Below are 58,536 nucleotides of genomic sequence, written 5' to 3'. Positions count from 1 at the left end.
TCGATCTCTATCTAGATAACCCTTTTTTTTCATTGGTTACTCTATGCATATTGACATAATCATTTTATTTTAATACTTCGATGGTGAATATTAACTTAATTATATGTGAATCATCTCTCTTAGATCTCTATCTTAACAACACTTATTTTTTCATTGGTTATTCTATGCAAGTGGGTGTGTAAAATTTTCAAGAAATATTGCAATATTTGTTTTGAAATATTGAAATATATTTTTTGAAATATAAGGGAAAATAATAGCAGGACTCTAATATTCAAAAATATTGGACTTGTATTTAGTCCAGCTCTCAAATTGGACTTTAGACAAGTCCAAAAATTCTGAATACAATGTTATGGGAGAAATGTTGATCCATAGAGTGCACTTTATGCTCACACTTTCACTTTTCTTCTTAAACTTTTCCATGTTTTTTACGATGTCTCAATGGCAAAACTTGTAGGGGACTTGGGGAGGTCACTATTATAGTGACATACTTTTTTGAGTCTTATTATGTTTGTAACTTGATCCACATGATATCTCTCTTGTAAAGGTGCTCACTTCTTCCTAGCCAAAGTAATGATAAGTGACATTGGTAATACCTTCTTCTAAAATCATATATTGATCAATGTAGATGATGAGATAGAGACATTGATGTTTTCAGTTGCATTACATTCATAGAGTCATTAGTTAACCACACTACTCTCTTTATGTAGCGAGTTGTGTCAAATGAACACCATGTGCTCAATTATATCCAAAACATTTTAAGAATCTTGTAATCACTACTCACCCATTTCATATTAAGAGGGAGCATTGAGATTTGTACATAAGAGTGATAGGAGTGGTTTAATTTGCATTCATATGATTGGTGGATGAGGATCTATTTAGTGGGGATTGGATTATGTGATGAGGACTAGGTAACCCCTCACATTTTAGTGGGTGGTCAACCCCCTTTTATAGTGTGGATCATTCTTAGACTTTTGTGTTATGAAGGTAATACCTAATCTTATATCTAGTGGATTGGATCTACTGCTTGTGGTCCTCCATTCTCGATCTCTTCCTCTCCTATCTTGTGAGCTTCTCCTTTCTCCATCTTGAGCACCCCCTTCTTTTTTAGAGTTGTACAATAGAGTGATAGGAGTGGTTTGACCTGCATCCACATGATTGGTAAATCAAGATATTGGATGGGGCTTGCATTAGGGCTCACACCACTTGTATGGTGTGAAACGTTCTAGCCTTCTCTGTTATGAAGGTGATAGCTAATCTCATATTTATTGGATTGTGGCTCTACTTCTTGTGCGCTTCCATAATTTATACATGAACATAATAGAACCTCCATAACTTCACAACCACTTGTTATGATGTAAAAAGTCACATAGAATATAAACATATTAGGGCTACATGATGTTGGAATGCCAAGAATTAATTTAGCCCTTTTAGAAATAGGCTCCCTATGTGTGCTACATACACATGTACCAATCTTTGTTGCTACATGCGCAAAGCAAAGATAGTGCTGGTACACATGACCGCACGGTAAAGAAAGCACCCAAATGAGTGGGTGACAAAAGGGAATGCAACAAGCCCAATAGTGGATCTAATCATTGGCCTTCAAAAATTTACCACGCACATCCTCAACAATCGATGGAAGTGGATGAATGACCATGGGAGGCTTGAACGCAACTTTGGCCTTCAACTACAAATTGAAATCTCTATGGGCTTGAGCCTCCTCAATCATCCTATCTACTTGTAAAATTGCAAAGTGCAAATATATACAAAGCATCAATTTGAAACAGAATTTTATATACAAAATATTAGCTCAATATCACAAGTTATTTTTTTAAACAAGATTTTGTAATGATAAGGTGCTAGATGGAGAAAATAATGAGCTATATGGCATACACAAAGCAAACAATATGTGTTATGTACCATAGATTGTGCTACAAAACTTGTTTAACAATGCTCTCAAGGGGATCACTCATATATATGTAAGTGTAGCACACGGATTCAAAAAGAAGTGCTTTCTAATATCTTTTTTTACATATTTTTTCATACAAGAATATGATTTAAAGGTAGTATTCACAGGATGAATTGAAAAAGGATGTGTTTTATTCATATTTTTTTTTAGAGATAAGGGACTTTTACATCAGGCCTTGAACGCATGTGATACAAAGGATTTACATATAGTGAAACCACCAAGTATGGGGTTCACTCATAAATATGTAAGCATAGCATGTGGATTCAACATAAGGTATTTTTTAAATCCTCTTTTTACACATCTTTTACAAACAAAAGGGTACCATTTAAAAGGGGAATTCAAAATTGGATGAGAAAGGGTGCATTCTATTCATATGATAAGGGACTTTTAAATTAGGCCTTGAACGCGTGTGATACAAAGGATTTACATATAGTGAAACCCTCATTGGTGGAAAAACCTTCCCTTGAATATAGTCTAGTAACTCTACATTAAATAGCATGAATTGATTCATAGCAACATAAGAAAACAACACAGTACTCAAAAAAATTGGACTTAAAAAAGTCCAGAAATTTTGAATACACTAGCTTAAAGCTAAATTTTAAAACCAAAGTTTAGTGAAAAAACCAAATACTTGCTAATTACATAAATACTTCATATGATGAATATTGTGCTAATGAGAAATAGTGTGCCAATGAGATTTTTTAAGATAACTTTCAATACCAAAGTGTGGTGGGATAACCACATACTTGTTGAGATTACTAAAATACTTACTTTTTTTAATCACACAGTATACTCTTAACATTAACCAAATATTTGCTATAATTAATCTATCTTTAGAAAAAAATTATAATTCTTGAGCCAAAATAATGAATAATGCCATTACTAAGCTTAATAAAATAAAAATTACATTTGCTACAAGTAAAAATACTTCATGAACATTACAAGTTCTCCTTGACAAAAAGTCAAATCAGGACAAGATTTTAACGGGGTGATCTGTATACCTCCTCAATTCACTCAAACTGAGTAGGCCAAACTAAGTGCACAAGTTTAAAGTACTTGGGAAAATAATTATTTCAGCTTGTTTTTTGACATAAACAAAGTGGGGGTTGGGGGGTGTGGAGATTGCCCCCCCCAACCTATTACATGTGCTTTTTTTTTGGGGGGGGGGGAGGGCATAGAGATTGCCTCGCCTCCTCCAAACCTATTGCACATGCAATAGTTTTGGGGGAAGGAGGGGGGAAGGGGACGTGAACCCCCCCCCAAACCTATTGCACATATGACAAGTTTGGGGGGGGAGGGGGCAATCTCCCCTTGTCCCCTTGTGCAACAGGTTGGGGGGGGGGGGGTGATCCCCTCTCCCTTTGCACCTTTTGTGTGTGTGCATGTGTGCGCATGTGAAGACTCAACAAAACCCCGTTTCATAGTGAAATGAAAACAATTCTCGTAATGGTGGACACAAAAGAGTAAACTACTCTAATTTAACAAAATGTTCTCAACTGTAGAATGCATGACTGTACAAACAAGTTTTGCCTAGATAAGTCATGCCAAGCATCACTTTTATTGAAGAGGAGAGTTTGCATACCTACCACCATCCAACAAGAACACATTGGTAAGAACCAGCTTAAACTTTGGTTGGGAAGACAAGTGTCATAAACACGTCTCCCTTGTTATTGGGGTCATAATAAAAATAAACACTTAACCACAAAATAATCAAGCTTAGTGAAGCAATTATGAGTGCAAAATTAGTTGACGTAACCATGAGGAGAATAATGAGAAATAAAGCAAAAGGAAACCAATGTGAGGATTTAATTACACCAAGATTAATAGTAAATATAATAAGTATATAGATGTAAAACGGGGGACATGACGAGAAGCATAATGAAATTGGGGGAGTTTAAAAGAAGGGGGGTGATTCAAAAATAAAGAGAGAAAATTAAAAAGGGGGGGGGGGTGAGGAGAGATATTTAAAGAAGGATATATTAAAAATGGGAAGAAAATTTTAAAATGGGAAAAAGGGGGGAATGAAGGATTAAGAAGTGAAAAATAAACTTTGGAGAGTGAAGGGTAATAAGCTTTGTTTTAAAAAAAGTCTTATGCAAGTATTTAAGTAAAATACAATTAATAGGGAAAGATTAAAATAAAAGAGAGATAAAGGGGTTTACAGAGAGACATATTTAAAGAGGGAAATAAAAAGGTTTCAAGGAGAGAGCGAGAAAATTTAAAAGGAGAGATATAAAAAGGGTTAAAGGAGAGACAAATTGGAAAAGGGGGTTAGGGGGGTATGCACATAAATGAGAGATAAAAAAGGGAAATAAGAGGAGACATAAAAATTAGGAAGAGATAATAAGTATAGTAAGGGTAGGGGAGATAATAGGGTCTAAATAAAAATTAAAGGCACATTAAAAAATTTTGTGTTTTAATAAAAAATAGAAAAGGAAAAACCTAAGAGTCCATGATAGCGACACAGGTGGAAGGAGCCACTAAGGGGAAGCCAAGATTCACACGTGCCCACAACCGTGGGGAGAAGGAATGGGCAGCCATTAGAGATCACTCAAGCCGGGGGAGAATAATGAAGGCACATGGGCCAATAAGTCCATGCTAGCGAAGGCCTTAGAGTAGCACAACATATGTGAGGCTCAAGAGAGAGGTGAGCAGAGTATGGGATAGAGGAGGGATCTTGCTAATTGCACGCAGTGACAAGAATGCTGGCACAACCGAGGGAGGGAGCAGTACGAGACAGAATCATGTAGGGGGCATGAGGGAGTAAAGAAGAGAGGCGATGAGCAGACTGCAAGGGGACGGCTCAGCACAAGGAGTAAGCACACGGTGTGTGAACCAAAGGGAACAGGGGAGAGCAAATTAGGAAGCAGGGGGTTGGGAGTGACTTGGGGGGGATGGTGAGGTGTTTTATAGATGATGGAGGTTTCCAATCAGGTAAGAGAGAGGGTCGAGGAAGTAGGTAGTCGAGAAAATTGGAACATCGAGTAGTTGATGGCGTGGGGGGGTTGGGATTGGGTTTTAGTGGGTTTCTGTAGTAGCTAACAGCGTGGGGGGGTTGGGGTTGGGTTTTAGTGGGTTTCTTTAGGAATTAAAAATTGTAGTTAAAAAGAGACGTGTAAAAAGATGCTTTAGAGAGAGAGAGAGAAAGGAAAAAATAATAAAAAATTAAGGACAACAAAGGAAAAAATTAAGGTAATTAAGAAAAAATATGCAAAAATAAGAAGAAATAAAAAAGTTTAAGAAAAGAAAAAATATGGAAAAATAAGAAGAAATAGAAAAGTTTAAGAAAATAAAAAATAAGAAGAAATAAAAATAAGGAATAAAAAGAGAAAAATAAGGAAAATTTAAGGAAATCAAAGATAAAACTAAGATGATTAAGAGATGGGGGATTTAAACCTTAAAAAAATGTAAAGAGTGGAATTAAGCCCTTAAAAAAAGTGTGTTAAAGGAGTAATTTAAAGAGGAGAAAAAGGGAGGGGGGGGGGGTGGAGCATAAATTTTTAAGGAAAAAATTAGGGAAATAAGAAACAATAAGGGAAATTTTAGGCAAATAAAGGAAAAATAAGAAAAAATAAAACAATAAATAATTTTTAATGAAAATGCAAAAAAAGAGGGAATTAAGGTAAAACATGGGGGATAAATGATTAGAAATTTTGAAGAATTTAGAAAAGTAAGAAGAAATATATAAGGAAATAACTTTTTGGAACAAGGGGGTTTGGGAGAAAGTTATAGGGGGTATCAGGAAAAATATTAGAAAAAATAGGAAGATAAGCGGATGTAAGGAAAAACTAAAGTGAAATTAGGAAAAATAAGGATCATTAGATAAAATAGGGAAATTTAAGGAGGAAAGATAAGGGAAATAAGGGTTAGGGAGGGGGGGGTTTTGGGGTAAACAGAGAAAAATTGGAGAAAGCTAAATGCAAAAGGTAAGAGAGGATAGTAAGTCTGTGTGGGTCACAATAAAAATAAACACTTAACCACAAACTAATCAAGCTTAGTGAGCAATTATGAGTGTAAAATTATTTGAAGTAACCATGAGGAGAATAATGAGAAACAAATCAAAAGCGAACCAATGGGAGCATTTAATTACACCACTATTAATAGGAGAGGCAATAAGTATATAGATATAAAACGAGGGACATGACGAGAAGCATAATGAAATTGGGGGAATTTAAAAGAAGGGGGGTGATTAAAAAATAAAGAGAAAATTAAAACCGGGGGGTTTGAGGAGAGACATATTTAAAAAAGGATATATAAAAAATGGGGAGAGAATTTAAAAATGGGAAAAAAGGGGGGAATGAAAAATTAAGAAGAGGTGAAAAATAATCTTTGGAGAGTGTGCGGTAATAAGCCTTGTTTTTTAAAATGTCTTATGCAAGCATTAGCTAAAATACAATTAATAGGAAAAGATTAAAATTAAAGAGATTCCCTTCTTTTTTCTTATTTCCCTAATTTTTTCCTTAAGAATTTATGCTCCCCCTCCCCCCTCCCTTTTTCTCCTCTTTAAATTACTCCTTTAAAACACTTTTTTGAAGGTTTAATTCCACTCTTTACATTTTTTAAAGGTTTAAATCCCTCATCCCTTAATTACCCTACTTTATCTTTGATTTCCTTATTTTTTCCTTATTTCTATCTTTTTTCTTTTTCTCTTTTTATTGCTTATTTTTTATTTTCTTAAACTTTCCTATTTCTTCTTTCTTTTATCCATTTTTTTCAATTACTTTATTTTTTTATATTTCTATTTCTTCTTTTTTTTTTCCCTTTCTCTCTCTCTTTCTCTCTCTCTCTCTTTAAAAAACCCTTTTACATGTCTCTACCTAACTACAACTTTCATTCCTAGAGAAACCCACTAAAACCCAACCCCAACTCCCCCATGTTGTCAACTACTTGTCACTCCAGTTCTCTCGATTCCCTACTTCCTCGACTCTCTCTCTTACTTAACTGAAAAACTCCATTACCTATAAAACACCTCACCTATCCCCCCTGTCACTCCCAATACCCTGCTTTCTAATTTGTTCTCTCCTGCTCCCTCTGGTTCACACATGTGCTTAGTCCTTGCACTGAACCGCCGCCCCCTGCAATCTGCTCACCCATCGCCTCCCTTCTTTACTCTCGCACGACCCCTACATGCCACTGTCTTTTACTTCTCCCTCCCTCAACTATGCCAGCATTCTTGTAATTGCGAGCAATTAGCAAGATCCCTCCTCTATCCCGTACTGTGCTCGCCACTCTCTTGAGCCTCACCTATGTTGTGCTACTCTGGGGCCTTTGCCAGCATCATGCACTTATCGGCCCTCGTGCCTTCATTGTTCTCCCCTGACCCACGTGATCTCTGACGGCGGCTGCCCATTCCTTCTCCCCATGATTGTGGGCATGTGTGTATCTTGGCTTCCCCTTAGTGCCTCCCTCCACCATTGTTGCCATGATGGACTCTCAGGTTTTCCCTTTTCTATTTTTTTATTAAAACACAAACCTTTTTTATGTGCCTTTAATTTTTATTTAACCCCTATTATCTCCCCTACCCTTACTATACTTATTATCTCTTCCTACTTTTTAAGTCTCCTCTTATTTCCCTTTTTTATCTCTCCTTTATGTCCATACCCCCCTAACCCCCTTTTCCAATTTGTCTCTCCTTTAACACTTTTTTATATCTCTCCTTTTAGACTCTCTCTCTCTCTCTCTCTCTCTCTCTCTCTCTCTCTCTCTCTCTCCTTCCTTAAAACCTTTTTATTCCCCTCTTTAAATACATATCTCCTTAAACACCTTGGTGTCCGACATTATCCCTGACCAGGATTGGGCATTCTAAGTTCTTTTTCATTTCAAGCTTTCAAATTTTGATGGTGAGGCGTTTTGATTGTGTAGGGATCAGAGTTTTGGCTATGATGCCATTTTAAGGCTATGATGCTGATGGAGTTTTGTTTGGCTATGATGCCTAGCTTTATTTTAGACTATAATGTCCATGATTTTTTTGTTTCACTCCCATTTCGATTGAGGGAGGGCATGTATGCTTGAGCATGACCTCATGGGAGAGCTTTGATAAGCATGTGTCTTGTTATGATTAGTTTGTATGTTGGCAAGAAGCTTCTAATTGGGCCATGGAGGTCAGCCACTTCATGGGAGACATGTAGCAGGTTCTTGATAGCATGGGAGAAGGTGATTGGCTACTTAACATGGGTTCTCACACTGGGAGTCTAGTTGGTGGTGCATGGTGGTACATTGCGGTTACCATCTTCTACAAGGATCGTGATGGAAGAAGCTGTAGGTCTTTTTGTCATGGCCACGAGCCAAAGAGCCATGAGCCATAGTGTGTCTCAGATTCGCAGTTGCTTAGAGTCTGTAGTAGAGTCATATTTCACAATTGTAATTGCCAACAAACCCAATAGGGTTGAGGCTCTTTTTATTCAAATAATAGATGGTCACCTGTTTGTATGCTTTGCAATCTTTTTGAGTATACGGTTAATTGTCTTGATTAATTGAATTATCCCCCCCCCCTCTCTCTCTCTCTCTTGTGTGCGCTGTCGCGGCAGCGTGACTTCCTCCTACCTCTCGTCTCTCTCTCTCTCTCTCTATGCCTCCCCTCCCTCCTTCTTTCTCTCTCTTCAGCTCACTCTCTCTCTCTTTTCTTTCTCTCTCTAAGTTCTCTCTCTAGAATTAATATTTCAAAGATGAAAACTTGAAAAAAATACCTGGAAGAAAGTTGAGAAAGAAAAGTATGGTTGTACTTGCTTTTGCTGTAGCTTCTCCTCTTGCTCTTCCTTGTTGAAATGGGAGAAAGAATGAGAGGAGGAGAGTATATATAAGAAAAGCTAGGGTTTAAGCGCTTCTCTCTCATTGGTCCCTACATCTCATTGTCCCCTCTCCCATTGGCCCTTCCATCACATTATATCCTCTCCCATTGGCCCCTCCATCCAAGTACCTCCTCTCCCACCTTCCCCTCCCCCTCTCCCACCCACTCTAACTCCCTCTCCCACTCCCACCCTCCCACGCCCACGCCCACCTCCCCCACTCCCACTCCCACTCCCTCTCCCACTCCCATTCCCACGCCCACCTCCCCCTCTCCCACTCCCACTCCCACTTCCACACTTCCACTCTCCCTTTCTCCCACTCCCACCTCCCACTCCCATTCCCACTCTCCCACTTCCACTCCCACTTCCACACTCCCACCCTCCCTTTCTCCCACTCCCACTCCCACCTCCCACTCCCATTCCCACTCTCCCACTTCCCCCTCTCTCAATCCCACATCACTTTATTCCCTCTCCCTCTCCCACTCCCATTCCCACATTCCCACTCCCACTCCCACTCATCAATCCTAATGAAAACTATTACTTATATCAATGATATTACTTAAATAAATGATGATAGGGTTTAGGGTTTGGGGGTTAGGGTTTTGGGTTTAGGGATTAGGGGTTAAGTTTTACGAAGGGTTTAGGGTTTGGGATTTAGGGTTTTGGGTTTTGGGTTTAGGGATTAGGGGCTAGGTTTTATGGGTTAGGGTTTAGGGGTTAGGTTTTAGGATTTAGGGTTTAGAGGGCCAAGATTAGGGTTTAAGGTTTAGGGATTAGGGGTTCGGGTTTAGGATATATGGGTTAGGGTTTAGGGTTTAGAGGACCAAGATTAGGATTTAGGGTTTAGGGATTAGGGGTTAGGGTTTAGGGGTTTAGATTTAGGGTTTAGGGTTTAAGGATTAGGGGTTTAGGGTTTAGAGTTAGGGTTTAAGGTCTAAGGGTTAAGGATTTAGGGTTTAGGGTTTAGGGATTAGGGTTTAAGGACTAGGGTTTAGGGATTAGGGTTTAAGATTAAGGGGTAAGGTTTAGGGGTTAGGGTTTAGGGGTTAGGGCTTAAGGGTTTAGGAGTTAGGGTTTAGGATCTAGGCTTTAAGGTTTTGAGGACCAGGATTAGGGCTTAGGGTTTATGGATTAGGGGTTAGGGTTTAGGGATTAGGGATTAAGGGTTAAGGGATAGGTCCCACTTGGAAGCCTTATCATTTGGACACCATGATGGACCAAGCTACCCCCACCTTCCCAAGCTTCCCTTAGGTAATGTAGGGCACACCTACTAGATTACATGGCTAATGGATAAGATTTCACTCCCATTGAGGGCTTCTCCCTTTCTAAGGGTATCTACCACCAAATCTGTGGAACACTAGACATTTAGCATATGAGAATTCAAAAAGTTACTGATAATGGTATGGATGATAACTAAATCTCATTGGATGGTCCCTACTATGAGGTAGGTAAGGATTTGAGATGGAGCATGCAATTTTTAAAGATTGGAAAGACTCGGCATGTAAAACAAGGGACATGACGAGAAGCATAATATAATTTGGGGAATTTAAAAGAAGGGGGGTTATCAAAAAACAAAGGAGAAAATTAAAAAGGGGGGGGGGTATGAAGGAGAGACATGTTTTAAAAATGATATATTAAAAATGGGGAGAAAATTAAAAAATGAGAAAAAAGAGGTGAATGAAGGATTAAGAAGAGGTGAAAAATAATCTTTGGAGAGTGTAGGGTAATAAAATTTGTTTTAAAAAAAGTCTTATGCAAGTATTTAGGCAAAATACAATTAATAGGGAAAGATTAAAATTAAAGAGAGAAAAAGGGGTTTAAGGAGAGACATATTTAAAGAGGGGAATAAAAAGGTTTTAAGAAGAGAGAGCAAAAGTTTAAAAGGAGAGATATAAAAAGGATTAAATGATAACCAAATTGGAAAAGGGGTTTATGGGGGTATGGACATAAAGGAGAGATAGTAAAGGAAAATAAAAGGAGACATAAAATTTAGGAAGAGATAATAAGTATAGTAAGAGTAGGGGAGATAATAGAGGTTAAATAAAAATTAAAGGCACATAAAAAAGGTCCAATGTTTTAATAAAAAATAGAAAAAGAAAAACCTGAGAGTCCATAATGGCGACACAAGTGGAAGGAGGCACTAAGGGGGAGCCAAGATTCACATGTGCCCACAGTCATGGGGAGAGGGAACAGGCGGCCATTAGAGATCACGTGGGATGAGGGAGAACAATGAAGGCACGTGGGCCAATAAGTGCATGCTGGTGAAGGCCCCAGAGTAGCATAGGATAGGTGAGGCTCAGGATAGAGGCGAGTAGAGTACGGGATAGAGGAGGGATCCTCCTAATTTGCACGTGGTCACAAGAATGTTGGCACTGCCGAGGAAGGGAGCAATATGAGGTAGAGGTGTGTAGGGGCCATGATGGTGTAAAGAAGGGAGGCAATGGGTGAGTAGACTGCAGGGGGTGGCTCAACGCAAGGTGTAAGCACATGGTGTGTGAACCAAAGGGAGCAGGGGAGAGCAAATTAGGAAGTGTGGGGCTGGGAGTGACTGGGGGGGGATGGTGAGGTGTTTTATAGGTAATGGAGTTTTTCAATTAGGTAAGAGAGAGAGTCGGGGAAGTAGGGAGTTGGGAGAATTGGAGCGACGAGTACTTGACGGTGTGGGGGGGTTGGGGTTGGCTTTACAGAGTTTCATTATGAATAAAAAATTCTAGTTAGAGAGGGACATGTAAAAAGGTGTGTGTGAGAGAGAGAGAGAGAGAGAGAGAGAGAGAGAGAGAGAGAGAGAGATAGAGAGAGGGAGGGAGAGAAAGGGAAAAATAAGGAAAAGAAATAAGAAAAAGTTAAGGACAACAAAGAAAAAATTAAGGTAATTAAGGAAAAATATGGAAAAATAAGAAGAAATAGGAAAGTTAAAAAATAAGAAGAAATAGAAATAAGGAATAAAAAGACAAAAAGAAAAAAGATAAAAATAAGGAAAGTTCAAGGAAATCAATGATAAATTAAGGTAATTAAGAGATGGGGGATTTAAAACTTAAAAAAAATGTAAAGAGTGGAATTAAATCCTTTAAAAAAGCATTTTAAAGGAGTAATTTAAAGAGGAGAAAAAGGGAGGGGGGGTTGGAGCAAAAAGTTTAAAGGAAAAAATTAGAGAAAGAAAAATTAAGGGAAATTTTAGGAAAATAAAGACAAAATAAGCAAAAAATAAAACAATAAACAATTTTTTAGGAAAATGACAAGAATTAAGGTAAAACATGGGGAATAAAGTATTAAAAGTTTTGAAGAATTTAGAAAATTAAGAAGAAATATATAAGGAAATAATTTTTTAAAACAAGGGGGGTTGGGAGAAAGTTGTAGGGGGGTATAAGGAAAAATATTAGATTAAATAGGAAGAAAATGGGGTTTAAGGAAAAACTATAGAAAATAGGAAGAAAAGGGGTTTTAAGGAAAAACTATAGAAAATTTAGGGGGAAATTAGCAAAAATAAGGTTAATTAGGGAAAATAGGGAAATTTAGAGAGGAAAGATAAGGGAAAAAAGGGTTAGGGTAGGGGAGGTTGGGGGAAACATGAAAAAATTGGAGAAGGTAAATGCAAAAGGCAAGAGACAATAGTAAGTGTGTGTGTGTGTGTGTGTGTGTGTACCCACCAATGAGAGAGAGAGAGAGAGAGAGAGAGAGAGAGAGAGAGAGAGGAGTGAGCAAAAAGTGAGGAATTTCAAGAGTAAAAGAAAAGGACTTTGAGTGAAGTTTTAATGATATTAATGCTAGGGAAGGGGGAAAAAAAGAACGGCAGGAAGTAAAAGTGGAAAGTGGGTTAATTTGAGAATTGTTTGGGATATAAGAGTTTTTGAAGAGATGAAAATCGAATGGTTTAGTGGGAGAGAAAGCAGTGCTCAAGTTAGCAATGAAGTGAGTCAGGAGGCAAAAGAGCCATAATGACTTACATGTACTATATGTAACTGTCCAGAGCTACCAGGGAAACATGACTCTATGTGTGAAGACTTAACAAAACCACGTTTCATAGTGAAATTAAAACAATTCTCATAAGAACACAAAAGAGTAAATTAGTATAATTTAACAAAATTCTCTCAATTGTAAAACGCATGACTCTACAAACAAGTTTTGCTTAGATAAGTCATGCCAAGCATCACTTCTATTGAAGAGGAGAGTCTGCATACCTGTCACCATCGAATAAGAAAACATTGGTAAGAACCAACTTAACCTTTAGTTGGGAAGACATGTGTCATAAACACCCCTCCCTTGTTATCGGCATCACAATAAAAATAAACAATTAATGACAAACTAGTCAAGCTTAATGAGCACTTATGAGTGTAAAATTATTTGAAATAACCATGAGAAGAATAATGAGAAATAAAGCAAAAGGGAACCAATGTGAGCATTTAATTACACCAAGATTAATAGGAGAGACAAAAAGTATATAGATATAAAACCAGGGACATGACAAGAGCATAATAAAATTGGGGGAATTTAATAGAAGAGGGGTGATTAAAAAATAAATGAGAAAATTTAAAAAGAGGGGGGGGGGGTTTGAGGAGAGACATTTTAAAAATGATATATCAAAAATGGGGAAATTTTTAAAAAATGGGGCAAAAGGGAGGAATGAAGGATCAAGAAGAGGTGATAAATAATCTTTGGAGAGTGTAGGGTAATACGCTTTGTTTTTAAAAAAGTGTTATGCAAGTATTTAAGCAAAATACAATTAATAGGGAAAGATTAAAATTAAAGAGAGAAAAAGGGGTTTAAGGAGAGACGTATTTAAAGAGGGGAATAAAAGAGAGAGAGAGAGAGAGAGTTTAAGAGTTTAAGAGTTTAAGAGTTTAAAAGGGTTAAAGGAGAGACAAATTGGAAAAGGGGGTTATGGGGGTATGGACATAAAGGAGAGATAAAAAGGGGAAATAAAAGGAGATATAAAAAGTAGGAAGAGATAATAAGTATAGTAAGGGTAAGGGAGATAATAGAGGTTAAATAAAAATCAAAGGCACATTAAAAGGGTTTGTGTTTTAATAAAAAATAGAAAAGGAAAAACTTGAGAGTGCATGATGGCAACATGGGTGGAAAGAGGCACTAAGGGGGATCCAAGATTCACACATGCCCACAGTCGTGGGGAGAAGGAATGGGCAGTCGTTAGAGATCACGTGGGCTGGGGGGAGAATAATGAAGGCACGCGGGCCAATAAATGCATGTTGGCAAAGTCCCTAGAGTAGCACAGCATAGGTGAGGCTGAGGAGAGAGGTGAGCAGAGTATGAGAAAGAGGATCTTAATTGCACGCCGTGATAAGAATGTTGGCGCAGATGAGGGAGGGAGTAGTACAAGACAAAGGGAGGACAAAGGTGTGTAGGAGTAGTGAGGGAGTAAAGAAGGGAGGCGACGGGTGAGCTGACGACATGGGGCAGCTCAGCACAAGGAGTAAGCACACGGTGTGTGAACCAGAGAGCAAATTAGGAAGGATGCAGTTGGGAGTGACTGGGGGGTTATGGTGAGGCGTTTTATAGGTAATGGAGTTTTTGAGTCCGGTAAGAGAGACGATCGGGGAAGTAGGAAGTTGGGTTGGGTTTTAGTGGGTTTCATTAGGAATAAAAAATTGTAGTAGAGAGAGACTTATAAAAAGGGATTATAGAGAGAGAGAGGAAAAAATGAGAATAAATAGAAATAAGAAAAAATTAAGGACAACAAAGAAAAAATTAAGGTAATTAAGAAACAATATGGAAAAATAAGAAGAAAAAGGAAAGCTTAAGAAAAGAAAAAAAAAGAAGAAATAGAAATAAGGAATAAAAAAAGAAAAAGAAAAAAGATAGAAATAATAAAAATTTAAGGAAAACAAAGATAAAATTAAGGGAATTAAGAGATGGGGAATTTAAACCTTAAAAAAATGTAAAGAGTGGAATTAAACCCTTAAAAAAAGTGTGCGAAAGGAGTAATGTAAAGAGTAGAAAAAGGGAGGGGGGGGGTGGAGCATAAAATTTTTAAGGAAAAAATTAGTGGAATAAAAAACAATAAGGGAAAAACTAGGCAAATAAAGGAAAAATAAGAAAAAATAAAACAATAAACAGTTTTTAAGGAAACTTAGGAAAATAAGGGGAATTAAGATAAAACATGGGGGATAAATGATTAAAAATTTTGAAGAATTCAGAAAAGTAAGAGGAAATATATAAGGAAATAACGTTTTGGAACAAGGGGCGTTGGGAAAAAGTTATAGGGGGGTATAAGGAAAAAAATTAGAAAAAATAGGAAGAGAAGGGGGTTTAAGGAAAAACTAATAAAATTTAGGGGAAATTAGGGAAAATAAGGGTAATTAGGTAGGAAGGATAAGGTAAATACGAGTTAGGGCAAGAGGGCTATTGGGGGAAATAGGGAAAAATTGGAGAAAAAAGGTGAGAGAGGATTGTGTGTGTGTGTGTGTGTGTGTGAGAGAGAGAGAGAGAGAGAGAGAGAGAATCAATTTCACAGTTGGAAGTTGTTGCATATGCAACAGGTTGGAAGCAACTCACCTATTGTAGCATTTTGAAAATTTTACCAATTCATGCAATAGCTTCAGATGAATAGAGAACCAAGATGATTGAAGAATGAAGTACGGAATGAAGGAGGGACTGCAAGTTATGCTACTTATACTAAACCTAGAAAACTATCATAAACCTAATTATATCCTACCTCCCATAAAATCTCTAAGTTAAATTAATTTAAAAATATTAATATAATATTTATTTTTATTAATAACTAATTTTAAAAAATAAAAAAAAGTTCAGAATAAAAAAATGTTCTTCAAAAAATTAATGTATATTAGTCAATCATATAACAAGGAGTATGTACAATATCAAAAACTAATTTAGAAATTAGTGAATATATTTGTAAGCTTCATGTTAAAAATATGCATCGATGTGCTTTTATCCTACGTGCTTATCTCTTATGTGTATCGTATTGTGCAGGTGCCCTAAACTTTTTTAGTTTAAATCATGTCTAGAAATCAATTAGTTTAAGTCCTCCCTAAAGTATCATACCCATTAAATACCATTATGGTTTGAAATGCATATTGCCTTGTTTCTTTTCAAGAAAATCTTATAACTTGTGAAAAGCAAGGTGCAAAATCATAGTAAGCTTTTTATCAAAAGAATGGGAGAAAAGCATAGAAGTGCTTTTGTCATAAATCTATATAATTCATAACAAGCACATGATTGTCAACATTGTGTATGTCTTCAAGCAACAATGGAGAGGTCTTGTTTCTTGAGTGTCTTCAACCAAGATCCCAAGTTAAGATTCTCTCCAAGTCTTAATGTGCATTCACTATTTTTTGTTTATAGATTGAGGTTGCGAGACAAATGAGAGATTAGAGCTCTATGGGAATGATGTTGATCAATCTATCTATCTATCTATCACTTCGCGCGAGCTCCGCGCATCACGTCAGCTACAGTGGAGATACTGTTGTGAGGTTCAGCCAACCTCCAAGATTTGGTGTTAAGTAGCTACAAGCAGCCAAGATGGATTTGTGTTTAAGCAAGTGCTAGCACATAAGATTAGTAAGGGCCTTGAAGAGATGAAGGCTAGCATGGCATAGCCTTGGCATGTGAAGCTTTGGAGAGCCTCGCGATGACCTTATGCTCTACTCTCACTGCAAGCCTAAAAGCTCGACTTACTACAGTGTTCAAACTCCCATTTTCTCGAGGTTGGAGAGGCACGTAATGCTGTCTAAGTGGAGAGTGAGAATGTTACGTGCTCTACTTCAAACTTCCTCTAATGATAGTGGTCAGATTCTACTAAACGATCTGAGAATGTTGGAATCATCCTACTAAGGACACATGCAGAGCCTCTCAGGCTCACATTGGCAAATTTTTGGGATATTGTCTCTACGATCAAAGGAATTGCCAAAAGACGATGAGAATTTGAATTTTGCCTATTGCGCAGAGCTCTCGTAGTGATTTTAGTGGCATTCGACTACGATTTATACGACTATTGACATTCAGGTAATATGCCAGTTTCTTATCCATTCGTGAGACTTATCCTTGGCATTAATATTCTCGGCATCTCGGTACCCAGGAAAGGGCCCGTTGTGGTTATAATAATTTTACATTATATATTATTATATAAGTATTTTCAATTACTAGTCCATTCAAAATTTATTGGTTTCAATCTAAATTCTTACAACATTCCTCTCGTTTATGCATGTTATCGATGCCAAGGAGCAAGGAAATCCAAGATGGATGCAAGATTGAAGGATGACTACACCTGGTTGTAGTGATTTATGTGACAAAATTGTATAAATTGCAACGAGGATCAATTATTGTATCGCCTTATTCATGTATTTGTTAGACATCACAAAATCAATAATAAATCACCGCCCTTGATATTTGCAAGGAGGATCGGGTCCTAAGGGACCCTCTGACACGTCTCATGTCCAGTATTTTACTGATTTTCTTTTTCCCTTAAAATTTTGATAAAATACAAGGATTGAGCTTCAATTTTGAGTTGGTAGTTAGGTGATCCACGATGGAAAGGTTGCCTGCCCTGCAAATCTGGTTTTCCTTTCTTTTTCTTGACCATCACGTAGTAGGGGCAAACTGATTTCTTCGGCTATCAACACGAGAAGGTGCATGCAGATCTCCGGAAGATCCTGCATAGCCCATTGCTTCCGGAAGCTCTCGAGCGCGCCATTCCTGTTATTGAATCCATTGCCCTAGATGTCCTTCGGCACTGGGACGGAAGGGTGATTAATACGCTGGAGGAGGCCAAAAGGTTTCGTTCTCTCGAATCTCTGAATTTTGTGGTTTTCTATAAGCGCTTTCAACTTCCAGAAGAACAATTTTGTGTAGGAAAGAATCCCAACAACAAAGACTTCAAACGCTCGCAATGTGAATTATCGTGGCTGAGACTTGAATTTTTTTTGTCTGCGGTGCCGCGTGAAAGCTATCAGTACGTTTTTAAGGTAGCCATGGAGTTTATAATTGGTGTTGCGCCTCAACATGAGAAGGAGGAGCTTACCAGAGCATGCGAACACTTGATACGTGGAGTAAGCTCCTTGCCAATAAACGTACCCGGAACAAACTACTACAAGGCAATCAAGGTTCTCATGATCAACCTGCTGCACACACGTGATTGCCCTATTTGATTTACTATATATTCCCGATCAACAAGATCTGCATATTCTTTGTTTGTTGCAAACAAGAACGAGTCGTGTTTCTAATAAGCACCCCGCTTGACCTTACATTTGGTCGTCCAGGAAAGCAGAAAGAAGGCGTGTGCTCTTCTAGACAAGATAATCAGCTTCAGAAGCTTGGACAGTTCTCCCCACGGAGATATCCTTGGACTGATGATGACGCTGGAAGATGAGGATGGGACGAAGCTGAGGCCTGAAGAGATTCACGATAACATTCTCACGTTCCTTTACGCTGCATACGATTCCTCTGCGGCCGCTTTGTGTTGGACCATAAAGATGCTTACAGAACAGCCTGATCTTCTAGGGAGGGTTCTGGTACACACCATTTCATCCCTACAGGATCACACGGTTACCTGCTTCCAGAATCGGGAGTTGCTTGCATGCCTAGCTTATTAACTCGCCTCTTTCGACCAGACCGAGCATCACGTGATTCGAGGAAAGAAGAGCTCTGATGAAAATATCAAATGGTACGATGTGAAAGAAAAGATGCAGCTTACAGTACGGGTAAGGACCTTAAATTCCAAAGATTCTGGAATGTGCAACTGATTCTATATGATGACTAAAGCTACTGCATAGTATTTTATCGACATTTTCATCATAATGTAATTGATGCCTGCAGGTAATCAAAGAAACTTTGCGCATTGCCAACGTTGTAGAATTCTCGTACAGAGAAGCGCTCGAAGATGTACCATATCAAGGTCTGCGGGAATGAGCAGCATTACTCAGAAGACAGTGAATCGCATAGTAAAAATCTTATGTAACTTATAGAACCAAGCGTATAGGTGAAGGTGAAGCATTGTATCTAATAAATTGTTTTTGGGTTTCAAACCAGGAATCGTGTTCCCTTGAGGTTGGAGAGTTATCGTGGCACATGCAACATACCATATGAACCCAGAATATTTCCCACACCCCCAGGACTTCGATTCATCTCGTTTTAGTGTAAGGCTTCGTCTTAGCTTATTTATCAAGTAGCTTCCCGACACAAAGTAGACACCAGAGCTTTGTACTTCTCTGCTGTGAGGCTTGATTCTTGCCCAAGAACGCCCAGCAGTTACTTATGATCCTTGGCAATGGTTGTTTTGATGCGATCGTGGGCAGGTGCAGCCGAAGCTGTATACTTTCACGCCATTTGGAAGTGGCCCTCACGTGTGCATGGGGAGAGAGTTGCTTCATTTGGAATTGATGGTGTTCATTCACCACTTTGTGTTGAAATACAGGTGATCGGCTATATAGTGCGTCTATTCTTGTCTTCCAGTTTTAAGATTTAACCCTTGTAGCGTGTCAAGTAAATATTCATTTCCGATTCTTAGACAGGTTGTAGTCACACCCCATTTCCTTAGAATTGATCTGTGGGATATTATTAACTGTTGTAGTTGGGAACGCCATGGAAACGAAGATGGTTCAGAATTTCTACCAGTTCACGTGTCCAAGGCAGGATTCCTATACACGTCAAACGAAGGTAAAGATCACAGATACAGAAAGGCTTAAATAAGCGCCATAGCGCAGCACACGAGAGAGGGAACCAGTAGAAATGTTCTCATATTGGCCATCCTTTGCATCCATATTGATGATCTTGTGAACAATGTGATACTTTATGAGAATTTAAATGACACACAAAGAGGGTGCCTCTAAACCTTATGAAGAAAGAGTAGATGGCACCAACTCTAGGTCAAGGATGCATAAAGCATGAAGATGCACATAGTAAATAGAATCATTACGCAAGTAAACTTATGCATGCAAACCTATACATGCCTTTACAAACCTCAGCATAGAGTAGCTCTTTATAAAGTGGCAAATCATAACATACAACCTTGTGATAATCGCCTAATTAGAAAACTAGTAGCAACATAAGAACTCGCATAAGGTCCTCAACGACCATAGAAAAATAACCAATCAACAAAGAAGATATCTAAACGATAATGACAATATATACAATTCCTTAGCTAGCCAAGATGAGCACGCACAAGTCACATTTTATGGTGTGGTCTCAGTGGTGACTCACGTGTCGTGGGGTAGTTGAAGATATGCCGACGGAGCTTCCACTCCTGGCTACTCCTTGTGGGAACAATGCATAGCACGAGCCGTCTACAAGTGTCACTCATGCGGCCTCTGGATTGTTGCAATGTGGTTTCAAGTGAGAAAGGGGGAAGGGGAAGAGGGGAGGGAGAGGGAGAAGGAGGGAGGAGGGAGGAGGAGGGAGGAAAGAGGAGGAGGAAGGGAAGAAAGAGAAGGGAGTGAAGGGGGATAGAGTGACAACCAAAAAGGCATTACAATGGAAACAAGAGAACACCCAAAACACTCTCTTGGAAGAGAAGAGGGAGCTTGTATTCAAACTTGTGCAAACAACAATGAAGACCAAAGTCAAACGTTTGGCCTTTTATACAAGTCACCTTTTGAAGGGAGGGCCAACCCTTTTCCTTTTTAGCACTCTCCCAAACCATGGGCTCTTGGGCTCGTAGGGTGCCAAGGCATATTGCTAGTCTTACCGACTCTCCCTACCAGTGGAAATAGCTCGTTTGTTAACCATATTAAAGCGCTTGGGACAAACCTAGTGTTAGGAGGTGGTCCTAACCGGTTCACAAATAGCGCTTGTGTTAGCCTTGCCACTCCTAGGCTCAAGTGATTTGGGGCTCAAACTCCCTGAGCGCCCTCGCACCTTCACCTGTTTGGTGTTCGAACCTCATGAACACGGCTCAAAACCTAGAGTGACAAGGCTGGGCTTCCGTGAGACACTCAAAGGTAATCCAAATGTTGCTGGGAAGCGTTTTCTTTGGAATACTTGGGGAACAAACTCCTTGAGTTTGAGCTGTATTTCTTCCAGGGCTATTTTCGTTGGTGTCGCTATTTCTTGTGGATGTGGAGCTAAACAGTGCAAGGTGCATGCACTCTTCATGGTCCAGAAGTTCGCTGGAACATACAACGTGTGCACATTGCTTGAAATCTTTGGACTTTTCAGCGGGCTTAGGGTATATGGGGATCAAAATCCCTGAGTTTGAGCTATACTCCTTCGGTGTGCACCTTGCTTGTAATCTTTGACCTTGGTGTAGTTGGGTATCAAACTCCCTTGAGCTTATCCTGTTGAAGTAGATCATTCGGCTTGGTCACCTTTACTCATTGATTACTCTACATTTGGCAGTTGTACTCTGTGGATGTTAACATGCCCCTTGCTGATCCCTGTCCTCAGGTCAGCCCCATTGGAGGAGGGTGGTGGAGAAGACTGACTGCAAGATGGCATAGCGGTCCAACTGCCTGGACATGAGGCGAGTGAGATACGAGCAGTACTTCCAAAAATGGGATGCATGCATATCCTCATAAGTGTGGAGGTGATACCCGTGGAGGTTGCAAATGCGTAGGTAGAGGCGAAGCTCCTGGAACTGAGATGGACCAATGTCGGGGTTGAAGACAATTTGGTTGGTCAAATTGTGAATGTGGTCGTCGATGGGGCAGCTGTGGGTAGAAAGATCACGGAGGAGTAAGAGGATGAGGCGATTGAAGTGGACGGCGGCGACGATGGTTGGATTGGGGACGGAGTCGTAGGTGTCGAATGACTGGAGGGGAAAGCAAAAACCTTCCTGTGTCATTTCTTTTGGGAAGTTGTACTTCGAAAAATTATACAACACATTGGGGTTCTATTGCTGGAGAGCTCGAAAGGCGGCCCAAGTCCAACGTCGTTCCATGGGCATGTAAAGTGGGTGGACTCGACGATCGATGGGCGCGCTATAATAGTAGCGCCAAAAATTTTCAGCTTTAAAAAGGGGAGCCGCCAATTGGGCTATAGATCGCTGTCGCGGGGATGGGGGCAAGGTTGTATCCTCCTCATGTGTGCTTGGGATGTGCTTGTCGTCGCCTGTCATTGAATGACTGCGTTATAAATTGTGTGAGAGGAAGCACTTCTAGAATCTCATAGTAGCGATGGAGGTTGGAGCCCTTGAGCTAGCGTTTCCAATGGTGCATGAGTGCACTATCTGGCAACTCTTGGAAGGACTGCAAGTCTGGACGCCAATGAACATCTTCAGGAGGAGACCTTGGCGGGGATGGCGGAGCTTCGTCATCTCAGCAACAAGCGGCATTGGCTCTGTCCTGGGGGGCCTGTAGGAGTCACGGCATCGGTACTTTGTACAAAATGTGTTGCTTTGAGCAGCGTGCTGAATGCCTTGTCAGGGAGGTCGATCAGAGCATTGGAAGTGATAGACGGGGAGGGTCCGTGCTATGCAATGGTGGTGTTGGAGGCATTGGACGAGTACTCGGACAGTGTTGTCCAAGGAGAGGACATTGGGTAGCTTGTTGGGTGGGTTGGGTGAGATCTAGTGGAGGCGGTGATCTGTAGGGGGGTGGTGGTATGAAAAGGGTGATTGCATTTTGTTCTTCGTCCCGGTTATTTCTTCAGGGTATGCTACGTGAATTGTTTCAAAATTGCTCACCAAGGACTCAAGTGAGTCTTGGAGAGCCTATAGCACTCGATTAAAGAGTATTATTATTTCGAGGGGTTGGTAGGTGGTGGTCTGGTAGGCCGCAAGGTGTCCTTGAGCTTGGACTGCTGAGACTCGGCCATAGGTTTGCATCCAAGTTATGTCTGCATGTGGACTTCTGGAGTGCGGAACCATGGCGTGAGTTCTTCGAGTTTTGCGAGTTGCATCACCTCATCATCCGCATGATAATTAAGGGACTCAGTGATGATGTAGCACCAGCCTTGAAAGTTGAGAAGAATGGGATGGGTGGATAGGGTTTGGAGATCGGAGGGGAGAAGAAGAGATAGGGAGGTGGGTTGAAGGTCAAGAGAAAAATAAGACATGGCTAAGATGGGGTGGCAGTGGTCGGGATTACGACGGAGAATAGTTTGAAGGGCGTTGGGCAGTAGTGGGGTAGTGAGGTCTAGGTGGAAGGTGAGGTTTTGTGCACAGAGTGCATCGAAGTGCATTTTGAGGGTTTGGGTGATGGTGCGTGGTGCAAGTGTATACGTGGCTAACTATGCAGACACCTCCCGGTACATCGTGAACTCTTACTGCTCGCGGTCTTCCAACCCTGACTCCTCCGAGTGGCTAGTGGCACGCTGTCTTTTGATCTCTTCTTGGAGGGAGACCGTGAGGCTCCTCTCTTGTGCCAGAAGATCTTGTAGGGAGAGGATCTATTGGTCGTGGGTCTCTTGGGTGCGGTGTACTGGTGCTCTACCTATGCTTGTTGCTGTTCCAGCTTTGTGCGTAGGGCTGATTCTGCCTTTTCTGCCTGTTTCGTAAACGTCTGGACTAGGGATTCGCTGGTGGTGAGGTCATCTTTGACTTTTGCCAGAGTGAGTTTGAGCTTTTCCACCTTAGCCCGGTATTCTTCGGCTCGATGTAGTGCGGCATGGCCCATTGCTTGTGCGGCGACCATGGTTGATTGGCTTTCCTGTGCTGAGAGCTAGGCTTGGACGAGGTTGGAGGAGAGTTGTGAGGCTTGCTCCTGCCTCCTTTGTAAGATCGTACATGCGACTTCTAGCAATTGTGCCATGGCTTCAAAGAGGTTCATCTCCATGACGTCGCCACGTGACAACTGTTCTACCGTCATATGGCTATAGCCTCCCATTGCCCTATATTGGGGCGCACTGCAAAATTGAATGGCCTCTGCTAGGCCTGCCCATGGCATGGAAGAGGCGCCTATGGCGAAGGATGCTGTCTCCTGAGGGGTGGTGGAATTTGAGATGAAGGGTGTAGTGGGGGTCGTCGGTGTAGTTTCGGCTCCTGCATGGAGGCCGATTTCGATGGTGTCATCGCCCTAGAGGTCTTCAATGCGAATAGGCCCTCCTTGCACTTGTTTGCCCTTATCCTAAGGACCTAGTCAGCTGCATGCGTAGTTGTCATTGCACAAATTCGTGCACCTGGCTTTCCTCATATTGGTTGAGCGGCTGACTTGGTTCTGGTTTCACTTGGGTGACTAGAGTGGCACTTGGCGTTGTCCTCACTCTCTTGGGCCTGGTTTCTGTCTCTTCCTGCTTGGTCTATATCGGACCGATGGCAGATTTCTTGACAAGTCTGAAGCCGATGGGCGGATGCTGACTTTTGAGGTAATAGAGGACTGGCATGTACACTATTGTATTGCTGATGACAATTTGGGACTATCTGCCTGACTCAGTTTCACATATGGAGGCAATGGAGTACTTATTGCCTTCCCCCCCTCCATATTGAAACGCTGCAACACTTTTGTAACATACTCCTTCTATGAAAGCCAAAGGAGTTTCCTACTCCGGTCACGCATGATGCGCATACCAAGAATATGACCTGCAAGTTCCAAATCCTTCATGTCAAAGGCCTCATGCAACTTGGTCTTCAAACACTTATTTCATTAATTTTGGACTTGTCAATGTACAAATTCATTTTTACATATACTTTTGGGCTAGTTTTCAGATAAAATTTAAGAAAAACCCAATCTCCAAAGCACATATAAAAACATAAAAACAAGCATTTTTTTATATATTTTTTAAGGACATGAAACTAAAATTATAAAATTTAACGCAGCCTACATAAGTTACATGAAAAAATAAGATTCGGTTGTTGTAAACTCTCTTAATATTTAATGGTGTTAATAAACACCTTCAAAAGTTAAGCCTGAGATTTTCAAGACTACATAAGTTACATGAAAAAATAAGATTCGGTTGTTGTAAACTCTCTTAATATTTAATGGTGTTAATAAACACCTTCAAAAGTTAAGCCTGAGATTTTCAAGACTACAGCCATTCAATTTGATGAATTTTCTATTTTCAAGTCCTTAGCCTAAATTCAACCCATTCAAGAGCTGAGCTCATCTCTTCCTCATCGATGTAGTTAAAATTATAGAAGAGAAGTAAGGATTGATGAATTTTCTCCTGCATAACACTTTGTTTGTTCCGAATGGCTAGCGCTTCCTCGGGCGAAAATCTTCCATAACGAGCCACACGCGAAGATATCTCACTTTGAAAGTCTATCAACTCTCTCCTATATGACTGCAATTTATCTATTTCAGTAGTAGCCATACTTATTTTTCTTTCCTCTTCCTTCTCTAAGCCCTTCTGACAAGCAAAGTCATCCTTCTCGTACTGGGTTAATGGAGGTGGATTTTGCTTTCTCTCCTCTCTCTTTCCTTGGTTCTCGGCAATCCATTCTTTGAGGCTGCTAATGGCTTGCTCGACAGAATCGATTACCTTAAAAAGATCCATAATGGCTGCAAGATGAAAGGAGTATGCTTGAGAAGAGGAGGTAAGGTTGCGGGCAAGATGGAAGGAGCAAGCTTGAGGAGAGGAGTAAGGTAAGAAGAGTAAAGTGGAAGAAGTGTGGAGAGGAGTAAGGTAAGAAGAGTAAAGTGGAAGAAGTTTTTGCTGCGGGTGAGATATAGAAGACGAACGAGGTGAGGAAGGTAACGAGAGTGAGGAAAGATATAGAAGACGAACGAGGTGAGGAAGGTAACGAGAGTGAGGAAGGTAACAAGAGGAGGTAAGGCAAGATGAAAGGAGTATGCTTGAGAAGAGGAGGCAAGGCTGCGGGCAAAGGCTGCGGGCAAGATGGAAGGAGCAAGCTTGAGGAGAGGAGTAAGGTAAGAAGAGCAAAGTGGAAGAAGTGTCTGCGCTGCGGGTGAGATATAGAAGATGAACGACTACTAGGGAATTTATAGAACTACAGATGCAAGACCGTAATGCGAGATGACTAGATGCAAGATCGTAATGCGAGACATTATAAAATAAAATGATGGGATGCAAAACCGTAATGGGAGACATTTGAGACATATAAGATAGTGATAGTACATTGAAATCTATAAAGTAAAATGATGGAACACAAGAATGATATAATTAATAGAATCTCATCATGAGATATTCTTTTAATATAATATAAGTTAGTAATTATTAGAATCTCATCATGAGATATTCTTTTAATATAATATAAGTTAGACTTGCTGTACATAATAAATGATAGATTTTGAGTACATTGAAATCTATAAAATAAAGTGATGGAACATAAGAATGATATAATTATTAGATTCTCATCATAAGATATTTATTGTACATAATAAATTAGACTTTCAAAAAAGTAAAACCTAATGTATTGTAATGAATAAATATCATAAAATATCCTAATGTATTGCAACATTTAACATAAGTTTTAAAAACACTATCATTAATCAATACAAACAAGATAAAAATCTTCAAGGACTCATGTCTCTTTCTACATGTTTTGAGCATGTTTTACAACTGAATAGAGTCTGATGAGTCCTCTTGAGGTTGTGATTCTCTAAGAGTACATTGAGTCTCTACTTGTGTGGATGGTGTACATTGAGATTCTACTTCTGGTGCAATCGGGACAGACTTAATCTCTTCCTCCTTTACAAGATGTGATGTTGTAGATGCACATTGAGTCTCCACTTCTTGTGTAGGAAGAATGCATTGAGTCTCTAATTCAAGTGTAGACTGTAATGCTTCTACTTGAGGCTGTGATACAGAAGGAGACTGAATTGTCTCTTCTTTTTCTTTGGCTCCCTCAGGTTCTTCATTGAGTCCATCATGTTGTTTCCCAATGATAGCAGTTAGATAGTGAACAGTCTTAGCCACAAAATCTTGTAGCTCGAGCTTGGTATATGCTTCTATGGAGACATGTTCAAAAATTTCATTGAGATACAACATGAAGTTGTAGGCAATTCTCCACCCACTACTAAACATGTCTTTTTGCTCCACTGCGAGGCATGTCTGGAAATTTGGTTGGTCTTGATGCTCCCTGATTTTCATAATCGCAGAAACTAACTTGTTTGCAGACCTGTCCATCATGACATATGACAAAGTGAATTTGTGTAGTAAATAGTAAGATGCATGTTCATAATGATATGATAAAAGAACACTTACTTGAACACCCCGTGAAAGCCTGTAATTGAGTTGACAAACCAACAATGGTTGTCATCAAGGTCCCATACTATCAGGCTCCAATGTGAACTACATCACCAATAAAGAGCGATAAGATTTATCACAATATTAAGTATTAATTGACACAATATTATAAATAAGAGAGTAAAAGAAAGATTGAGACCATACTTACTTCTCATAGTATGGCATAAAGACAAGTAGTATGCCATCCAAGTATAAAGGTTGTAGAATTGAACAAACATCATCTACTGTCTTCTTGGTATCACTAAGTACAGCTGAAAGAAGAGAATCGAGCATACAGACGCGATTCTGTACTGATCTAGGAAAATGAGATATAACCGTACTGCAGCAATAAATAAACAAATGTTAGAAGCAGATTGAATCAAATGATTGAAGTATCAAGTCAAGAGATGTTCATATCAAACCTGAGGATGGCCATCATGACTTTGTCATTAGCCTCTTTCAAGGGTCGGAGAGGATTGTAACTTCCTCGCTACCAAAAGTCAAAACACGAGATCAGGACAACTTATGGGCGTAGCAACCAATGTTTCCTCTGGATGCTCCACCACGTTATCAATAAATGCCTTAATGATAGATGACATAAATGCATATAGATGCAAGTCTGTATATGTGGACAATGAGGTTTCACCGCCTCTCAAATTAAAAATTTGAGCAAGGAGCAAGAAGCAGTTATATCCAACTCTCCACCCACAACTGTGGTCATCATTCTGCTTCGCTGCAGGGCATGTTACATACTCTATTTGATCTTCCAAGTCACCCTCCATTTGCATAAGTGCATCTATAGCACTTACCAACTTTCGAGTAGATCTACACATCAAAATAGAAAACATAAATGAATGTGCGCATTGCATAGGATGCATCTCATTGACATAATTATGACACAAGTAGGTTATACTTACTCTGACACACTGCCATGGATAGATGCTATTGAATTGACAAAGAAGCATTGCTTGGCTAAGATGTCCACAATTACCAAGCTCCAATGCAAGCTGCATTATCAATTAAGAATAATTATTATTTGATATAATCCTCCACAATGTAAGAGATAAGCTAGGTAGGGATTGATACTCACTCCTCGTGATATGCGGTAAAGATAACTCGCGCCGCAGTCAAATCAATAGGTTGCAACCACTTAAAAACGTCATCTATGGTCTTCTGCTTATTGCTAAGTACACTAGAAACAAGAGGATCGACCATATATGCACATCTTTGTATATATAGCGGAAGCTGTTGTAAAACCATACTGCAATAAAAAGAAAAGAATATTAGTTCATTTGATCCAATGGAAATACAAAAGCATAAAGTCAGTAAAAAGTTTGTGTCAAACCTGAGGATGGCTATTATAACCTTGTCATTGACCTCTTTCTTGAAGTTTATGAGGATTGAAATGTCCTCTTCATCGAATATAAAAGTAAGAGGTTGTTCTCGAACTTGAAACCTAACTTGAAATGACTTCTCCATTTGCTGCAATGTATGATTATTTTCTAGAGTCATCCGGATAGCCAGAGCAGCTTTGCTTTCTTGAGATGAGCTTTCTATATTCTCTGCTCCAACTATGTCCTCCTCATCCTCCTCCTCTCCCTTCTCCTATAAAAGGAAAAAATAATTATGAGATTCAAAATTTTAAATTAATTATAAATTTAAAAAGACCTTTAAATGAATAAAGAAAATTAAACATAAGTCTTCATACCTCTACATATCTTCGTGGTCTTTTTATGTAACCTTCAGAGGCAAGGTCAGTGTCATATCCATCTTCTTCTGCTTCCTTGCTATCGCTGGTGTCCTCACTATTATATCCAGAGCTTTGATCATTTTCATCATCTTTCTTGCTCTCATCATACATGATCTGCTCTATGTCATCCTCTTCATGTGAGATCGGACCTTTCTTATCAAACTTTATTGTGAGAGAAGCCACGGTATCAAGGTATTCCAAGCAAGTGAGGGCTCTCAATAATATTTACATTGTGTCCTTTTCTGATAAGAGCTTCAAACAAATGTCCCATTCGGCACAATGTGACTTCCCATCCGGACGGTAGCAAAAATTCCATCATACTAATTAAAAGATCAGCACTTTTTGCTGGCCTTTCATAGTGATTTGTGTTGCGATGGAGGGGACTTGGAGCTTCATGCTCTTCCAGCAGTAGTTGCAATCTCTTTGCATTCCCTCTTATATTGTTTTGTAAGGAGTGATCATTGTAAGGGCTCTTCATGCACAAGAAAAAGGTTTCTAGACTCTGTATCTTGAGACCGCATTCTCTCTTGTCCCTTTTTCTTGAGTATATCCCATTGTAAATCTTGAGCTCATTGCCATATTGTTTTTCTAGGGTAGCAGACATTTGTTCCTTGTCATCTTTATCAGCAAATATGACTATATTACATTGTCCCACTCTACCAATGGTGGTATGTAATATTCTGTCAAGGAGTGGACGGATGTCATCCGGTGATATTTCATAAACAAAGAAAAGTTGAGGTCTCTCCCAAGCAGTGTCGTCGGACAAAAAATCACTCAATGAAACTCCCTTGCACTCAACACTCTTTCCAGACTCTGAAATGATTTCATGTATGAAATAAAAGCCCTTGTTCAAAGTTTTTTCTTTTCTGAGAGTGTGGTTATTGATGACTTTTTGTGCATATGCATACACATTTTCCGGAATGTCACTTCTCATAGAGGGAGTAATTTCAGATCCATCATCTTCTACCTTCACCCATTTATGCGCCCAAGCCTTATGTTTAGCTGACGGTAAAGCTGATGCCATCTGCCTCACAATGTTATGATCAATTTTACATTGGCTAATTGGAATATTTTTTTCTCCCAATAAATATTCAATTGCACTCTTTACTGCATCACGCTTGACCTGTTGGATGATGCAATCTTCCATGCAACGATTTTTATCCTTTTTGCCAAAAAACCATTCTTTGGATATTAATTTCTCTGCAGCAAGACTTGCGTATTTGTCTGGTAGGTTTCTTAAAGGCCTCCACATCCGAGCTGTCATCTCTTTTTTCTCAATCTTCTTTGCCTTCTCTTTAATCAATGATGGAGCCTCATATGTAACATCTCCTTTCTCACATGCAAGACACACGTCTTTGATCTGATGAAAAACTTCATCACTACGGAAAAGTATGCTTGTGTAGTCTTGATACCTATCCCTTACTGTCTTGAAGCTTGTAATCACCTCTGCTCTTTCCTGCTTTCCCCTTGGTACAATGGCACTCAAGCATGTGTAGAAGTCAACAAGATTATCTGCTTCCACTTTAGTTGCAGTTCTTTTGAGAGTGGTCAAAGGAGAATTAAAAGTTTTCCATATGGTCCTAGCTTTGAGCAACATCTCTGAAGTGGAGGTGATTTTTCGTAGTGCATAAATGTCATGATTAAGTCTTTCCGACTCAATCAAATATTTTTTCTCGTTCTTGAAGATACAGATGCATGCAGAATAGTAGTGAAATTGAGGCACACTCGCAAAGGTTTGATAAGTAATTTCTCCTTTCTTGTATGCATCTCTAGAGCGCTCATTACAAGCATAGGTATAGTGCTGACCATCTATTGCCTCAAATGTACAATGAGCTAAGAAATTTCTCTTGGCATCCCTTATATGTCGTTCTGGATCATTCACTGAACTCTGTCCTTCTTAAAGTGAGAGAACTTGTTTTCCGAGGAACTTAGTGAATTGCATCTCAAAATCTATAGGCTGAGAGAAATTGATGGATTGACTATAATCTCCCATGACTGGCCAAAATGTTCTTGGACGAAGTACCAAATTAGAAACAACTGGTTTTTTTCCATCAATCAAAGCCTGAAAAATCTTTTCAGCATAGGCTGTATCTAAGGTCCTGCTGTTGGTGAAGACACTTGCTTTGACCACTGTTGAAGCATGTATAACTTGAGTCTTCTGGCCCCATATATATCCTGGATCCTCATCTGTCACAGCCTCATTCAAGCGAAGATTTAGGTTCTTCATTGATAACATTTCTGCTTCTAGATCTGACTCCATTTCAAGACCCTCCGCATCCTCTTCATGTTCTTCCTCTTCTCTTCTTTGCCCTTTCTTTGTATATGAACGACCTCTTTTTCCAGTTATAGGACTTGGAACTGTAGCTCGTGAAGTACTTGCCTTTTGCATTTGACGTCGAGGTTTATTTTTTAGGGGCTCAATGTGAACTGCTTTAGATCGCCCTACTTCTTCTTCTATTGCCTCAACTTCAGGTATACTTAAGGGCTTCACTTGTTCTATTATTCCATCAACTTCATGAGTTACACCATCTAAGTGAGTAATACCATGAACAAGAGATGTGTGTGCATGTCCTGTCTTATCTGGTGCATGTCGTGTCTCACTCAATTCAATTTCTATCTGAGATGCATGTGCATGTCCGGTCTCCACCAATTCAATTCCTGTCTCAGATGTAGATCCCTTGTAAGCATCCACGTGTACAAGACCCTTATCCATTGCTACAATGTGTTCTGTCTCATCCACTCCACTTCCTCTCTCATTTGTATTACCATGAACCAGGTCTACATGGCATGTCTCATCACTTCCTTTCTCATGTGTGGATTCTTGCACCTTAGGTCCCTCCAATGAAGTTGAACCTTGTTGGATGACACCCTGAAAGTATTCAAGGATAATCTTTGACTGCATTTTTCTTGCTTTCTCAATGGGAAATTCCTCCCACACATGTTGAAGGATCTCCAATGCAGGAACCAATTCAGGAAATCTAGGTGCTTTTGGCGGCGGCATCACAAAGTGCATTGCATCTTTCTTAGAAAGAAGAAACGATCTGTTGCTCATTCTTGACTTTGTGTAAATCATCATTGTACTGCTGTCTTTTTCAATTTTTATTCCTACTAAGGTGCCCCCTTGAATCAAATTGCTCTTTGAGAAAGATACATTTGATGCGCACTCATCTTTCTCCAACTCTCTCTTTGTCATCACTAGAATGAGATTTCCTTTACTTAAGACCAAGAACCATGCTTTCTTTGTTGTGTCAACAACTGTCCAGTTTGTGAAGTCCTTTGGGGCATAAATTCTTCCATTGTATTTCAGTGTCATACCATTGACAAATGCTGTAGCCTCAAGATCCATCTTGTATTCAAGCACAACACAAATTTTAAGTACTTTGACAAACTACAATTACTTTGAAAAATCAAAAGTACAATGAGTCCCATTAATACACCTCAAGTTTTTATTCTTCCCAATCATATAAGTATCAATTTCATGCTTTGGGAATAGCCTAAAAGGCTTTACAAGGCTTAGAGCATAAATGCTTTGGGAATAGCCTAAAAGGCTTTACAAGGCTTAGAGCATAAATGTGAAAAAAAATAAGGATTTACAATGATCTCTGAATACAAATTTGAAGTCTGTCATATATAAGTACAAAATGCTCTGTCAACTCCCGCAACTGATATAAGTGTAAAATGCTCTGTCAACTTCCACAACTGTAATCTGTCATGTCCACTGATACAACTTTCAATCATCTTGAAAGTTTAAAAACCTTAATCGTTGCTTAAATGGTAGGGTTGTTGTGACTGTGAAACCGAATGTGAACGAATGGACTGACTCCGATTAGGAACTAGTCGGGAAATTTTGAGCATGGCTTTGATTGGTTTTTTTGGAGTTCTCTCCTCTAAGGACAAACTAATCTATGCTAATCTAGACTACACCAACCGTCGAAGCGAAGAAAAGCAAGAAATAATTTCTTTTCCATTGTTCTTTTTAATATCCTTAGGTTGCGAATTAAAAGCAAAAAATAATCTATTTTCCATTATTCTTTTTAATACACTAAGGTTGTGAGTTTAAAATAGATAAAATTTATATTTTATCTTTTTTAAACTCACACCCCTTTCTCTCTCTCTCTCCCCCTCTTCTCTCCCCCCCCTTCTCTCTCGCTGCCGCCCCCATCCTCCCACCCCACCTTCCCCATTCTCACTCCCACGCCCACGTCCATTCTTTCACCTTCCCCATTCCCACTCCCTCTCCCACTCCCATCCTCCCACCCTTTTCTCTCTCTCTCCCCCCCCATTCTCTCTCGCTGCTGTGGCAGCGGCCCCCCCCTTCCCTCTCTCTCCCTTCCCCTTCTCATTTTAAAAAAGATAAAATTTATATTTTCAAAAACTAATTTACTTACAACTCATAAGAATTGACATTCACATTAATAAGAAGTTAAAATCTTAATAAATTTGAATTTAAATAATAAAAACTATAAAGTAGTTTAACTTAAAGTTTATGAAAAAATAACGTAAAATAAAGAAAACAAGACTTAAAATTAAAAATTTAATATTTACCTACATTCACATTAATAAGAAGTTAAAATCTTAATAAATTTGAATTTAAATAATAAAAACTATAAAGTAGTTTAACTTAAAGTTTATGAAAAAATAACGTAAAATAAAGAAAACAAGACTTAAAATTAAAAATTTAATATTTACCTAGAAGAATATATTAATTCTCCCTAAAAAGAAATAAATTAAAGTAATAATAACGAATGTAAGTTAAACTACTTTTAAAATTTTAATTTAAAATGTAATAAAATTAAAATTATACTTTTTATATTCCAAAACAAAATGCATTATAGTCTAAATTAAACTAGTAAATTAAAAATGAAAGTGAAACTCATTTTAAATTCAAAAACAAAGAAAAATTTAAAATTCAAGTTTCTACAAGTTTTGCTTTTAGCATACATTTGTCTTTTCACATCCACGCGTTTGTCTTTTGAAACACAAGGTTGTCTTTTATCACAATTTTCACATCCACGTGTTTGTCTTTTGAAACACAAGGTTGTCTTTTATCACAATTTTCAAGTTTTCACACGTTTATCTTTTCAAACACAAGGATTCATAGTTTAAAAAAAGGCGGGAAATTTGAAATTCTAGTTTCCACACGTTTCTCTTTTCAAACACCAAGGTTTATAGTTTTGTTTGTTTAAGTTTCGACTAAATCACACACCAATCTCCTCTAATATGCCTCATTGATCGTAGCTCCCAAATTCTTCCATCAAAACATCTCTCCTTTATCTCTTCTTGATCATTGCCCACTCATTTTTTCTCCTCATTGGTAAGATTTTTTATCTCGATCGTACTTTCTCTTGTGCCCTTCCTCTCTAAATTTTCATCAAACACCAAGGTTTATAGTTTTGTTTGTTTAAGTTTCGACTAAATCACATACCAATCTCCTCTCATATGCCTCATTGATCGTAGCTCCTTTATCTTGTCTTGATCGTTGCCCACTCATTTCTCCTCTTCATTGGTAAGATTTTCTATCTCGATCGTACTTTCTCGTGTCCTCCCTCTCTAAATTTTCATCTCTCACTCTTCTCTCTCTCTCTTTCCTCTCCGCTCTAGTCTACGTTTCCTCTCATCTTAGTCTCCTCTCTCCCCTCCTCTTCATTTCCCCTCTCTCTCTCTCTCTCCCTTTCTCCTCACCTTTTCCCTCTCTCTCACTTGCGCTCCCCACTCTCTCTCTCACTTGCCGCGACCTCCCCCCCCCTCCCCTCTCTCTCTCTCTCTCTCCCTCTCGCTGCCGCGGCAGCGGCCTCCCCCTCTCTCTCTCTCTCTCTCCCCCCTCTCTCTCTCTCTCTCTCCACCCCTCCCTCTCTTTCGCTGCCGCGGCAGCGGCCCCCCCCCTCCTCTCTCTCTCTCCCTCCCCCTCTCTCTCGCTCTCGCATCTCCCCCCTTCTCTCTCTCCCCCCCCTCCTCTCTCGCTACCGCGGCAGCGGCCCCCCCTCTCTCTTCCCTCTCCCCATCCCTTCCCTCTTCCCCCCCCTCTCCCTCTCTCGCTGTCGCGACAGCAGCTCCCCCCTCTCTCTCTCCCCTCCCCTCCCCTCCCTCTCCCCCTCTCTCTCTCTCCCTCGCCTCTCTCTCGCTGCCCCCCTTCTCTCTCTCCCCTCCCCCTCCCTCTCTCGCTGCCGCGGTAGCGGCCGCGGCCCCCCCCCTTCTCTCTCTCTCCCCCTCCCCTCTCTCTCGCTGCCCCCGCCCCCTCCCCCCTTCCCTCTCCCCCCCCTCCCCCTCTCTCGCTGCCGCGGCAGTGGCTGCGGCCCCCCCCTTCTCTCTCTCCCCCTCCCCTCGCCTCCCTCTCCCCCCTCTCTCTCGCCGCCCCCCCTTCTCTCTCTCCCCCCCCTCCCTCTCTCGCTGCAGCGGCAGCGGCAGCGGCCCCCCCTCTCTCTCTCCCTCCCCTCTCTCTCGCTGCCCCCGCCCCCCCCTTCCCTCTCCCCCCCCTCCCCCTCTCTCGCTGCCGCGGCCCCCCCCTTCTCTCTCTCCCCCTCCCCTCTCTCTCGCTGCCCCCGCCCCCCCCCCTTCCCTCTCCCCCCCCTCCCCCTCTCTCGCTCCCCCCTCCCTCTCTCTCCCCCCTTCCCTCTCCCTCTCTCTCTCCCCCTTCCCTCTCCCCCCCCTCCCCCTCTCTCGCTGCCGCGGCAGCGGCCGCGGCCCCCCCCCTTCTCTCTCTCCCCCTCCCCTCCCCTCCCTTTCCCCCCTCTCTCTCGCCGCCCCCCCTTCTCTCTCCCCTCCCCTCCCTTTCTCGCTACCGCGGCAGCGGCAGTGGCCCCCCCCCCCCCCCCCCCTTCCCTCTCGCTGCCCCCGCCCCCCCCTTCCCTCTCCCCCCCCTCCCCCTCTCTCGCTACCGCGGTAGCGACAGCGGCCCCCTCCCCTCCCTCTCCCCCCTCCCCCCCCCCTCCCCCTCTCTCGCTGCCGCTGCCGCGGCAACGGCCCCCTCCCCTCCCTCTCCCCCCTCCCTCTCACCGCCCCCCCTCCCTCTCTCGCCGCGGCCCCCTCCCCTCCCTCTCCCCCCTCCCTCTCACCGCCCCCCCCTTGCTCCCGCCCCCCCCCTCCCCCTCTCTCGCTGTCGCGGCAACGGCAGCGGCCCCCTCCCCTCCCTCTCCCCCCTCCCCTCCCCTCCCTCTCCCCCCTCTCTCTCCCCGCCCCCCCTCCCGCTCTCGCCGCCCCCCCTCCCTCTCCCCTCCCCTCTCCCTCCCCTCCCTCCCCCCTCTGCACTGCCGCGGCAGCGGCCTCCCCCTCCCCTCTCTCTCTCCCCCCCCTCGCGGCTTCCCCCCTCTCTCCCCTCTCTTCCCCCCCTCCCCCTTCTCTCCCCCCTCCCTTTCTCTCCCCTCTCTTTCCCCCCCCTTCTCTCCTCTCTCTCCCTCTCTCTTTCTCTCTCTCTTTTGCTGCCAAGGCAGCAAGACTCTCTCTCTTCTTTTCTCTCTCTAAAAATCTTTCCTTCACTTTTCTCTCTCTATAATAAAATTTCAAAGAATACAAATTTTAAAAAAAGTACCTGGAAAAAAGTTGAAATCGATGCTTGTGCTTGCTTGTGCTTGCTTTTGCTCTTCCTCCTCTTTTTGCTTCTCCTCTTGCTCTTCCTTGTTGAAATGAGAGAAACAATGAGAGAAAGAGAGTATATATAAGAAAAACTAGGGTTTTAAGTGCTTCTCTCTCATTGGTCCTTCTATAACATTATCTCCTCTCCCATTGGCCTCTCTATTAGATTATCTTCTCTCTCTCTCCCACCCACTCCCATCCTCCCACCCCATTCCCACTCCCACCCCATTCCCACTCCCACTCCCACCCCCATCCTCCCACCCCACCTCCCCCATTCTCACTCCCACGCCCACGCCCATTCTTTCACCTTCCCCATTTCCACTCCCTCTCCCACTCCCATCCTCCCACCCCACCCCTCCCACTCCCACCCCCACCCCCACCTCCCCCATTCCCACTCCCATTCTCCCACCCACTCCCATCCTCCCACCTACACCTCTCACTCCCACTCCCATCCTCCCACCCCCACCCCTCCCCCCCCATTCCCACTCCCACTCCCATTCTCCCACCCTTATCCTCCCATCTCACCCCTCCCACTCCCATCCTCCCACTCCCTCTCCCACTCCCACTCCCACTCCCATTTTCCCACCCCCCCACCTCCCCCATTCCCACTCCCACTCCCATTTTCCCACCCCCCCCACCTCCCCCACTCCCACTCCCTCCCCCATCCTCCCACCCCACCCCTCCCACTTCCACCCCCACCTCCCCCATTCCCACTCCCATCCTCCCACCTCACCCCTCCCACTTCCACCCCCACTTCCCCCATTCCCACTCCCTCTCCCACTCCCATCCTCCCACTCCCACTCCCCACCCCTCCCACTCCCACTCCCATCCTCCCACCCCCACCTCCCCCATTCCCACTCCCTCTCCCACTCCCACTCCCATTCTCCCACCCCCACCCCCACCTCCCCCATTCCCACTCCCTCTCCCACTCCCACTCCCATTCTCCCACTCCCACCCCCACCTCCCCCATTCCCACTCCCTCTCCCACTCCCACTCCCATCCTCCCACCCCCACCCCCACCGCCCCCATTCCCACTCCCTCTCCCACTCTCCCTTTCTCCCACTACCACCCTCCCACACTCCCTTTCTCCACTTTCCCACTCTCCCTTTCTCCCACTACCACCCTCCCAACTATCATTTCCACTATTACTTATGAATTCTAATTAAAACTTTTACTTAAATAAATGATATTACTTGAAAACACTCATAGGATTTAAGGTTTAGGATTTCGTGGTTTGGGTTTAGGATTTGGGGTTTGGTGAGTTAGGGTTTAGGGTTCAAGGTTTGAGGATTAGGGTTGGGGGTTAGGGTTTAGAGTTTGGTGGTTTAGGGTTTAGGGTTTGGGGGTTAGGGTTTAGGATGTAGGGTTTAGGGTTTAGGGTTTGGGGTTTAGGGTTTAGGGTTTAGGGTTTGGGGGTAGGGTTTAGGGTTTGGGAGTTAGAGTTAAAGGTTTAGGGTTTAGGGTTTAGGGTTTAGGGTTTGGGGTTTAGGGTTTAGGGTTTGGGAGTTAGGGTTTAGGGTTTAGGAGTTAGGGTTTAGGGTTTAGGGTTTAGGGTTTAGGGTTTGGGGGTTAGGGTTTAGGGTTTGGGAGTTAGAGTTTAAGGTTTAGGGATTAGGGTTTGGGATTTAGGGTTTAGGGTTTAGGGTTTGGGAGTTAGGGTTTAGGGTTTAGGATTTAGGGTTTAGGAGTTAGGGTTTAGGGTTTGGGCGTTAGGGTTTAGAGTTTAGGGTTTGGGGGTTAGGGTTAAGGGTTTAGGGTTTAGGAGTTAGGGTTTAGAGTTTAGGGTTTGGGGGTTAGGGTTAAGGGTTTAGGGTTTAGGGTTTAGGAGTTAGGGTTTAGGGTTTAGGGTTTAGGGTTTGGGAGTTAGGGTTTAGGGTTTGGGGTTTGGGAGTTAGGGCTTAGGGTTTAGGGTTTAGGGGTTAGGGTTAAGGGTTAATGGTTTGGGAGTTAAGGTTTAGGGTTTAGGAGTTAGGGTTTAGGGTTTGGGGTTTAGGGTTTAGGGTTTGGGAGTTAGGGTTTGGGGTTTGGGGGTTAGGGTTTAGGGTTTAGGGTTTGGGGGTTAGGGTTTAGGGTTTAGGGTTTAGGGTTGTTATTGGTTAGGGTTTAGGGTTGTTTTGGTTTACGGTTTAGGGTTTAGGGTTTAGGGTTGTTATTGGTTTACGGTTGTTATTGGTTAGTGTCTAATTAAATTTTCAAACACGTTCTGGATTTTTAAATCATTAATAAAGTAGATTATTGAGAAGAGACTAATGTTCTTTATAATGGTTGTTACAGCTTGTTTGCAAAGGAAACTCACAAAGGAGATGGCTACAAAATTTATTCCGAGGATGGAGGTGATTTTATGTTGCAAAAGAGAAGTAGTTGCATTTGCTACAATCCATGAAAGTGATCCAAATTCTATTTGTCACTTTAGAAGACTTGGCGAAGATAAGGTAGCGGTTATCGTATCAAGGATTCTTAGTGCACATGTTGAGCTAAAGCATAAGTGTGGGGATATGGAAATCCTTGGAGATGTTATGCCCTATAATACTTCCAACAAAGCATTTATTGCATGGGACAGAGATGAGACTTATCCAACACATGTCATCAGGAATACAAAGTGCATATCTTTGGATTTTAGAGTGGGAGATATTTTACAAATGTTATCATTTACAAATAAGTATGTAGCAGAAGGTCAAGTCTTGGGATTTGAACAAGTTGAACACTGGACATTTGCGCAGATGAGAATTCAAAAAGTTACTGATGATGGTATGGATGATAACTCAATGTCATTGGATGGTCCCTACTATGAGGTAGGTAAGGATTTGAGATGGAGCATGCAATTTTTAAAGATTGGAAAGACTCGGCATGTGGTTTTTAATGATAAACATAATGTATACTACAAAATCAAAGAATTGAAAGAATATGCCAATGTACCAAGCTCTATTCCTTCAGAGATGGATGATTCCAATGCACTCAACTATAGCACTGACGTCTTATCAGAAGTCGATGAGTTCATTGGTACCGAGAAAGAAAAATATTTCATAAGTGATGCCTTATCCGGGGTGGATGAGTTCATGCGCATTGAGAACTTGGGCAAAGATGTGAAAAGTGTTATATCTTCAAGCATGGATGGCTTCATGGATACTGATAAAGTTCTTGGAGTCAAAGCAGGTAACTATGGAATTATGGAAATCATGCACGATAGTATAATGAGTGATGTTCTCTCTGGAGTAGAGGAGTTTCAAGACTATGGAGTTATGAAATCCATAGAAAGTGCATCAATGAGCGATGTTCTCTCAGGAATAGATGAGTTTGAAGATCATTCTGGACACTCTATCACCACTGACTATGGAGTTATGAAATCCATAGAAAGTGCATCAATGAGTGATGTTCTCTCAGGAATAGATGAGTTTGAAGATCATTCGGGACACTCTAATGCCATTGTGACAAGTGGTTCTACGATTGTATCAAAAGTAGGGATGAGATCAACAAAGAACTATTCGGTGTTTGACTTTGATTGTGAACTTGTAAATGTTACAAATGGTTTGACGAATGTATCAAAAGCAAGGATGACATCAACAAAGGAATATTCAGTATTTGACTGTTAGAGTGATAAGATCAAGGATGCAACATCTCATGAAAACAACGTGACAAATAAATCTTACAAGGAGAACTACACAAATCCAAATAAGAATGAACAGAAGGTCCCAAAACGGACATACAGATGCATGAAAAGACAACGAGTGCAGGCAGATCCAGAAAAGCAACCAAAGAGAATAAGAGTAATGAATGAAGATGTTATGCTAAAAGCAATGCGATCTACATGCTGTAAGCATACATGTATGCGATCCATTAACTTACATGACATCAAGGGTTGTAGAGAACATGTCTGGCAAAGGAAAGGAAGTAGAAGAAATGAATACCTACTCACGAGATTGTCTTGCTTTCTTGTAAATGATAAGAGAAGGCGAAGTTCAGGACATCAAATAAGGCCTCTTATAAATGGAAAAAGTATATGCAATAATGCATATCGCATTATTACAGGATTATCACATGGCACATATTGGAATTTGGCTAATAAAGCAAAGTATGGAGTTAAATTTAACATTCATGGAAACATAGGAAGGCCCAAAACAAGAGCCTCAACGGTTGCGGCAACAGCAATTTTGAAAGATTACATTTATGAAAATGCTTTACCGCAACCCCACCTATCAGAAATGCATCTTCCGATAGGTTTGACCAAAAAAGAAGTATTTAACTCTATTGGAGAAACACAGAGGCAAAGAGGGCATGCACCGGCATCTTTTCATACTTTGTATACTCTTTGGAAAAAAAGCTTTGGACATGTTAAAATCCCAAAGAGGCAAAAAATGTCAAAGTGCAACGACTCTGATGATCTAAAGCGAGCACTTGAGAGTGCAACATCTCCAGAACAAAAAGAAGCTTACAAAAGAAAGAGAGAATTTCATCATGGACTTGTTCGACATTCTAGAATAAAATATGCATTTTGGAAGGAGCAAGCTATTTCTCACCCAAATGAGTACATGTGCATTATTGTAGATGGTATGGATCAAAATACAACAACATTACCTCGATTCGTTAACACTCCACCTAAGCTACAAGGCAAATACTTTTTAAAGACACATCTATGTGGAGTGTTAGTGCACGGATTTAAGTTTTTTGCAGACATATGGATTGATTCCTTGCATCTACACGATAGCAATCAAGTTGTAACATCCGTTATGAAGGCAATTCACAATGTACATGCAGAAAAAGGTCGCCTACTAGCAACTTTGAGAATACAAGCAGACAATTGCGGACGAGAGAATAAGAATGTACTCTTCTTTGCATTTTGCTCAATGCTAATCGCTCATAGAATCTTCAATGAGATTGAAGTTGGGTTTTTGTTGGTTGGGCACACACATGAGGATATCGATCAGGTATTTAGCACAGTTTCAAGAGAACTAAAACACAAGGACATGGAGACAATGGATGACTTGATAAGAAAATGCGGGAGGCAAGTTGGTGGCCGTAAGGAAGGAACAATATGCTCAATGGTTGAGAGGATGTATGATTGGAAGAGCTTTATTCTACCTTTCATACAAAAAGGTGGTGATGCCCTGATTGGTCATAGCGCTCCACACTATTTTCGATTTTTCTTAAAGGATCAAAAACCAGTGATGCAATGGCAACACTATTCTCTTGATACAAAATGGGAACCTGAAGAACCTTACTCTCTCTTAACTTCAATCCCGAGCAAAGAAATGCATCCAACATGGGCTCCTATAAAAGAATTCAGCGAGAAATCCAAAGGTGAAATAGAAGGCTTAAAAGCTTTTATTGCATACAAAGAGGAAATGCTCCGGAGATTTCCTGATTGGAAGCCCTCTTGGAAGGAACACACTACTGTTGTAATTAGCAAGACCTACCAATTGATAAAGGACCTTGCAAAAATGCGAGAAGATGATATTAAGGCAAAACGGCCTTTATTTTGGCCAAATGTTGGTAATGACTTGCGTCCAGCATGTGGTCTCTTTGAAAATGAGTTTGAATCCTTGCTCCCACGTCCATATTGTGGACCCAAGAAGAGAGAGTTTATGCCACAAATAGACATAGATGTCCATTGTTTTGTTGCAGTTTGACCATCGGATGATGAACATGAGAACGTGAAGTTTTGGGTTGCAAAAGTAGTTGACGTGAGCATGGATGACCGGGGGAGAGCTACAACATTTACAGCGGTATGGTATGAGCCAAGGGGCAGGAAGGAGAACCAAGATAACAGTACATTGTATAGTAGTTGTTTGAAAAAGGAATGGATTCCAAACCATGAAGCAATTTTAAGACTTTCCACAGAGACAGTCATAGTATCCTGGAAATCAAGGTCAAAGAAAACAAAGAAGCACATGGGGTATGATGTAGAAGACAAAATAAAATTACCGCAACCAATTATTACGCACATTACAGAGTTCACAAAGATGCTCGCCCGGGAGGAAGTAGAAGGAGATAGCGCAAATGAAGAATGCCCATGATAACACCATTCAAATATCGAGAAAGAGTGAAGGTGGTGGTGGTTGTCAGATGAGAGTGAATGAAGATGGCACCCAAGCGACAAATGACGACAGAAAGGACATTCTGAACAAGCAAATGTTTGGATCGCTCATTTCTGTGATCATGTTAGAAAAGGACATTCAAACAAGCAAATGTTTGGATCGCCCATTTGTACTAAACTCATTGTAAAGGAAAAATTAAATTATTGAAAAGGCCACAGGAGATCCTTTGTACAAAGACTCATCCAGAGCAATATTTGTTGTAAAACTTATGACATGATAATGTAAAATTGCAAGCATAGCTATTGCTATTTTTTGGAGTACAAAAGAGGCTTCCATCATGTCTCATGTGTATATAAACCTTTTAATTTCTTGAATATTCAAGAGTGTTATAGTTTTCTGCATTGAAAGTAAAAAGAGTCTTACAGGTCTCTTATGTATACATTTTTAAAATGTTGTGAATCCTCAATAGCATGGTTTTTCATGGATTTAAACTAATAACTCGGATTTTTTATTTTAAGAATATGATTCTTATAAACAAGAAATACAAATTTAGGATTTAATAGTAGTTTTTGCATTATTTGTACAACATTGTAGAGAGATATTTTGAAATGTCTTATGTGAAAATGATAGTGCCAGAAAGTAAACTTTTGATTCTCGAATGACAGTTTCATAAAGTAAACTTTTCAGTTGGGAAGGATTTTAAGGAATAGTCCAAAAGTAGACATATGAGTCCAAAATTAATGAAATAAGTGTTTTCAATGCATCAACCTCATAAGTGTTCTTGCTAGCCAATAACATATCATCCACATAAAGTGCCAGGACTATCAGGCTATTATCCTGAGCCCTTTTAGTGTAGAGGCAGTGATCAATCTCACTTCTTCTGAAACCCTGGGACCGAATGAAAGCATCAAACTTGTGATACCATTCTCTAGGTGCTTGCTTAAGGCCATAGAGACTCTTTTTCAGCTTGCAAACCAAATGCTCTTTGCCCTTTTCTTCAAAGCCTTCCGGCTGTATCATGTAAATTTCCTCATGTAAATCCCCATGCAAGAAAGCTGTCTTGACATCCATCTGCATAAGCTCCATATCCTCTATTGCCACAAGTCCAAGTACACATCTAAGTGTGGTCATCTTCACAACCGGAGAGAATATCTCATCAAAGTCCACACCCTTCTCTTGCTTGAATCCTTTAGCAACCAAATGGGCCTTGTACTTAGGCACATCATCACCTGTGACCTTCATCTTGTAGACCCATTTACATGGCAATGCTTTCTTTCCATGTGGCAAAGAAACCAAGTCCCAAGTCTTATTCTTTATGAGTGAACTCATCTTTGATTGCATAGCATACTCCCACTTGCGCTGATCCTCGTGCATCATAGCCTCTCTGTAGCAAGAAGGCTCCTCGCAATCAGTAAGCATCACATAGTCTACCCCTAGAACAAATCTCTCAGGCGGTCTAGACACTCTAGATGTTCTTCTCAAGGGCACTTCAGCTTGCTGTCCCGCCTGCATATCAGCCACATTTGGTTCATCATTGCCACCAATAGATGATCTATCATCTATCCCTGATTGTGTACCTGTGGGAGTACATAGTGGCACCATTTCCTGCATGGACAACTTGCTGTCTATCAACATATGCGGGTGGATTCACATCCTGGAAAGTGATTCTCCTCATTTCCACATCCCTCATGGGTGTCTTATGTATCTTCTTCTCATTGAAGACCACATCATGGCTTCGTATGATTTTCTTGGCTTCTGGATCCCAGAGACAATAGCCCATCTCTCCACTTTCACCATAACCTAGAAAGATGCATTTCCTAGACTTAGGATCTAGCTTCTTCCGAAGCTCTTTTGGCACATGTGCATATGCCTCATACCCAAATATACGCAAATGAGAGTAAGAGGGCTTCTTGCCACTCCATACCTCTTCAGGAATACCACCATCCAAACTCCTACTAGGTGATCTATTGATCACATGCACTGTAGTCTTCATTGCCTCAGCCCAAAAACCACCAGAAAGACTTGCATTGGAAAGCATACATTGCAACCTTTCCTGAATGGTGCGGTTCATCTGTTCTGCAACTGGATTCTGCTTTGGAGTACGAGGGGGGGACATGAGCCCCAACCTGCAATGCCACAAAGAAGTACTTGGCTACTCGGTTATTGCAACAACATGATCAAACACCCTTGATACATGTAAGGGATACAAAGTCCCACACTTGGCACCCCTAGCCAAAACCATAGAGCCCTTCTGAATTTTCCAACTTTGAAAGCCAAAAGTGGTCTGAAAACCGGCATCATCTAACTGACCCACTGAAATAAGACTCTTGGTCAACTTAGGCACATGTCTCACATTTTTCAAAACAAATGCAGACCCATTTGCAAAAGAAAACTTTATGTTACCTGCTCCCACTATGTCACATGCATAGTTATTTCCAAGATGCACACAACCTGTCTTTCCATTGTCATAAGTGGAGAACCATTCCCTATGGGGAGTAACATGAAATGAAGCACTAGAATATGCATCATTTGAAGTGGTGAGCAAGTCTACAGGTAGACTAGACATGAAGAGAATGTCATTGTCACTATCATCAGTGGATTGCATTAATCTCCTCGATCTTCATTTTTCCTTTGTCCTCCCTTAAACTCTTTTCCTTCTTATTTGCACCCCAATTTCTTATCCTTTCACTCTCTTTTCAGCTTACAACAATCCTTTTTCATATGGCCCTTCTTGCCACAATGGTAACACTCAATGTTTCGTGCCCTGAATTTGCTATGAGACTTCCCTCTTTCTTGGGACTTCCCCTTGAACTGTGATCTGCCCCTTTGCACATTTAAGGCTGCATCCTGCTTGTTGCCATCCATAGACTTCCGTCTAATCTCCTCAGCCAACAAGCTATCCGCAACATCATCAAACTTCAATACTCCACCAGGTGTAGAGTTATTGATAGCTGTACGAAAGGTATCCCATGAGCATGGCAATGAGCATAAGAGAAATATTGCCTTAGTCTCCGCATCAAAATTCATCTTCTGAGCTTGAAGTTGGCTGAAAATAATATTGAATTCATTCAAGTGAGAAGCAATGGAGACCCCTTCCTTCATCTGCAGCTCAAACAACCTCTTCATGAGGTAAACTTTATAAGAGTCAATTTCCTTCTCATAAGTGGCACACAATTTCTTCCACAAATCTTCCGTAGTCTGCTCATTTACTACTGTGAAATAAACTAACTCTGCAAGATGAATTCTAATAGTAGACTTTGCTAATGCATCCAACTCATTCCAATCATCCTCAAACATATCTGCAGGCTTAGCTTCAATCCCTGCCAAGGGTTTAATCTGCTTCTTTTGAATAAGCACATCCCTTATCTGTTTCTACAAAGAAAAGTTTGTCCCATCAAACTTGTTAATGCTAAAAAACTCCTTTTCAGACATGGAAGAGGATGCCATGATGCAAATGAAACAAAATTTTTCAAATGCTAGTACCTGCAAAAGAGAAATCACACCAAATATTAGGTGCACCCAATATGTCTGCTTTAATGAAGGATAGTGTCACCAAAACTCAAGGCTTAAAGCATCAAAATGCATCTAACTCATGTGCATATACTATGCATCCATATGAGCAAATCTAGCCCAAAAGAAAATGTCAACCCACAATGACAAAACAATGGCAAATATAATGCCAATAAGAGCCAAATGCCTCAAGCATAAACACCGTCCATGGGCATAAGCATCAATAATGTCCCATCCAAAAGATCATAGCACAACCTGTGCATCCACTGTAATATGTCAAAGCTATGCCTCAGCATAAAATAGCATCTATGTGCTAAACATCCATCAATAAAGCATCCCACAAGGCAATCTAGGCCTATCAACGCATCCAACAAGGATCACAATGCATCCAAATGGCTTGTAAAGCATCCACTGCAACCCAATGCAAACCACAAATGAGCGCACATGGCTCAGACTGCAACCAGAGTGATCTGCATAAGGTATATCCAAGAAATCATGGCCTTACAGCAATGACCGTTAGTGAAAGTAGAACTTGGGATGTCTCAAAACATGGGCATCACTACATAATCGAACTCAGGAAGACAATCTGCAAATATCTCTCTTCTACCACAACTCCAAAATCTCATCCAGGGATGGAGTAAGAGCCAGTCAACCCATGCATTTACTTGCAAAAATGTAACCTTAGAAAACTTAACCTTAGCCAAAATGCCACATGGCAATCAATGAGAAGGTCTTGGAAACTTTGAGAAATTTCCTTTAAAAAGACGACGAAAAAACACAGAGAATCACAACTCCCTCGATTCTTGATGGAATGGCAAGCAGCTTTGTAGACATATGTTTCAAGCAGTCCCGGATCCAACAGGACAGACAGCTCTGCAAATGGAGGCCTGGATGTTAAGATCCCACTCACACAGGAAATGGCAAAATGAAGACATCGGAGTAGACAGAGATTCACCAGAGCTTCAAAAGTTCACGGAACCAGAAGCAGCTTCTCAAAGTAGAAGTTTTGGACCACTCTAGATCCACTGGACGTGTCAGAATTACAAATGGTGGCCTGGATATGGAGATCCAACACACGAAATCCTTGCAGGAAATGAATTTCGTCACTTTTTATAGGAGTAGTAACTTTTCACTGAAACTCAGATGATAGAGATGTTAAAAGTGAAAATGTAGCTCTCAATTTGATATACAACTTCCTTGAAGACTTCAAGTCGAAATTCTATCTCTAACTCCAGATATTTGCGCCACTACATATGTGTGTCTGAGAAGATTTGCTTATATCCTGCGCCTTCAACTTTGCAACCCAGCAAAACAAATACCCAAGAGGATTTTGCCCCTTTCTCTCCAATTGCTATAGCAGCTCCAAAATTTGCAGCTCCTCCTACTGAACAAGGATCTTTGGGATGCACCACTCTCTCTCTGGGCTAGAGGCTCCACCGGGCTGCTCACACTACCTCCAGGCTCTACTGCCAAGCTCTGATACTAGTTGTGAGGACACAACGGAAGCTTGAGAGACACAAGTTTTGGTGGGTGCTGAACACCATAATCTTTTATTTCATCCATATATATATGTGTTTGAGTATTGTACATAGCCGAGGTTAAGGTATAGTGGCCTTTAACCCCCACAGAACCCGCAGATGTCGTGTTTCAAATGTCAGGGCCCACACTTCTTGAAGGACTGTCTAGACATGGATCGTACACCCACCACCCCGACCATAACCAACCTTGCCCCCTTGTGCGCAGGATGTGGCATGGAGCATCTATTCTAGGACTGCCCCACAAGGAGACCAACCACTCCACTAACCCCGCCAAAGAGCACCAGTCTCAATCTGCTTAGCATCGAACAAGGCCATGCGGCCACAGTGCCACTACAAGTCATTACACAGATGCAGGCTATGGCACTAGGCAAGGCCATGAACCCGAGATTCTTCCACAACCTCTAACTCATTTCAAGAAATCCATTCTAGTAGGTGATGGTTCCGATCCGGTGTTCATCCAGGACGGTTCCGATATGGAGACAACTACCCTTGCTACCTCCTCCGCCTCCAAATAGTCTTCCATCCAGGGTGATCCTTAGGTACCCCCTATTCTAGAAGTAAACACACCTATGTAGGCTCAGGGCTTTGGCAACAACTACCACCTATAAAGAGACCTACCCTGACCCGATCTTAGAAAAGCAATACATAAAGGATGCTCAAGACTTGGTGCGTGAGTGCCAAGATAAGTTCGAGCATCGACTAAAGGCCAATAGGGAATCAGATACTATCCATCTAGCCCATCTAATGGGGCATCGAGGAGTGAAATCTCTCATGGTCCCAGAAAGAGTGGAAGAAGAAGAACACCTAAGCTTGGAGCAGTCGAAAGCTCCGGATCTAATGTAGAAGATGTTCCAAGAGGGCCCAGTACTACAGAACCTCCAAGACGAAGGAGACCTGTACGACTTCAATGACATGTTATCCATGGAGGAAGAAGCTTCACTAGAACCCTGCTCTAGTGCCAGGTTGGCTACCTTCCTATCTACCGAAGTGAAAATGCCGATTGCATCTCTGCTAAGAGGAAATCCCATCCTATGGCATGATCTGTCCAATTGGATGAACAAGCCGTTCCTACCTCCAGCCCTTGCCAGCCCTAAGCCCAACCAATCAATGCTAGATAAAGGGCTGAACCTAAACATGCAGCAGATGAATTGGGCTGACTACTACTGCAGCCAGATGAGAGATGACCTCAACACCCACAGGTTATGTGTTCACCTTTGCAGGTGGTGCAGTGTCGTGGATGTCTCGTGCACAGAAGTGCATTGCTTTGTCTTCCATAGAGGCCGAGTATGTTGCAGCGACAGAGGGTTGCAAGGAGGCTATATGGCATGATCGGCTAGTGAGAGGTTTAGGGATTCATACAGGTGTACCGACATTGCATAGTGATTCCATGAGTGCTATTCAGCTAGCACGGAATCGGGTCTTTTATGCAAAGACCAAACACATTGAGGTCAGGTACCATTTTATTAGGGAGGTACTTGAGGACAAGTGCATAGAGCTTGTCAAGGTTCATATAGATGATAACCCTACAGATATTCTGACAAAGAGTCTACCTAGTCAGTGGTTTGAGTATTGTTGTGTATTGATGGGCATTGGATAGTATGCTCATTGGTTGTTCTCCCTTAAAGGCACATTGGCCTTTAAGTCGGAGGTTGTGGGGGTTAAGGCCACTGTACCTTAACCTCGGTTATGTACAATACTCAAACACATATATATATGGATGAAATAGAAGATTAGGGTGTTCTGTACCCACCAAAACTTATGTCTCTCAAGCTTCCTCTCACCCTCTCAGCTTCCATTGTGTCCTCACAAGTTCGACGTGCCTCGGTAGGGGCATTCATTTGCTCTATGGGGACCTTGGAAAGTATAACGTTGGAGCGGGGGCCTCCAAGCAATTGAGTTCAGACCTCTTGCCCTTGCATTTATGGGGGCAGTCTGGAATATGGGGACTTGTTGATCCTCTGGCAGGAGGTAGTGAGATAAGGCTCCACTTCCCTCCTCGTAAGAGTAATAATCATGAGGTCCATGATCAGGGTCCATTTCCTCCTAGTCGTTGGGCAACTCTTCAACCAACACTTGATTGACTAGGGCGATGCGAGGTAGCAGGGGTTGCATGCCTAGTATGGGTGGAGGCAACAGAGCTGGTTGAGCATGGTACTAGCTAGAGCTAGCTACAGGGCCACCTTGCGGGAGTTGGGAGTTGGGTGGGATAATTAGGGCCAATGGGGGTCGCATTTGATACATGGGTTGGGGAAGGAACCTTGGGTAGCGACATTGGGAGGTATCATGGTCTATGGTAGTGTGCACAGTAGAGTGCTGGCCTTGCCCTTAGGTGTGGGCACTCATTGGAAGGGTGGTTGCCATTGCATACCCCACACCAAACATTGTCTCGTCGTGGAAACAAGTGGGGGTTGCTCGGCACTTCCTTGGAGGTTCCTGCTCTCCATTGCTGACCTAGCTGCTCCAACAAATTGGAGGCTAGCTCACTCACATAAAACCCCTTCTATTGATTGCACGTGCTATCTTATATATTTCTTAGTGCCCCCCCCAGGCACAGAAGAAGCATCTTGGGTGCTCAATGTCAAAGATATTGTCAATCATAAGGACTAACATGGCTCCAGCTATTGGGTGTAGAGCGGAAGCAATACACGATCATCTCAATCTGAAATACGAAGGACGTTTGTGGAAAGTGGATGGGATGCAAGAAGTTTGACAAACACATCATACACATGCTAGATACAGCATAGGTCAGTGGTTGCCTAAACTAGCCAAGTGCTTGTCTGTGATTGAGTTGTCCTAAACTAGTTGAGTGGTTGGAACATCATGCATAGGTTCAGGTCAAACATCAATTATGTGATTGTCCTAAATCAGCACAGTTGAACAGAAAGTAACAACAATATATTTCACCAACAGAACACCAATATATTATTATTGTCTAATTGATGACCGGCTCGATGGTCCTAATTCTTGTGTTTCCTAGTAGTAAAATTTTTTAATTTTAAATTTCCAATGGTTTGGTTCATGTACTAATTAATTTGTAAACCCAACAAGCTTGGAATTAATGTGATTGTCCTAAACCAGCCAAATGGTTGGGACATCATCAAGCTAGTTCAAGTGAAATAGCAGTTATGTGATTGAAATTGTGGTTGAATAGAAATATAGAAAGGAACAACAATACATTATTTTTGTCTAATTGTTATATATCGCCAAGCCATGTTTAGGTCGAACACCCGTTATGTGATTGCCCTAAACCATACCGGTGGTAGAAATTGTTTTGTTTTCTAGTAGCTTTGATTAGTAATTAGCTTTATTAGTTTAATTAGAGTGTGTTTTTTGCATGTAAAACAATATATCACCAATCTGGATCAGTGATATATCACTTGGATTGGTTCAGACACCAGCCCAATTGTTGAAATTGTGATTGTCCTAAACCAGTCCAGTTGTTTTGTTTTACAAGAGGCTTGATTAGTTTAATTCTTATCTTGATTAGCTTAATTATTAACTTGATTATATGTGACTAGTCCTAAACTAGCCCGATAGCAGTTACGTGATTGAAACCATGGTTGAACAAAAATATATTGTTATTGTCTAATTGTTAGAGCCCTATTCAGGTTAGAGACCAATTATGTGACTATCCTAAACCAGCCCAGTGGTAGAAATTGTTTTGTTTTCTAGTAGTTTTGATTAGTTTAATTATTAGCCTTATTAGTTTAATTAGGTTGTGTTTTTTACACGTACATCAATATATCACCGAACTGGTTCAGGTAAGTCGATGGTTGAAATTGTGACTGTCCTAAACTAGCCCGATGAATTTTCTTTACTAGGAGCTTGATTAGTTTGATTATTACCTTGATTAGTTTAATTATTAGCTTGATTATATGTGATTGTCCTAAATTGAAATTGTTGTTATTTTATTAGTAACTTAATTATATGACTTATAAGATGGATTAGTTTAGTTGATTATATATGACTGTCCTAAATTGAAGTTGTTTTATTTTACTAGTAGCTTGATTATATTAGTTATTAGATTGATTAGTTTAGCTTATTAGTTTGATTAATAGTGTGATTATATGTGACTGCACTAAACCAATCTAACATTAGTTTGGAATTGTGGTTGAGCAAAAATACTAAAATGAACAGCAATATATGGTTATTGTCTAATTGTTAGAGCCCTCTTTAGGTTAGACACCATTTATATGACTGCAGGCCGGTGGTAGAAATTATTTTGTTTTCTAGTAGCTTTTATTAGTTTAAATACTAGCTTGATTAGTTTAATTAAACTGTGTTTTTTGCACATATATCAATATCACTAAACTGGTTCAGGTCAGACACCAGTCCAGTAGTTGAAATTGTGACTGTCCTAAACTAGCTCGGTTTTTTTAATTTACTAGTAGCTTGATTATTTAAATTATTACCTTGATTATATGTGACTCTTCTAAACTAAAATTATTTATTTTGCTAGTATCTTCATTAGTTTAATTATTAGCTTGATTATATGTGATTGTCCTAAACCAGACCGATGGTTGAATTTGTTTTGTTTAGACAATATTTTTGCACATACTATGTTTTTTTAAATTTCGCCATAGTAGTGCAAAAGTGGGGCTCACTACATTTGTTTGTGCATGTTGGGTAGGTAGACAGAGGTGTGTCTCAAGTTTATGGCTCAGTTTCACATAATACCAAACTAATGTCTATTCTTGGGAAACTCTAAGATGGTGTGGACAATTGAAGTTCATTTGGACAATTATAGCGACTGGGTAAACATCGGCCCTACATGAGAGTAGACATGACCATCTTTAGAAATTCTTTGCCTCAGATTAGCTCGCACCAAAGTAGAAATCAGACAGTTAGAATTTTAGAATTTCTAGTTATAATGAGGTTATCATGCCTGCAATGACTACACTAGGACCATCTAGTTTGCAAACTCAAATTTTCAAGATCCAGATTGTAGATTTAGGATCATCTCATTCAAAAGATCCATATTGTAGTACCATACTTCAAATGGACCGATATCTATTCCAAGTGGGCCACTCTAAGAGACCATCTAATCCATAGACTCAGATTTTGAAGATCATCATAGTAGACTCATAACCATCTAATTTGCAAGCTTAGATTTTCAAGATTCACATCGCAACTTGAAATGTCCTTGAAATGGCCTAATGCCTATGTAGATTGTGGACTGTCAAAGTGCATTTGGATAATTATAGCCATTGGGTAACCATCGGCCCTGCATGAGAGCAATCACCCTCAAATTAGCTTGCATCAGACTATTATAACAATGATTGTGCACTCAAGACCACAAATTAGCATTGAGCCAGAATCAAACTGTAAGAATAATCGCAAATCAGATTGTTAAAATTTTAGAAGTTCTAGTTATAATGCCATTCAAAATGGTTATAGTTTCTAGTTTGCTAGTCTACTTGCCATTGAATTATTATGATCTTGGCTCTGATGACCGATAAATTCTCCCATGGCAACCATCAAATTGCACATCATGGGATCTGAAGTCCAACAAATATACACCAATGTCCAAGATGATGATGTATATGATCACCTACGCTAGGCTAGGCTACCAGCAAGGTGGATACTGGCTAGAATATTAATTGGGATGCTACATGTGCCACCACTCCTTCCCTCTCATCTCAACAAGGTGTCATTTAACGGGGTGTCAGTATCATGATTGCCTGAACATAGCAAAATGGAGTGGTGGATTGTGTGATCATAGTAGCTATAGGCACCTAGAGTCACATGAACTGACGTAAGAAATGAAGGGAAAAAGAGTGGGAGGGTGGCAAGTCTTCCAAGCCAGCTATATGAATGCCTTAAGGGGAGAGAGACAACTCGTTGCACCCAGGAAAAGCCCTCTCCTACCCTCCGAGTGTAATCTCTTTTAAAACTTTAATATAAATAATACTATTATCGCCGTTGTTATTGCTGTTTTTACAGTAATTTCACTAGCAATTGGTGCATTTTCTTTGGTCTTCGGATTATTGCAAGTAGCACTAAAATAGTTCCAAGAACCAGCACTATGGTTGCAAGGAAATACATTTTCCTTGCAACCGGCACTAAAATAGAACCAGCATGGTAGTCGCACGAAGAAATACATTTTCCTTGGTTTAGGATTAATAGCACAAAAATAGTTCCAAGAATCAGTGCAGTGGTTGCAAGGATATACATTTTCCTTGGTTTAGGATTAACTGCAACCTACACCAAAATAGAACCAGTGTGGTGGTTGCACAAGAAAATGTATTTTCCTTCGTTTAGGATTAGCTTTTAACCACTTGTTTTAAACTTTTAATGCATTCTCATTACACTATAACAACATGATGTTCCCAACCATTGGGCTAGTTCTAAAACTGACTGATAGCATGCTAAGAAGAAAGAGGGCCCCTTGATACAAAATATTTAATAAATTTTGGGACTCCCATGCGGGTCTCACATGATCCAACCAATTAAGGTAAATACATTTAATTTGGTATAATTAGGAGTAGCTACAGCCACATCCAAGAACCAACATGGTGCTCGCACCAAGTCACCATCAGCACGGTGGTCGCGAATCTAGATCAACATAAAAAAATCTACGCATAGATGATAGGTGGTCAGCTATGGGTAAATAACAAGTGGCAAGCTATGTGTAGATGACATGACATACTGTGGACAATTTGATGCACAAAGGTGTGGCATAGAGACTGCGTGAAGGAGGGCAGAATTGCTCATGTAGTGACATGTGTCAAGCTCTATGGTGTTCAAAACAACAAGTTTTTGACAGATTGTGTCTCATTATTATGCCAGTAGGGAAGTTGACAAGTAGTATGAGATGGGAAAGAGAGCAATGGATGAAGCTTCCATGCGAGAAATAAAATGCCTACCACATGGGCAATAGAGAATATTCCTTCGATGGATTTAGGACAGCCACATGAGTCTTTTGTCTACATCATTATCTAAGTGTATTTCCAGGTTGAGCATTGCTATGGGCTTGTATATTCCCAACCATGAGCATGGGACATGGACTGCCAATGGATTGGATAAAGCTAGTAGCAAATGGCACCACCAATGAGCACTTAATTAGGGCAAAGAAGCTGATCGGGCGACCTTTCCCAAGGACTATAGTTGCAATAGCTTAATCAATCTTAGGGAAGATAAAAGCCCCCCTCGGGCATTAATTAGTTTGGCCTGTGAGAGCTTAAGCCTTCCAAGGCACAACATAGGGATAGATCTAGAAGAGCCACAATTGATGCGTATAGAAGATGAGCATGTCATGATCATCTTGGTAACTACTAAAAAGGCACATGGCAAAGAGGATTTTACATCCATAGGTACAGCATATGGAACCAATTTTGGTACCTTACCTTAGGTACATTATAGGTGTTGGTCCATGTCTTGGTATGTTTTGTACTTCAATACATATCCTCTTTAGTTATACATCTTAGTGTCATTTGTCTATATGTAGAGTGTTTTCTTTACATTTGCATGCACACGTAATGCAAATTATTGCCTTGTGCAAAGTTGTATGATTGCAAGAAAGTCTTGAATTAGTTTTAGCAATGAAACTCTCTTGTTTTGATGCGAGATGCAAACCTTGCATGGTAATGAATGCATAATATTATATTCTCTTACAATTACTTAGATTATAGAATCCAATGACTCACCACAAAGGCTATGAGTTGAAGCATTTGCATTTCTCCCAAAGGCTTTTAAAGGAAAATAATGATACTATGTTGAATGATGTCCTACACTTGATATTCATGTATACATGAAACATATCCACATCGAGCAAGTATAGATCATAATGCCTCAACTTATGTATGGAGCTTAGCAAACCAACCATGGAAAAATTAAAGTGAACACTAACATACCATAACTTCTATTATCCTACCAATTGAAAAACCACTTGTGAAATCTATAAGTATTTATATTGACAAGAATTAAAAGGGGGGAGACAATTCTCAGTAGAGTTTTTAAGATTTTTTTGGTCTGTGCTTAAAGATGATTTTGTTAACATGGCCAATGCTTCAATTGAATGGGGGAGCTTATCGGAGGACTTGAATGCCGGGTTACTGAAGATTTTCTCAAAGCATCAGGATAGGCTTAGAGTTGGGGATTGGAGGCCAATCACCATGCTCAACGTGTCCTACAAATTGATGACTAAAGTTTTGGCGATAAGGATGCAAGGTGTGTGTATGCAACTAGTGGATCGGGAACAAAATGGTTTTATAAGGGGCCAGGATATCTTAGAAAACATCCTCAATGTCTCCTCAATGCTGGATTGTGCCTTGGCATCTGGTAAAAAATTCCTAGCATTCAATGTTGGTTTTGATAAAGCCTACGACCAAATATCATGGGAATTTATCAAAGAAGTTCTCTTGCATTTGGGGTTTGGTAATCAGTTTGTCAGAAAAGTGTGCATGCTATTTGGCAATCCCTCTGCCATTCTTTGTATTAATAGAGGGGTTGTGGCAGATTTAGCCTCTGCAAATCGATCAGGCAGAATTGCTATTCCTAGTATTAGGCTTTGGAATCTTTCCTTGCTAGTCAAGTGGCTGCCCAAGCTCCTTAAAGGCTCGGTTCCATGGGTAGTTGTGTGTAGAGACTTTTTGGAGAAAGCTGGTGGCAAAGCTACGGGTTGCTGGTCTAGCTTGTCCTGGTATGACAAATTAATGTCAAATATCCCAATCAAGATTAGGGGCTCCGAGCTTATTTCGGGAATGGTGGAAGCCTGGAAATTGAATATGGTAGTGATGAAGTGGAAGGGAAGAAATGGGCTGAGGGAGAGATTCAAGCCTTTGGGAGAATATTTGGTGGGGATTGGCGACAAGAAACCTCTAGCTCTTCCTGACTGTCAAAGGGCCCGGGCTCTACAAAAGAAAGGTGTAAGATGCTGGTTAGATCTGTGGGACCTGAAGCAAGCTTTCTCGAAGCCACTTGAATGTCTTGTCCATGAGTTTGGTTTGATGAGGAGAGAGCCCTTCTATCTCAGGTAGTGGCTGCGATGCCTCAATCTTGGTCGTTGAATTCATGTCCTTATCTACTTTGGAGGGAGAGTCAGTGGGGGATTGGCTACACCACTCAGTAAAATATAGCAAGGACATGTTACGGAGAGTTGTAGCCAGTGTTCACCGAAAACCTGCAAAACATATACAATGAACCTGCAACATCTTAGTGTACACCCGTAAAAAATGTTTTCTCAATTTCTAAAATCTACAAAATTTTAGGCAATTTAGTTATATTTTAGCTTGAAAATATGCAAATTCTCAAGGAAAACCTTCAAAATTTGAAACCCCAAGTTTTGTGATTTGTTGAGAAAAATGTTTTCTGTGAACACTGGTTGTAGCTCAAACAGCAGAATTTCCATGATCTCAATCAGGTGTGGAGCTCCCATAAAAACCAATGTTGGTGGCGAGCAAGGTTCAAGGAGCTTTGGAAGTCTGTGTTGCCTGGGAAGTATAAGTTTTTTTTGTGGAAGCTATTTAATGGTTGGCTTCTAGAGTTAGAAGCAAGCTAGCTAGGTGATGTAAGTCAATCCTTTATGCCCTATCTGTGGGTCGAATCAAGAAGGATTATGCCATCTCCTTTGGGAGTGTGCTCCAGTCAGAGAACTCTTGAGGAAGCTAGTGCATGCAATTGGTACTTCCAGATTAATGTTTGGCTTTGTAGCTATGGCTAACTAGCAATTGGCCCTATTAGGGGAAACGGGCCGCATGCTTTTTTCATTGGCTAGTTGTTGGCCTTTTTTGCATGCAGTACTACTTATGGCAGTGTGGTCAATGAAAAACCGGCTGATCTTTCAATGTTTGGTGCCTGTAGCCATGAGACTTCCTAATCTGGTTAGTGAGGTCAAAGAGAACCTAAGGGATTTGGGGCTGTGGTAGCCAGGAAAGATGACCTGGTCAGAAGTTGTATCCTGGGTGTTGATGTCTCCTTCTAGGGTATTCTGTTTACTGCTATGGCTATAGTGTACGCCACCGGCGTGTGCCCCTCGTGGTGGCCAATTTTTGTAACCAGTCGCTTTCTTGGGCCTACCCCCACCCCGTGTTAATACAAGCCGGCCAGTTTCCCAAAAAAAAAAGAAGGGGAGACAATGGCATCACTATGGTCTAAGAAGTATTAGAGTGAACGAGCAAGAGATTACATCGACGGCTTTGAATTTCATGCACATTATGGAAAATGCATCGAAATCAACCCATATGATTCTTCAAAGTTTTGTGCCATACGGGCAGGAAGGGAGGTCCATGGAGGTCTGGTCGAGCATTCTTGAGGTTTGGGGAGGAGGAGGGAGGCTTAGGGAGGGAGAAGGGAGGTTCGGGGAGAGAGGGGAGAGAAGAGTGCCACATGGCACCACGAGGGCAGAGCGAAGAGGAGATAGAGTCACTGCAGTGACCAGTGGCAGATGAGGTCGCAAGGTGCAAAGGGCCAATGGAGGACTGTGAGAGGATAGTGGGGAGGCTAGGCACAACACATGGCAGTTGCAAAGTCCCGCGTGGGTTCGTTTAGACAGTCAGAGGTGCTAGTCGTGCTCGACCCCCGAGATGCCACGTGGCCAATAGTCTGACGTGGATGCCCGACCCCCGAGTTACAAAGCCGCTGAGATAACACATGGCGTAGATGCTCGACCTCTGTGACAACACGCGACACAACGCAAGATAGAGAGCGCGAGAGGAGAGAGGAGATACATAGAAAGAGCACAGAGAAGAGAGAGAGAGAGAGAGAGAGAGAGAGAGAGAGAGAGAGAGAGAGAGAGAGAGAGAGAGAGAGGGGGGGGGGGAGACAGAGCGAGGGGGGAGAGAGCGAGACAAAGAGAGGGCGAGAGAGAGAGAGAGAGAGAGAGAGAGAGAGAGAGAGAGAAGGGGGAGAGAGAGAAGGGTGAGAGAGAGAGAGAGAGAGAGAGAGAGAGAGAGAGAGAAGGAGAGAGAGAGAGAGAGAGAGAGAGAGAGAGAGAGAGAGAGAGAGAGAGAGAGAGAGAGAGAGAAGGGTGAGAGAGCAATAGATGAGAGAGAGAGAGAGAGAGAGAGAGAGAGAGAGAGAGAGAGAAGAAGGGGGAGAGAGAGCGAGAGATGAGAGAGACAGTGAGAGGAGGGTGAGAGAGCGAGAGATGAGTGACAGAGAGAAAGAGGAGCGGGGGGGAGAGAGAGAGAGAGAGGGGGGGGGGCAAGCGAGGAGCGAGAATGAGAAGGGGGGGGAGAGAGAGAGAGAGAGAGAGATAAGAGCCGGAGATGAGGGTGAGAGAGTGAGAGATGAGAGAGAGAGAGAGAGAGAGAGAGAGAGAGAGAGAGAGAGAGCAGAGGCGCAGGGGGAGAGAGAGCGAGAGATGAGAGAGAGAGGAGAGAGAGCGAGACAAGGGTGAGAGAGCGAGAGATGAGAGTAA

General features: G+C 41.3%; 1 pseudogene; it reads left to right on the top strand.

Annotated features, from left to right (window-relative positions):
• The first annotated feature begins 4,882 nt into the window (after window positions 1–4,882).
• Window positions 4,883–22,198, top strand: LOC147880640 (abscisic acid 8'-hydroxylase 1-like; annotated as a pseudogene).
• Window positions 22,199–58,536: the final 36,338 nt, after the last annotated feature.

Source organism: Dipteris shenzhenensis, chromosome 32 (genome assembly GCF_047967505.1).
Source record: "Dipteris shenzhenensis isolate YYH24624 ecotype China chromosome 32, Dip_SZ_1.0, whole genome shotgun sequence".
NCBI classification, from domain to species: Eukaryota; Viridiplantae; Streptophyta; class Polypodiopsida; order Gleicheniales; family Dipteridaceae; genus Dipteris; species Dipteris shenzhenensis.
This window is presented reverse-complemented; position numbering and strand designations above follow the sequence as displayed.